At 45.4% G+C, this 70,405-nt stretch overlaps 4 protein-coding genes, 1 long non-coding RNA gene and 2 pseudogenes across 20 annotated transcripts; 5 read left to right on the top strand and 2 right to left on the bottom strand.

Annotated features, from left to right (window-relative positions):
* The first annotated feature begins 6,353 nt into the window (after window positions 1-6,353).
* On the top strand, window positions 6,354-12,562 carry LOC123043164 (cysteine-rich receptor-like protein kinase 28). Of its 8 annotated transcripts, none has more exons than XR_006419065.1 (13): window positions 6,354-6,571; window positions 6,824-6,957; window positions 7,084-7,339; window positions 7,456-7,687; window positions 7,967-8,120; window positions 8,256-8,486; window positions 9,297-9,404; window positions 9,499-9,757; window positions 10,588-10,822; window positions 10,918-11,074; window positions 11,180-11,413; window positions 11,981-12,029; window positions 12,165-12,562. XR_006419065.1 is itself a non-coding variant. In XM_044465528.1 (13 exons), the coding sequence occupies exons 2-12, from the start codon at window positions 6,856-6,858 to the stop codon at window positions 12,011-12,013; spliced, it is 1,965 nt and encodes a 654-aa protein (XP_044321463.1). In that variant the 5' UTR covers window positions 6,354-6,571; window positions 6,824-6,855; the 3' UTR covers window positions 12,014-12,029; window positions 12,165-12,562. The 8 variants fall into 8 exon arrangements, 1 of the variants encoding a protein (XP_044321463.1); XR_006419063.1 differs by having other exon boundaries at window positions 11,981-12,065; XR_006419064.1 differs by having other exon boundaries at window positions 11,981-12,065; window positions 12,148-12,562.
* A 2,620-nt stretch (window positions 12,563-15,182) lies between these two features.
* Window positions 15,183-18,044, top strand: LOC123043162 (putative receptor-like protein kinase At4g00960). 8 transcript variants are annotated; one of them, XM_044465521.1, is made up of 7 exons: window positions 15,183-15,409; window positions 15,540-15,704; window positions 15,792-16,374; window positions 16,486-16,741; window positions 16,841-17,066; window positions 17,161-17,311; window positions 17,429-18,044. In XM_044465521.1, the coding sequence occupies exons 3-7, from the start codon at window positions 16,282-16,284 to the stop codon at window positions 17,600-17,602; spliced, it is 900 nt and encodes a 299-aa protein (XP_044321456.1). In that variant the 5' UTR covers window positions 15,183-15,409; window positions 15,540-15,704; window positions 15,792-16,281; the 3' UTR covers window positions 17,603-18,044. The 8 variants fall into 8 exon arrangements, with proteins under 8 accessions (XP_044321456.1, XP_044321458.1, XP_044321459.1 ...); XM_044465523.1 differs by having other exon boundaries at window positions 15,212-15,409; window positions 15,524-15,704; XM_044465525.1 differs by lacking the exon at window positions 15,540-15,704 and having other exon boundaries at window positions 15,228-15,409; window positions 15,792-16,057; window positions 16,225-16,374.
* Window positions 18,045-19,764: 1,720 nt separating this feature from the next.
* LOC123043161 (uncharacterized) lies at window positions 19,765-22,292 on the bottom strand. Its single transcript, XR_006419058.1, has 3 exons — window positions 21,782-22,292; window positions 21,071-21,171; window positions 19,765-20,153 (listed from the first exon to the last, which is right to left on the bottom strand). It is a non-coding gene; the product is annotated as an uncharacterized lncRNA (long non-coding RNA).
* A 12,322-nt stretch (window positions 22,293-34,614) lies between these two features.
* Window positions 34,615-39,016, top strand: LOC123043159 (putative receptor-like protein kinase At4g00960; annotated as a pseudogene).
* Window positions 39,017-39,059: 43 nt separating this feature from the next.
* On the top strand, window positions 39,060-42,028 carry LOC123043160 (cysteine-rich receptor-like protein kinase 40). Of its 2 annotated transcripts, none has more exons than XM_044465517.1 (7): window positions 39,060-39,457; window positions 39,902-40,062; window positions 40,141-40,402; window positions 40,692-40,911; window positions 41,014-41,161; window positions 41,271-41,467; window positions 41,777-42,028. In XM_044465517.1, coding segments are annotated over exons 1-7 (1,149 nt in total). In that variant the 5' UTR covers window positions 39,060-39,297; the 3' UTR covers window positions 41,778-42,028. The 2 variants fall into 2 exon arrangements, with proteins under 2 accessions (XP_044321452.1, XP_044321454.1); XM_044465519.1 differs by having other exon boundaries at window positions 39,390-39,457; window positions 39,873-40,062.
* A 12,970-nt stretch (window positions 42,029-54,998) lies between these two features.
* On the top strand, window positions 54,999-57,061 carry LOC123040036 (GDSL esterase/lipase At5g45910-like; annotated as a pseudogene).
* A 2,683-nt stretch (window positions 57,062-59,744) lies between these two features.
* Window positions 59,745-62,920, bottom strand: LOC123040034 (anthranilate O-methyltransferase 2-like). The gene is made up of 4 exons (XM_044462989.1): window positions 62,870-62,920; window positions 62,356-62,772; window positions 60,431-60,700; window positions 59,745-60,116 (listed from the first exon to the last, which is right to left on the bottom strand). Exons 1-4 carry the CDS (start codon window positions 62,918-62,920, stop codon window positions 59,745-59,747), a joined length of 1,110 nt encoding a protein of 369 aa, XP_044318924.1.
* Between the last annotated feature and the right edge of the window lie 7,485 nt (window positions 62,921-70,405).

Raw genomic sequence — 70,405 nt, 5'->3', positions numbered from 1 at the left:
GAGGTTTAGCTGCAGCATTGCGCTCGCCTAAGTACGAATACAACGTGCGCTCTGCAAGGAGGACGAGGGACAGGTCGACTGCTACTCTCTCCTTCCGAGCTACACCACCAATACAAATTCCTACCGAGTGGAGAGCAGACCTCCCACTCGGAGGCTTAGCTGCAGCCCCAGTGCTCGCCTAAGTATCTGGAATCCTACCGAGTGGAGAGCAGACCTCCCACTTGGGGGCTTAGCTGCAGCCCAGTGCTCGCCTAAGTTTTTAAAAATCCTACCGAGTGGAGAGCAAACCTCCCACTCGGGGGCTTAGCTGCAGCCCAGTGCTCGCCTAAGTATCTGAAATCCTACCGAGTGGAGAGCAAACCTCCCACTCGGGGCCTTAGCTGCAGCCCCAGTGCTCGCCTAAGTATCTGAAATCCTATCGAGTGGAGAGCAGACCTCCCACTCGGGGGCTTAGCTGCAGCCCAGTGCTCGCCTAAGTTTTTGAAATCCTACCGAGTGGAGAGCAAACCTCTCACTCGAGGGCTTAGCTGCAGCCCAGTGCTCGCCTAAGTGTATTGGGGAACAAGTCGATTGCAATGAGCGCTTCGCTTTAACCTGAAAAAGACGCCTCAAACCAAATGCAAACATATTCAACGTTGAATCCAAGTTCGGATAACACCTAACGGAACCGAAAGTGCTCAGGCGCTAGGCCTGTTAAGGTTTGTCGGTTACAAAAATCACTCGGCATACTGAGGCAAATTTAAAGTATCAAGCTCAGAAGTTTTTTACCTCTCCTGTGGAGGGCTGGAAGGCGCAACAAACTCGTCCAGGTCGATTCCATCTGCAATTCGAGTGGCGGCGGCGATGAAGGTCTCCATGAAGGATCGGAAATCGTGCTTCTTGGTGTTAGCCACCCTAAGGGCCACCAGCTTGTCCTCTCGAGCATCCTTGCAATGAACGCGGACCAGAGACAGAGCAACATCCGCACCACACCTGGCCGAAGACTTCTTCCACTCCTGCACTCGACTTGGGACCTCGTTCAGTCGAGTCATCAGAGACTCGAGGTCGTTCTGGAGCGTCTCTCTTGGCCAGAGTGTTGTGTCGATGCGAGAAGTTGCGACCTTCAGCCTTGCAAGATAGTCGACGACGGCAGCAACGCGAGATTCAAGCCGGAGCACATTCATGGCGACTTCATCTTTCACGGGAGAGTTGATGGGATCCAGGTTTATTTCCAGTCGACCAGTCTCCTCTTCAAAGTTCTGGCAAAATTCTGCAAGCACAACCACCGATTCAAGACAACAGTCGGAGATCACAATTGAAACGTCTGTTTGTTACAAAGGATTACCTTCAAGCATGAGGAATAGCTTCTTGGCGAGTCCACCCAGATAAGCCTCCAGATCGTTCTTCTTTCCCTCCAACTCGCTGGCCTTGTCATTCAGGGCAACCTTGTCACTTTTCAGTCGACTGACCTCCTTGTTGGCAGCATCAAGAGTAGCCTTCAGATTGGTGTTTTCTTCTTCAAGCTTGGTAACTGAAGCCAGCTTTTCATCTGCGAGCTTGGTCTTCTCTAAAGCCGCTTTCTGCAACTCAGCCAAGTCAAGGTCTTTCTTCTTCAGGGCATCCCTCACTTTGTCTGCAAAATTACAGTGAGATCAGACTCTGAAACAAACGAGAGGCAAAAGCAGTCGTCGGAGGCCTCACCAAACATACCTTTAGCCTCCTCCTTCGCCTTCGTTAGGTTCTCTTGGGTCAGTTTCAGATCAAGCTCGAGCTGGATATGTTTGTTCTCCATCTCAGTGTAACGAGCCGCAAGGTCGCAGGATTTCTACGAAGAACCAATCGACAGATGTCAAAGACAATTCACTTCCGAGTGACTAAGGAAAAATCATAGCATTTCTAAGACTATGGCCGAATACAAACATTCGACCACAGTCTCGGGGACTACACCCAGTGGGTGCACTCAGCGTGCCCCCACTAGTTTCATCAGTTAGAGTCGACCAGTCGACCAACAAAAAAAACGGGAGGTGTTCTTCAGACTATAGTCGACTGCCAGCAGTCGACCACAGTCTCGGGGACTACACCCAGTGGGTGCACTCAGCGTGCCCCCACCGGTTTATGAATCTATTCGACCTAGTCGAGTAAGGAAAAAACTTAAGACATAAAGACTATAGTCGACTGCCAGCAGTCGACCATAGCCTTGGGGACTACACCCAGTGGGTGCACTCAGCGTGCCCCCACTAACCCGGAATTTCAATCGCACACCCAGTGGGTGTAGGACAAACTCTAGGAATTTCAGAAAGAAGAGTTTTCAGATATCATATCCTAACAGAACAGGCAGTGACCGACTGACCTGAACATTACTCCGAAGAGCTGAACTGGCGTCATAGGCTGCCTGACTGGCTTCTCGTATTGCCTTCACTTGCTCCATCATGACCCCCGCTTGACGTATTGCTTCTTTAGCAGCATTAGCCTGGTCTTCTAGAATGTGGTAGGTTGAGAAAAGCGAGGGTTGAGCAGCACTCGACGATGAAGGACGAGCACTCGTCAACGGCACCGCAAAGGTTACGGTAGGCCGAGTGACATTGTCTCCCTCCACGACCAATGTCTCGGGTGCTGGCACGTCCTGAGTCGCCTTGCCAGCAGACGCTTTCTTGCTCCTCCTTTGCCTCGGTGGTTCCTCATTGTCGTCGTCGGGAAGGTCGATAACGACGTTAGATGAAGCTGCAGAAAAAGAATCAAAATTAGAGACAAGAAGCCAATCGACTGAAGACGGAACTACAAGAGTCATACCAGGTTTCGAAGTAACAGCATCTTCCATCTCCTGATCTCCAGCTCTGGCCGAGGTATCAGAAGTAGCAGCACTGCAGTTTCAGAAGACAGTCGATTAGCTCATGAGTCGACCAAGAATAAGTTCATGAGGAACAGACAAATTCAAGCTACACCATTACCATGAGATAGTGGGGATCACCATCTTCATCTTCGGCAAGACCTTCGCCGACTTCGACAGTGCCACTCGAGATTGCCTCGGAGCTTTCTCAGTCGGCACCGGAGAAATAGTCCGAGGGCGCTTGGACGACTGCGTGACGGTTGCGACCCCCTTACCGCGCTCGACCGCGGGATCATCGACAAGCTTCGAGCGTCTTTCCGAGCGAGGAGGTACAACTTCCTCCTCCTCCTCCTCCTCCTCCTCCTCCTCCTCCTCTTCCTCCTCACCAGAGTCATCACCCTCATCATCATCGTCGGCATCCGAATCCCACTCCTTCGGACTTTCGCCCCCACTTCCTTCCTCCTCTTCAGTCGGCGTCTGCACACCATTGGGCATCGAGTATAACTCCGTGGTGGCCTATCAGACAACAAAACAAAGATCAATCGACCAATTCGTAGCAAAGCAGAATGAATACAGCAAGATTACAATTGGAGATAAGTGGTCATACCGTGTCCGGTGTATAGGTACAGTCGAGTGGTGGGATCCTCCTAGCCCCTCGAGGGTTGTCCTTATTCCCTGTGATGGCTGCCACCCACCTCTCCAGTGTGGCGTCGTTGATCACTTCTGGATGGACCCGAGTGGTGTCTTCGGTACCACAGTACAGCCACATTGGGTGGCCTCGGTACTGAAGCGGTTGGATGCGCCGTCTAAGGAAGACCTCCAGAAGATCCATACCCGTCACTCCGTCCCTAACAAGTTGGACTACGCGTTCTATCAACATTTTCACCTGAGCTTTCTCCTCAGGAAGCACCTTCAGAGAAGAGGGTTTGTCCACTCGGTCCATGGAGAACGGAGGGAGACCAGTCGACTGCCTCGGTGTCGACTCGTCTTGGTAGTAGAACCAAGTCGACTGCCACCCTCTGACCGACTCAGGAAGGGTCATGGCCGGGAAAGTACTCTTATTCCTCATCTGAATCCCAAGACCACCGCACATCTGGATAACCTTAGTCCTCTCATCGTCCGGACTCGCCTTTTTCACTGTCTGTGAGCGACAGGTGAATATGTGCTTAAAGAGACCCCAGTGTGGTCGACAACCCAGGAAGTTCTCGCACATGGACACAAAAGCAGCAACATAGGCAATGGAATTGGGGGTGAAATGGTGGAGTTGCGCCCCAAAGAAATTCAGAAACCCTCGGAAGAAAACACTCGGCGGCAGAGAAAAGCCACGGTCTACATGAGTGGCTAGGAGAACGCACTCACCCTCCTGCGGCTGCGGTTGACACTCGGTCCCCGGAAGCCTTGCTGACCCGTGGGGGATCAGACCCTCGTTGGCCAGGTCATTGAGATTTGTCTCGGTGATGGTCGAGCGGATCCAATCCCCTTGGACCCAACCTTTTGGCAGGCGGGACCTTGACGAAGATCCGCCCCGACTGGACGGTCTCCCCTTCGCTTTCCCCGTCGCCGTCGCCTTCTTCGCGCGCTCTAAGGCCGCCGTCTTCTCCTTCACCATTGTCGCCGGCGAAGCACGCGAGGAGTGGATAGGCGGAGGCGAGAGCAGGCGCAGCGGGCGGAGGCAAAGAGGGCGGAGAGAAGAATGGGAAGGCACTGTTCAAAAACCCTCGCCCGACGCTTTATATAAGGGCGCTTCCGAGTGGCTGACGAGTGGGCCCGGGCGGTCCCGTCACATCCCAAAACAGTCGCGCACGCACGATATGTGGCGAAAAAGGCGGCGCGGAAATCGAGGCGTCCACGCCTTATCCCATCCGAGTACCGCGGTCCGCCCCGTTTCGCGCGCTTCCCAAAATTCGGATCCCACAAAATCCGCTAACGGCAGATCAATCTGTCATACGATATCTTTCCTAGGATCCGTCGCTCGGAAGTTCACTAAAGTTCAAAAGTTCACTCGACAGAAGAAAGGAATGGATCAAGGCGACTGAAAGAAAAGTTGATGCCAACACCGAAAAGAAGAATCGCTGATCCAGGATACGACATGATCAAAGCATGGGAAATAGGTCGGAGAAAATCATCAACTCCTTCCTCACTCGAACCTCGATCCATCCGGGGGCTAATGATGAGGTTATGTACCTAGGGTAGGGTCATGGACCTATCTAGGATACCCTACCCAAGGACATCCTTAGAAGAAGCTACCTTCCAGTCGACCAAGAGGGACTTCACTCGACCAAGAGGGACTTCACTCGACGATGAAGATAGCCACTCGACCATGAAGCCAACCACTCGACAGCCAGGAGACCTAAAACCACTCAGCACGCAACGGTCTGTCATTAAGTAGCTTTAATAGTCTTCATGGCACTTTATGAGGGCGTTACCAGTAACCCCCTATCTTAATGTACTTTAAACCCTGCATAACTGAGGGCCGGAGGGGTCTGACGGACTCTATATAAGCCACCCCCCTCCTCAGTGTAAAGGGTTCGCACCCCTGTAACTCATATACACAGAAACCAGTCGACCGTCTCCGGGCTCCGAGACGTAGGGCTGTTACTTCCTCCGAGAAGGGCCTGAACTCGCTAAACACTCGTGTGTACAACTACTCCATAGCTAGGATCTTGCCTCTCCATGCCTACCCCCCATTCTACTGTCAGACTTAGAACCACGACACCGGCGGTCCAAAAAGTTACAACCGGCTGATAAAAAAGCTATCAGTGGTGATTTTGGCAGCTGGAACCGGAGATTTCCTTTCAAAAATATGCAAAAAAACCGGCTATTTGAAACAGAAGGGCAGCAGCGGGGAGCTAGATAGAGGAGGAGGCCCGGGCCATGTGTCGTGAGAGATTGAGAATGAGTGGTGGGGAAGGAACACCCAACGAAAGGATAAGAAGAGGAGTAGCTAAATGAGATATTTCCTGGGAGAGCGGGCAAATTTGACAAATTTAACCTGTGGACGAAATCAAATCACAAAATGAACTGGTCGTGAAACTATTTCACGTGGCTGACCTTTTTGTGTGACGTCCGACACGAAGGCGTCACACTACACTATGCAACTCCTCACAGATAGGCGCTACACGCCTAGCCAGCATTGCACCCCAGCCCAGACTGCCTAAAAATTGCTAAGTCATTGTGCAGAGCCTAAGAGCTAGGCGCTGCACTGTATAGTGTGGCGCCTAGCTCTCAGGCGCTGCACTAGTAGTTGCATTACAAAATGAAGCAACCACTAGTGCAACGCCTAGAAGCTAGGCGCTACACTGTATAGTGTGGCGCCTAGCTCTCAGACGCTCACATTGACTTAGTAATTTTCGGATCATACGGGTGCGACGCTGGCCATGCGTGTAGCGCCTATCTATGAGGCGTTGCACAGTGTAGTGTGGCGCCTTCGTGTCGGGCGTCACACAAAAAAGTCAGCCGCGTGAAATAGTTTCACGGGCAGTTCATTGTGTGATTTAATTTCGTGTCAAATTTGTCAATTTTGCCGGGAGAGCGAGCGGTGCGCTCTGCGCTGTATATCGTACGGGAACGTTCTCCTTTCCTTTTTTTATAGTATGACCGGACGACCGGACTGTAGTGAGACCATACTTTACTCCATCTCTACTTTACCTGCCTGGTCGCCGGATCCAAAATCTAGCTAGGTTGCTACAGCTGGATGCGATCCAAATCGGCCAAGAGCAAGCAACTACTCCATCCATCTCCTCCCATCTCTGTCTGGGAACTCAGGTCAGTACTCATCCATCCACGATGGAGTAGTTCCATTCCGAATCTCTTTGCTCTCTCCAACGAATCGAACAAGTTAATGGCTGCCCCCGGCCGACGGGACCATTGACGCGTAGTACTATTGGAGACTCCACGCTGGATCTGGATCTGGATCTGTATCCGGACCTGGAGATTCGATAGCACGCCTACCAGTTTGTGAATGTCGCGCATATTCTCCGGTCTTATGTTTTTTTTTCCTTTATACGCAACCTTAAGATCATCGTCTCGGATAGGCTTGGGTGGCGGAGATGGACAGCACGTGCTTTAGACTCCATCAGCTTGAAGCCATTACAAACAACTTCTCAGGGGATCAAAAAGTAGGCAGCGGCGGGTATGGAGATGTTTACAAGGTATAGTATGACACTGATTGTTCTATTTTCTTTTCTATCTCTAGTTTGCAAGGACTAAATAAACAATATACCAGTTACCACCGCTGGCTTGGCTAGCTCAGTCGTGCTAACAACTGATCTTAACAGGCGGTGCTTAATGGCGAAGAGATTGCTGTGAAGAAGCTTCATGTTTTGCAAGGACTCGATGATGAGGATTTTCGCAATGAACTCTGTAACTTTAACAAGGTCAATCACAAAAATATCATACGGTTAATTGGCTACTGCCATGACACACACGAGAGATGCGTGGAATATGGAGGGGAACTTATCTTAGCGAGAATAGTGGAGCGACTTCTCTGCTTCGAGTATATGCAGGGGGGAAGCCTTGATAAGCATATTGGAGGTAATTATATTATGACCAACAGTTTGGTATATGTATTACTACTAGTTTGCATGACAAAGATGAATGGTTCTGAGGAGTGCGCACATTTTCTCTATCTTTTTCGCTTTTACTGCCAGATGAATCTTGCCTACTTGATTGGGCCACATGTTATAAAATCATTCAAGGGACATGCGAGGGATTAAATCACCTTCACAATGCACAGGAAAAACCAATTTTCCATCTGGACTTAAAGCCTTCTAATATATTGCTGGATAACAACATCACGCCGAAAATTACAGATTTACATTTCTCGACACGTGTTGCTTCAACAGAAGAATATTACAAAACAGAGATTATTAGAGGGACAATGTAAGTTGACAGATCATGCATGGTTTAAGCCGGTTGTTTATTCTTGTCATCCCTCCGTTCCTAAATATAAGTCTTTTTAGAGATTTTAATATAGACTACATACGGATGTATATAGACATATTTTATTGTGTAGATTCACTCATTTTGCTCTGTATGTAGTCCATATTGGATCTCTAAAAAGACTTATATTTAGGAACGGAGGTAGTAATGTTTTAAAACCGGGTTTTGTTTGTGCTTGCACTAACATGTTAGTATGTTAATTCTTGTGATATCATGCAGGAGCTATATGCCACCAGAATACATAGAATGTGGTATTGTATCAAACAAATTTGACGTGTTCAGTTTGGGTGCAGTAATTATAAGAGTGGTGGCAGGAAATAAGGGCTACTACCGTGGTCATCGTGAATTGTCTCGCACGCAGTTTATCGAGCTTGTAAGAAAAATTATCTGTTCTCTATAGCATGAACATACATAGGACTTCTCCACATTATACATCCATATTTTTGCACACAATCTAGGTGCACTATCTTCCTAGGGAAGTTTACTTATCCCGATTTTGTATATTCAGGTAGTTGAAAACTGGAAGGGAAGGTTGCAACCAAGTTCCGAGTATCGATCACACGACATAGACATATTACGGGTGCGTACATGTGTTGAGATGGCATTACGATGTGTGGACAGAGACCGGGAAAAAAGGCCCTGTATAGAGGATATTGTCCATGAACTGGAGGAACTAGAAGCTGAGATTAAGAGAATAATGTCAGTACCTCTTGAGGAGTCAAAAGTCTTAATACCGCAGGTACTTACATCGATCATCGTATGGTAACCATAAATATCTTTGGAGGCCTTTGTAACCTGTAGTGATTATTAGCTTACTTTGTGCTAATTTACTTAATGAAATGGTAATACATTAGTTCAAGTAGATGAATGGCCTTTCCTGCTATTGGTCGTCTAAGGTACGGCTCACTGGCTGAGCCATGTGATTTTCAGTACTGTGCCATGGCTGTGTATGCTGATCATAACAGCTAGCTCATGTCTTGATATAGTGAATGATAGTTTCGTTTTCTTTCTATGAGCAGATTCGTTGTCACTTGTCAGGCAGTATGCGGCCATGGATTTGTAACAGTAAGAGAAAACTGCTTATTTGCCATCAAAAAACTTCTGGTTTGCTGTATACATGCCACTCAACAAACACATCTTGCTTCCAACAGAACACGCATGTTTTGCTTATTTGCCTTTCTATGTTGTCGTTTCGTTAATGTCTTCTCACAGGATTGTCCGAGCAGACGATTCTCTTCTGATTTGATGGTGCTCGGCCATTCCACATAATCAAGAATCCAAATCCCAGAATACGAATCAATAATCTTTCACTGGCTGATGAAAGTAATGAAGTAATAGTATGGAAACTAATTATATTATTATAGTGCAAAATTGCAAAGGATAAAAAACAAAACTGTTTTGCAGGGATTAACGTTTGATTTTGAAGAAACATTATATATAATTTCAAGTTTTGTCTAATATTTATAGAATACATTTACTATTTGTTTTTTATGGATATGGTATAAACACAATGACAGCCCCTCACTAATTAAAGAAGCTTTTTATGCAGATGGGATCCAATCCATACCACCTCCCGTTACAACATTTGAAAGACATCACAGACAATTTCTGTGATGACCGCAAACTTGGTAGTGGTGGTTTTGGTGTCGTATATAAGGTATAAGGTTAAATAATATTTTTTTCCTCAAATATGTATCCATAATTGACCCACAAATCCATATATATCCATATAAATAACATACTTTATGCAGGGAGTGCTGCAAAATGGGAATATGGTTGCAGTGAAGAAGCTTGTGATGTCCACGCCGAAGTCACAGAACCAATTTGAGAATGAGGGTGATCTTCTTATGACACTGAAGCACCCAAATATAGTGCGACTATTGGGCTACTGCTATGAAACAGAACTTATATATGTGCCTTACAAAGATAAATTCGTTTTTGCTCAAGACACACAACATTTGCTTTGCTTGGAATATATGCCTAATGGAAGTCTTGACAATTACATTTCAGGTATGACATTCAGATATGGAATAGTTCTGGTTTCTCTATGTTTCATGTTGAGTTAGGATTTGGTGCTTTGGGGGCAATGTGCCCTGTGACATGACATCCGACCGCAGTTTCCTCATTTGTGGTGAAAAAGAGAGATCTAGTAAATGAACATATTAAAGGCAGCTTATATCGATGTACAAATCCTAGTACAATCGTCTCGATGGCTCGTTGCGTGTGGTAGGTTGGATGGTGGCGGTTTGGGCTGGTTTGGGTTGTTGTTAAACAGGCATACACAGCATACAGCACATGCACTTAAACGTACGATCTGACTCGCATGCAACACATGACTATCATGTATGACTTGATTCCCCCAAAGAAACATCCATGACTTGATGAGGCGACATGGTTTGCATGGATATATTAATGCAAAATTATAACTTACGTGTGCATGCATGGCTTGAGGATATCAAGCAATTTCGATCAGACGGCTATCAATAGTTTTTTTTCTTTTTGCGGGTGGGCTATCAATAGTTGAAGTGATGTGAAGGCACACATGTGAAGAGAAATCTAGTAGTGAAGGTTATCTATTTAGACATGAAAGATTTCTGTCTGTTTTCCCTTCGTGGATCTGATGGCTCATAGTTGCTGATTGCATGCCCCGCTCACATCAGATGAATTTGCTTTCATGATTCGTCCAAGTTGCTGTTTTTTTATCATATAATTTCTGGGCTTTACGTTCTTATGAATAAAAAGGAGATATATGGTAGTAACGTGGAAGTCCTTATTCAAGGAGCAACAAAATTATATTTTATAAGACTAACATTGATTGAATGGTTTTCTTTTATTTACAGATGCATATGTGTCTTCTGGACTTGATTGGCACACACGTTACAAAGTAATTGAGGGCATTGCCTTTGGTCTAAAGTATCTTCACGAGGAAGCTACCGTTCCCATTATTCACTTGGACCTAAAACCTCCTAACATATTGCTTGATGAAAATTTTGTACCAAAAATTACAGACTTCGGTCTGTCAAGATTGTTTCATCAAAATCAGACTATTCACACTGCAACTTATACTGGAACATTGTAAGTGAGGCACCTCATTATTTATCGCTTTTTAGTAATTGATGGTGTGTGTGTTCTCTACTTTTCTTTTGACAGTTTGTATTCACCAACTGCAGTGGTTACATGGCGCTAGAATACCAGCTACGAGGTATAATCACACCTATGGCAGACATATTCAGTTTGGGTGTAATAATCATGGAGGTAATAACGGGGCACAGGAAATACCCTTACCCAGATGATATCAGAAAGTCTTCCAAGGACTTCATCGAGCGAGTAAGACATGAGTTTGAACTTTCGAGACGAAGGTCCATTTGCACAAGACTATACGGCGTTACCACTGTATAGTAATATATCCACAATTTGTGTTCGATCTCACAGGAAGTTCAAAAATGGAGAATTAAGCTGCAAGAAGAACCAGGATATATATCACTAGAAGCAGACTGCCAACAAATAGAAAAATGCATTCAGATAGGTCTAATTTGCGTGAATCCTGAGCCAACAAAAAGGCCTACGGTGAAGAAAATTATTGATATGCTTCAAGGGTTGGAAAGTATGGAATGGTACATTCGCAACGAGGTAACCCCACCTGTAGCCCATGTATGATACCATCAGGTATTGGTAACTAACAGTATATTCCAAATACTAGTTTATATTTGAAGAAGGTATTTGCTTAATGCGTACTTTGTATGCCACTTAACTTGAGTTCCATTTGAACAACATTTTCTTCAGTCTAGTGTAACTAGGGTACTGCTCAATAGAGTAACTTTGTAGTCTGCATCTGACCCTTTAAATGTAAATCTAGGACGTTTTGGCTAGACCTCATCAATAAAAAGGTCTGTAAGAAATCAACTCTGTGTTGCATCAACTACTAAGTTAAAAATATCTTAATGTTTACTCCCACTGTTTCTCAAATAGTTGTCATTCTGGACAAATTTTTTGATGACTAACATCTTGTGAAATGCAAAAACAACTCTGAAACTTTGACAAATGGTATCTTATGATATGTTTAGATTATATACTTTGTATGTAGTTTGGTTGGAATGTAGAAGTCTGCTGAAAATTAAATTGCTAATAAACCTGCATCTTCGGAGATCGTGTCCATGCTGAAAGCAACAGCTTTAAAACAGCCGAGAGATTATAAACCAAGGAAAATCTAACCAGCAATCTGGTCCATTCCAGCTATCAATCGACGGCATCCAGGAGGAGCAGTAGATTACAACCAAAAGAGGTTTTCACAACAATATCCATTGCTTCTGTCTTCTTGGTATACCCTTTATATATCTTTAAGGAGTGTTAACTGGTTAACACTTGCATAACCTGATCGATTCTTGTATAATTTAAGTTAGCTTTGATTTCACCACAGGGCTTTGGATCTTGGTACATACTTTCTCCTCGTGAGTAGCGTTTCTGTTTGACGACAACTACACCCAAGCATTCAACTTGTTCGGTTTGCAGTCCTAGTTGTAGCCAGTGTATGTCACATCTGAAAGTGTCTTCTCCGCTCAAATAGAAATATTCAGTACCAGGGACAATGTCCCCAGGAGTTTGCACACAACAGCGGTTAGATGAAGGGCTGGTTGCACTTTTTCAGCTTTGCAAACTGTGTCAGATGATCCGGTATGATTTCTGTGAAGATTCTTTACTTCAGATTAGCCATTGAATTGCAATGATACGTGGCAGATCTATACTAGTACTTCTTTACAGCTCGAATTGTTCCATGTATCAGGACTGCAATAATTCAGTAATTTTATACTTTGTTTATACTTTTGCCCCTCTGTAAGTTTTCAATCCGTACCAACCTTTTTTGTATGCATAATCTGTAGGAAAACAGTTACTAGTTCACAGTTAAGTTGCTGCCCTGTCTTCACAGAGTTCATACTCTGTTTCCAGCACTTCAGATTGATTTTTATTGTCTTTGTTGCTATAAAGAAGTGATGGACTCTGTGATTCACAAGATATGACAGTATCCAAACAGCTTACATCGCTGTATACAAATAACTTACCACCCAGTGCCACTAGTTTCTGCATTCCTGGATTCTCCTCAATGAGAATCCGATGAATTACAATTCCTTGACAGAATCAGATCAGTGAGTAACATTAGGGAACAAAAGAAGTTCCAGCTTCTTCTGCATCCGTGTTAACAGGGAATGATTTGCAATACAATTAGGTTCCTGAATGAATACCGCCATGTGGCACGCCATCAGTGGGAATGAAATGACGGGCAGAGATACGTTAAAGGACGCGTGAATGGTTCGCCACAATAACTTAGCAAGTGGGCAGCTGAATAAGCTAAAATCCATGAGTGGGCACGAACGAAGGCGCCAACATGTAAAGAATTTTTCTAATAGCACAGGTAAAGAGTTACTTCCATTAATCGCCATGTTGAATCTACTTTTTTTAAAGTTTTATTGCCGCATGATCACTGCAACAAGAATCTATAAAAAATTGAGAAAATTTTGACAGTACTGAATCTATATTGTTTGAACCACTAACAGGAAGTGAGAACCGAGGAATGATGAAATATCAGTGTTTTAAATAGCGGGCTATGCCAAATAGCGCCAGTCCCCCAAATAGCCAGCTATTAGCGGACTATTGTACACGAATACCCTGCTCAAAAAGCTACCCCTCCGTCTCATAATGCAAGTCGTTTTTTGACACTACACTTCTGGGACGGAGGGAGTATAACGGAGCTATAATCGGCTATTTAAAACTACGTGAAATATTGATTCAGTTCATTTTTTTTTGCACTTACCTCCACAGGATGCTTGTTGTTGAACGCAATGATGTCTGCTAGCGAATGGACCGGAGAGTAGACCAAGTCTGACAAATACGCGTTTATGCTGAGCTTGAATTCTGCCTGCATCGCAATCCCCTCGTTGGAATAAATCTCAACCACTAGAGCGGTCAAATTGGCAGTGACGTCCAGCTTCTCGATCACCACTGCTCCAAGTTTTCTTTGGAAAAAAAGAATTAAAAATCAATTCATATTCACATTGATCTGCAGCCGGAGTACAGGATATTTTCCCGCATATGATTTGGGGTCAAGTCAACTTTGTTTACCAGCCACCCACCACCAGACGGATCAAAATTAAAGCTTGGTTGCCGCTGCTGGATGTTATCCACATCGCCAAAGAGCCAACAGCTAGCTCAGATTCATCTCCTTCGTGAATGATGTGACACACAATTAAATGAGGGAAAAGTGACTCCGCAGTTCCATTCCAAATCGCGAATGATGTGACACACAATTAAATGAGGGAAAAGTGGATGTGATATCATATTATGATACCGTATCATATTAAATGTTGTATTAGTTTGTGTGATGCATGACAGTTAATAAGGCAACCTAAGATACTAACTTATGATACTATGCATTACGAAAGTAATATCATAGACTAGTATCGTATGCATGGTATTAGTATATGATACTCCCCATTACAACCAGACTGAAGAGGTCGATCAAGCTTCCTATTTTGCTAGCTTCGTTTGAGACATATGCTTCTGGCTGAAAAAACCCAAGAAAAAGTAACAAAAAAAAACATTGGGAAAAAGTGACATCCGAGAACCCCCCCTATCCGAGGGCGGAGGGCCATTCTCTTTATTGCATTGAACATTCTTTGGTTGGAGATTGTCTTATCAGCAGCTAGCTAGAGATTTCATCTGGACCAATTTTTATATGATTGCTTTTAGTTTCATCCAAACTTCTATTTGTCCATACAATAAGACGTGTTGGTGCAAACAGAGTGTTAAATTACATATATTTTGACAGTACAAATTTTCTCCCTCCATTCAGCAAAACACGTTGGTGCAAACAGAGTGTTATCCCACGGTGACAGTGGGAAACACAAGAAAAATTACGTCTCCGCCTAAACCTTGGGAAACAGTGACATCTCCATTCTCTTTAGGGAAACATCTAACACCGGCCGACCGGCAAAACTCTCCGCCTTAAAAGCGACCTTGGTTGGATCGAGCCTTATCAGAACCACACATCGCTAACTAGCTGCATCCTTTTTCTCTAACAACCAACCATTCCTTTTCCCATACGTCTCACCTCCATCCCTCAGAGGGTCATTCTCTTTACTTGCGTTGAACTTTCAGACAAAATAAAAATAAAAATATTACAAATATTTTGTAAACCCCCAGCCGGGAGAAAAGCTGCAAATCCCCAGCCGGAGGTGCAAACAGAGTGTTAAATTACATATATTTTAACACTACAAATTTTCTAATATATTTTGATTAAAAAATTCGGACAAAGATAATAATAAAACTACCGAGATTTTTCGGAAACTGGGATTTCCAGCCCAAACCAGAAAAACCAGTTATGAGAAGAAAAAAAACTTGGGAAATAGTGACATCCGGGTACGCCAATCAGAGGGTCATTCTCTCTAATTGCGTTGAACATTCTTTGGTTGTAGATGGTCTTATCAGCTAGAGATGCCCGCTTTGCTTGTTTTCAGGTTCACCATAACTTTTCTCCGTCCATCCAGAAAGACGTGTTGCCTGCCGCTCGCCGGATCCCGGCGAAATCTTGATTGCTGTTGCCGCTGCTGGATGAGATCACCATAGCCGAAGAGCAAACAGCTCGATTGATCTCCTTCGACCTCTCTCCAGGTTAGACGTGTGATGTTGCATATTTTTTTTTAGATCAGGCCATGAGAGCCGAACCGCCGTCTTCCCCGTCTCCGGCGCTTCTTCCACCGCCGGATCCTCTCACCTCCACGGCAGTTTTTGCTGCGTGCAGTTCGTGGTGAAAGAGAGACCGAGAGAAGATAAGGGAGTTGAACGGGTGGTTATGACCGAGTCGTACTGCGCATGGATTGATGGTCTGCTTTATGCTTCTTTGCCGAGTTTCAGTTTTGTATGCTCCTGAAATTCAAAAACTGTTAGAAGCAGGCAGTATCGTGAGGTGAGGTCGTTGAACCGATTTTGGATCGGGTTGTCAGATCAATTTCATATGAAATGAAACTGGGGGCTGATGCTCCTTTTATCCCAGGAGACGAGTCATCGTCCCGTGCAGTGCCCCAGGTCCTCATGATTCGATAGGTCCACCGCCGTGTTGCATCAGCCACTCCCGCCTTTGCACCCAATCGTCACACAGGGGTGCTGCGGCCACCACGCCGACGAGTTGGTCACCAACGCGGCGTTTACCTTACCCGCCCACCAGACGGATCTAAATTATAGCTTGGTTGCTGCTGCGGGGTGTGATCCACATCTCCAAAGAGCAAACAACAAGTCGATTCATCTTCAACCTTTCGCCAGGTTCGTCATCTCCCTTAATTTCATTTAGATCGTCGGGCAGGGTGTGACTCCTCGATTCCATCACAAATCTTGAATGCATTCTGGCCTGATTCCGCAACTGCTCACAGATCTAGAGAGGTAAGGAAGGATGATTGAGAGAATGGCTACTAACACCTTTTCTTTCTCAGCAAGATTAACATCATCTTCTCTGGTAAGCGCTTGCCTGGGTGTGAGATAACTCCTACATGGATTTTACATTCGCTTTGCTTGATACTATCACGAAGAGTTTCTCAGAGGAACAAAAAATTGCCAGTGGTGGGTATGGAGATATTTACAGGGTATGCATGACTAGTTATTATATTTCCCATCTCCAATTGTCAAATTAGTAATTCCACCAACGCGTACAAGCTAGCTCGATCGTGCTATGTGCTAACAAGTGATTTCCACAGGCGGTGCATAATGGGGAAGAGATTGCTGTGAAGAGGCTTCATCATTTCCAAGGACTTGATGATCAGCAATTTCAAAATGAATTCCGTAACCTCAGCAAGGTCTCTCACAAAAATGTTATACGGTTAATTGGCTACTGCTATGAATCACGGAGTAAATATATGAAACACAACGGGGAACTTGTGTTTGCTAAAATGATGGAGCGACTACTCTGCTTTGAATATATGCAGGGCGGAAGCCTTGAGAAATACATCGCAGGTAAAGCATATTGCACGTAGTTGACCATAGTACTAGCTTTTTGCATGCCAAAGATAAATCAATCGATTATTTATTTCTTGTTCCTACTACTACTTGCAGACGAACCATGTAGACTTGACTGGCCCACATGTTATAAAATCATTCAAGGGATCTGTGACGGCTTAAATCACCTTCACAATGCACAGGAAAAAGCAATTTTCCATCTGGACTTGAAGCCTTCGAATATATTGCTGGGTAAAAACATGACTCCCAAGATTTCAGGTTTTGATTTGTCTGTTGATTCAACAGAAGGAATGGACCCGATAGCGATGAGAAGAGGAACACTGTAAGTCTTGATGTATCATGCATGTGCTATAAATCAAACACTTCTTTGTATTGCACTAACTGTTTGAATCTGTTGTGCTTATGATATCATACAGTGAGTACATGCCACCAGAATACATAGACAGCGGCATCATATCAAACAAGTTTGACGTGTTCAGTTTGGGCAGCATTATTATAAGAATGATGGACGGACATGGGGGTCCTTACCGTTATTCTGAAATGTCTCCCAACCAGTTTATTGAATATGTAGGGAGAATCATCTGTCTTTACCATGCATGTATATAGTTTTTTTTTCCACATTCTACCGGTTTATTTATTTTTGCACGCAATCTAAATGAGTTTATGCACCAATTTCGCATGCAGGTAAGTGAAAACTGGAAGAAAAGGTTGGAGAAATTGTCGGAGCATTCATCATACGAGATGGATATCCTACAAGTGCAGGCATGTGTTGAGATAGCATTTAGATGCTTGGAAGCCGATCGAAACAAAAGGCCTAGTATAGAGGAAATTATATGTGAACTGGGGTTAAGACAGTAATGTCGCCGCCTCCTGATCATAAACCTATCTCGTTTGTTCTGAATTCTCAGTCAAGCTCCAGCCCTGCTCCTGATCAGCCAACAGACCTAACTGAAGCTGAGATCAAGACAAATCTTGCTGAAGCTGAGATCAAGACAGACCTAACTGCACCTGAAATTAAGACAATATTATCAGGGCCTCCTGATCTGTCCGGTCTTGATTCTCCGTTATGCTCCAACACTGCACCTGATTACTCAATAGACCTAATTGAAGCTGCGATTGAGACAATAATGTCATTGCCTCTTGATGATAAATCTAAGGGATAAGTATATTTTTGGTCCCTCAACTTTACTGATAATATAAAAATGGTCCCTCAACTTCAAAACCAGAAAAATATAGTCATTTAACTTGTAAAACCGGATATTTTTCGCCCCTCCAGCCAATCAAGGTGGTTTTGAGCTGACATGGACCTGGTATTGACCTTCGATCTCACGACATCAGCGCCACGTCACACAGAACGGTCTGAATCTCTCTTTCTCTCTCCCGACATGGGTCAGTGTATCCGAGTTGTATATGCCAGTGGTGTTTGATGTGTCGCGGTAGCTGACAGGTCGAAGGGCTGGGTTTTCTAGCTATAGCAGGATGGCGGTGACGCATGGCCATCCAACAGACTGTACATTGTCGATCTCATGCAGGAAGGACTGAGCTCGCCTCGACACGAACGTATAGAAGCTGATCGATTCCTCCACACGCACGTACACAACAAGCAAAGCTGATCGATCCCTCATGTGCAAGCTAGCCATGCAAGCCAATTTGCCGCTGGCCTCACGTCATCTGCCCTGTCGGCGTCGACCAGGGGTGCGCGCATGCCGTCGAGCATGGGAACGCCATGGACGTCAGGCCGTGCGTGTTCGACCGCTCGGCACGCGTTGCCCATGCGCTCGGCGTCCTCTAACATGGGCACATGGCCTCAGCGATTGAGCACGGGAACGCCATGGACACCGGGTCGTACGTGTTCGACCGCTAAGGCGCTCAGCATGCACGTTGTCCAAGTGCTCGTCGTCCATACGCTCGGCATCTAGCTAGCTTTTCACATGAGCATCTGTGAGGGATATACCCCACGGTATGACCCGGCCGGGCTTGGCATTTTCATTGGTAACTCGCCGGAGGACTGGCGACTCATGAGTCCGGCGTCTCACTGGTCTGACAACTCGAGGGCCTGGCGACTCACGGATGACCCTGACGGCGGGTCAGATAGAAGACAAGGCCCAAGGCCCAGAAGGCCGGCACATGCTATGGTGGGCCGACTTAAGAAAAAAGTCATAAGAAATATTCCCTTACAAAGGAAGCAAGACTAGGACTCCACTTTTACTGAGTAATCCTAATCCTACTAGGACTAGTCATGTAACCCGCCCCTTCAACATATATAAGGAGGGGCAGGGCACCTCAAGAGGGACAAAAAAAGAATCATTAAGGCTAGACACAAAGAGAGGAGAGCCGGATTTACGACGTCTCCCTCATGAGCATAATGAGACCTAGCCACAAACAGCATGTAGCGCTATTACCGGATGATGTTTCCCGGGGCCCGAAGTTGTCTAAATCCACTACACCACGGTAGAGCTTCTGTGACACATCAATGTGTCGGTATAGGGTACCTTTGCCGACAGATAAGATGTAGCTAACAACAATGCTGACAGAAGATGAAAGAGTCGGAGGACTTGCTGTGGGCAAAGGTATTGCCTTACTTCCCAACACTTTTTCAGTCGGCATACACCCTACCTACGCCGATAGATGGGATGTCCACATACACCCTGCCTACGCCAACACTTTATCAGACAATATACACCCTACCTACACCGACAGATAACGTGCCCACATACACCCTACCTATGCCGACACTTTATTAGCCATGCACACCATATCTATGCCAACAGATAGTCTATCAACATACACCCTACCTACACTGACAGATAAATTGCTGGTATAGTGATGTGTAGCCAAAACAATTTATATACAAGCTATAAACATATTCAGTTGTTACCAATGTATACAAGCTCTAAACAGATTCAATTATTATCCTCACATCCACAAGCAGGTTCAAGATGAACACATATTGTACAACAATGAAAATATGTTCACAAACATGCATATAAATTGAATGCAAATTGACAAACACATCAATCTTGGCAAAGCATAGTTTCAACCATCTTAACAATCACCCAGAACACACAAGTCACAGAAAGATGAGCACTATTTGCTTGTGTGAGAGACTTCAGTTAGATGGTCCAGAACACACAAGTCTGTATCCACTTGCACAAAGTGCAAGCTCCAAAATATCTGAAACACCAAATGGTCTAGAAGACACATAAGATCCATGATTACAGGTTGGTTGGTCCATAAACACTTCAAAGTCATCACGTCCATGTGCACCCCATGAGGTAACCTTTCCATCCACCATCTGGTTTCTGCTGCATGTGTGCAACCATGGTTCCCAGTGAGGTAGCCATCCGTTCTCCGCCCATTGGCCATGCTGCATGCTGGTGGTCATGGTTCCTGGCTATTGTCGGCAAGACTAAAAGTAATTTGTTTCTCATCAGGCATTGTAATTATGACAAGTGTATGTAACAACACTATTTGCATCTATTTTTTACTCTAACTAGTAAGTGTGCACATGCAATGCACATATAACCACATGAAGATATTTTCTCATTCATCCTAGTCAAGAGGAAATTATTCAAAAAAATTCTCTCTTTCCTAGCAACCCTAGTCATTTGAACCGTTGCTTATTAGTTTGATGAAATAGGAGATGGTAAGCAGTTGTAGATAATGACCTCCCTTCCAGCTTATCAAAAATAATATTATGATTTTATCGGAAACAGTGAAAGAATAGTATGTAGTTATAATTAACAAAAACATAATTTCTACAATATAAAGTTGAGGCAGACAGAGGTAACAGTCAAGGATGACATGTCAAATTCCAATGTAGATAGAGCATAAATGCAGTACATAAAAATATTCTGATATAAAGAGTGACCCCAAGAGAAACAATGGCAAAGCATTAACTGGCAGACGCTTGTATAATAAAGTAGGATCCCAGATCAAGCCACAGGGAAATAACAAGTCCAGGCAATATAAATTATGGAACAATGCAGAGGCTGAGCAACCATCTTCCATTATCTAAAAAATAAGTTAAGCATATGAATAGAACAAGAGAAATTTTTGATAAGATCTCCAGTCATTGCAAACTTCACACATTTCATGATGGCAGAACAAACATAATGTTCCGACGGAACAATTTGTAGGCACTGGAGCATGCTGATAAAATTTAATATGCTAGAACAAAGGTAGGCAATTTTGTACAATAAATGGTTTCGGTGCAAAGGTCATATTAGTCCATGGAGTAACCACAACAACAACCAATCAGTCCATGGAGAAGACAAAATAACAACATCCACTACAGAGTGGCTGGGTAGGGAGCGAGAGGCAAACCTGAAATAGTGTTGCTGGGCCATGTGGATGGCCTTGCGAGGTTGTGGTTGTCGAACCATCATGCCTGCTGAAGCTCCTTCTGCACCATCTCTTTTCCTTGCCTTCAACAATCACAAAATTAAGCACAAACTGACAACAGTATAATAAATGGATTTTTCTTTAACATCAAACTAACTTGCAGTATAGGTCTACAAGCAGATAAGACAATAAAGATATAGGAGAATATTTGGAACCATAGAAGTACAGGGAGATTGAAAACACAAGCCTGACATGTTCTTCGCAACAGATAATTTTGATTATTTCTTCTAAAGCATACCTACTATGCCCTGAACTGAACCAAACTGAAGTATACTGATTAAGTCTGGACAAACAACGCTCTTGTAATACATCAACCAGGAAACAATTCCAAAATATACAAATAAGATCAACCTGAGCAGTTTACTTGTTACTCACAACAGATAAAAAAATTCAAATTGACTTCAAGAAATAACATCATTGGTACATATATGCCTTGTGGTGAAGGGTGTCGCTAATGGTCAAATATATTACACTTCACCGAGAAACTTCAGAACACCGAAGCAAATGTTTTTTTTATGATACCAGCTTGAAGTTCAGATATCATTTTGTTGAACAACTATCCACCTATATGGCTGTTCATTCAATACAACATCAGGTACAGAGAAGGAAATCTCAGGACGAGTTGATACTTACCTCAGGCACGGTGCCAGCTGGCTTCGGGAGGGGCGTAGCTCGAAGGGGATGGATCCCCGGTAGCAGCAGGTCCAGCAGCAGCGCGAGCCCGCAGATGGAGCCCCGGTAGCAGCAGATCCAGCAGCAGCGAGAACCTGGAGATGGAGCCCCGGCAACAGCAGGTGGGACAGCAGCGGGAGCCCGGAGATGGAGCCCCGGCAGCAGCAGGAACGGGGATTGGCAAGGACGACAGCGGGATGTCGAGGGGGCGGCGCGAGGATGGCGGTTCGATGTGCATCGAGAGGGCGGCGGCTCGATCTCAGGATATGGAGCTCGGGGGGGAGGGGCAGACTGCAAGGACTGGTGGATGACGGGGTGGAGCTAGGGGGCGGGGTAGTGCGAGCTCCAAGACGACGGCTTGACGACGGGGTGGAGCGCGAGGCCGGCGGCAGGACTGTGGATCGAGCACGAGGGCGGCGGCGGCGGGCACGGGTTAGGGTTGTGGAGTTGGGTTCGAGAGGAAGATGGGGGTAATTTGCACAGCCGTGGCGGATATTTTGCACGAACACCCCAATATTTCCCCCCTCGCGCCGAAATCGCGCGCCACAAGTTTCCAACCTTCGGTCCATTGACACGTGTCCATCTATGCCGACACTTAGTCCGTGTCCATACACCCAACATACACCGACACATTTTAGGTTGCTACATACCTACCTACGCCGGCTGAAAAACTGCCATGGTCCACACATATGCCGACACATAACATGTTATTAAGCAATTACTGAGAGATACATTGTTGCTTCATGATTGCTGACTTTTAGTGTGTCCACAATGATGTACCTCTGCCGACACATGATCCGAAGACAAAACATAAAAGCTGTGGTGACAGTTATTTTGTGAGGATTACTGGACCTTTGCCCACAAAAATGTGTCACCTAACATCTACCGTGGTGCAGTGATCCTTGCCTTGTGTGTTACATCTCTCGTCCTGATCAACCCCTCTCAAGCTACCACATGGATGTGTTGGCCTCACGATTAAGTCCCTCACACTAGGACATTTCCCGTGACAATTTCACGACAGTTGGCGCCCACCGTAGGACTTGCACATGATGGTGTTGAGTTCTTGAAGGGAGTCCTCCAGGGATCGAAAAGCTCGCAATTGGACGGATGAAGAAAGAGCCGGCGTGGAGCAATCACTCAGGATAACCCCGCGTATAAGAGATTAAGATCAAAAGAAATTATGGTTGGGTCTGTGTACCGCCACTGCGATCTACAATCCATCAAGACCGACAGGAGATTGATTTCGTCTGTGCGTCACCTCCTACGATTCGTCAAAATTTGCCGGCTCCCAGTCGGAGGAAGAAGAACACGTAATTGTCATCGTGATCTGCTATGTGGCGGTACTCACGCACGAATCCTACAAGGAGTCCACATGATGTGCTTTGGACAAACCGGTCAAGAAAAGGAACAGCCACTCGAAGGAAAAAGTTAAATTCGATGCCCAACCGCTGTACGGACAGCCGGATAGCGATCAAACAGCCAATTCTGACGTGACGCTGTCCGCGCGTGCCACGAGTCCTGAGGCCGGCCTCTGCACCTGCTGTCCTTAGTACAACCCCGTGGTGGCAAAGTATTGATCACAGATGCCGCCATGCGCGAAACTCAAGCCTTACAAGTTATACACCCAGATCATTCTTTTGGTTTTCCTACAAAATACAGAAAAGCAGTCATCATGGGATGACCGTGGGACTAGTACTCCTATTAAAATACAGTACTAGTTGTTCTCTTCTAGCAGTAGTTGCACGATTTTCCAAACCAGAATCACGTGAGGGACCAAGGTACTACTTAGCCAAAGTGAATACATGGGTACTAATCAGAATCACATGTGTTGAGTATATGTGTTATGTGCATATTGTGTATTGGGTGCGCCTTCTAGTTCTTAGTATAGTTGAGGTCTATGGTCCATCTTTATATATCATATATACGTGCCTATGCACGAAGAGCAATACATCGTGCAATTCACATGATCTACAGTATCAGTTTTTTAGTTACGACCTCGCTTCCGCCTTGCCGCCGCCGCCGCGCGTCTCTTCCGCGCCGCCGCCACCGCCGCCAGCGCCCTGTGGCGCCCGCTCCTAAACCTAGCTGCGTCGGCGCTGTAGCTTTCCTAGCTCCCGTCGCAGGTACTGCCTACTCGCCCACGCGCCGTACGTATTGATGCTGCCTTCATCTAGCTAGCCACGTACGGCTGCTGCTTCAATCCACCACGTACGGCTGCTGCTTCCATCTAGCCAACTAGCTAGCTTACACGTACATCGCTTGTCGCTAGCCACCTCGCCTGCTCGCCTCTTTCCAGCTCGTCCGCTCGTCTGCGTCCCTGCTGCTTCTCTGCTCGCCTACTATCCAGCCGGATCGCTCGAAGCCGCTTCTGTCGCTAGCCGCCGCTGCCTGCGCGTCGACCGCCGCCGCCCAGCCGTCGCCGCCGGACCAGCGATGGCGTCAACCGGCCCGTCCGCCGCCGCCTCTACCGTCCCGCCGCCGGCGCCCTATGGCGCGGCCCCGCCGCCGTACGGGGCGGCCGCCACCTACGGCCAACAAGTTTTTCCGGTGAACCATCTGGTCTACCTGGCACCGCAGTTGCCGTCAGGGCTGCTATCCATACCGTACGGGCCTCCCACCCCTTCTGCGCCTCATGCGTACTCCGCAGCTCCGCAGCCGTATGGAGAGTACCCATCACCGCAGCTGAGTGGTGGTTACGGCTTTACCATGGCGTCTCCGTCCCCGTCGTCGACCCTGCCGCCGGCGCCCTGGGACCCGGTGCTCCTCACCGGGCTGCATGCCGTTCCTACGCCGAACAACTACACTGAAGGTGGTGATTCGTACATGGACACCGGTGCTACGGCTCACATGTTTGCTCATCCAGGTAACCTTGCTTCCTTCACTCCTGTCTTCACCGACCGCCGCATCATTGTCGACGACGGTTCCACACTTCCGATCACACATGTTGGGCACACTTCTTTTCCTTCTACTTCTACGTCTTTATCTTTGTCTAACATACTTGTGTCTCCTCATCTTATTAAGAATCTTATCTCCATTCATTATTTCACTCGTGAAAATCCTGTCACTGTTGAATTTGACGAGTTTGATTTTAGTGTCAAGGCCGCTCGAACCAAGATGGTACTTCACCGATGTGACAGCCCTGACGAGCTCTATCCGTTGCATTCACCCTCATCCACCACCACCGCACCGGTCGCTCTCTCCGCTAGAGTTGATCTCTGGCACGCTCGCTTGGCTCACCCCAACCCGTCACACTTCGTCATATTCTTAGAAGTTTCAGTTTCAGTTGCAATAAGATCGAGGATCACACTTGTCATGCCTGCCGAGTCGGCAAACACGTTCGCCTGCCATTTAATAATTCCACCACCATTGCTTCTTTTCCTTTTCAGTTGATTCATAGCGATGTGTGGACCTCTCCGGTTCCTAGTAACTCGGGCTATTTATATTATCTGGTCATTCTTGATGATTATTCTCATTATGTGTGGACTTTTCCTTTGCGCAGAAAGTCGAATGCACTCTCTACCTTGACGGCTTTTTACTCCTATGTCCGCACGCAATTAGGGCGTCCCATCCTTGCGCTTCAGACGGACAATGGAAAAGAATTCGACAACCTTGCTTTCCGCACTTTTTTGGCGCATCACGACACCGTTTTCCGCCTCACATGCTCGTACACTTCACAACAGAACGGTCGAGCCGAACGCGTCCTTCGCACTCTGAATGACTGCGTTCGCACGCTCCTATTTCATGCCAACATGCCGCCTCGTTTCTGGCCGGACGCACTCGCCACTGCATCACTTCTTCTTAACCTTCGACCCTGCCGCCCACGGTGGAACTATGCACCTCACCATCTTCTCTTTGGTACGCCCCGTCTTATGACGACTTGCGTATTTTTGGGTGCCTTTGCTATCCCAGCACTGCTGACACTGCTTCTCACAAGCTTGCACCTCGATCTGTCGCTTGCATCTTCATCGGCTACCCCTCTAACTCCAAGGGATGTCGGTGCTATGATCCCGTCTCCCACCGTGTGTTCACCTCCCGACACGTTTACTTTGATGAGCATGTGTTTCCGTTTCAGCAGGTACCCCCAGCTGTTCCTCCCGCCACCGGTGACGCCGACTCCTCGACGCCTCTCCCAGGGCCCTCGCGCGCCTCTCTTGGCCCGCCCCCGGCTTTGAGGCGTGCCCCCCGCATACGGCGCCTCCTATAGCCGCGGCGCTGTCGCCCCCGACATTGGTGCCCGCGGCCTGCTCGCCGCCCGTGGCCCCCTCGGCGCCCACGGCCCCCTCGGCGCCCGTGGCCCCCCAGTGCCCGCGGCCCCCTTGGCGCTCCCGGCCCGCCCCCAGCCCACTGCGGCCCCTCGGCGCCCCCGGCGCCCCCGGCCTCCTCGGCGCCCTCGGCCCCCTCAGCGCCCCTGGCGCATGCGCCCCCCCCCCAGTGCCTGCGGCCCCCGTGGCCGGTCCGGCCACCTGCGCTCATACGGGCGTTTTTCGCCCGAGCTCGCACTACGCCTCGGATGACTACGTCCATGCGGCATCCAGCTCTGAGCCGTCGCCGTTGCCGTCCTCCGTTTGAGCCGCACTTCGTGACCCGCTCTGGATGGCTGCAATGCAAGAGGAGTTTGACGCCTTGTTGAGCAACCGGATGTGGCAGCTTGTTCCCCGTCCCCGGCACGCCAACGTGATTACCGGAAAGTGGGTCTTTAAACACAAGCTCCGTTCTGATGGTACCCTTGATCACTATAAAGCGCGCTGGGTCGTTCGTGGCTTCCGACAGCGTGCTGGCATTGACTTCACCGACACCTTTGCTCCGGTTGTCAAGCCCGGCACGATACGCACGGTTCTCCACCTTGCAGTCTCCCGTGCTTGGCCGATGCACCAGATGGACGTCTCCAACGCCTTCCTCCATGGTCACCTCGAGGAGCAGGTCTTCTTCCAGCAGCCCACCGGGTTTGTTGACCCGGCGCTTCCCGACCACGTGTGCCTGCTTTCGCGGTCCTTGTACGGACTCAAGCAGGCTCCGCGCGCTTGGTACCAGCGCATCGCGGTGTTTCTCCACCAGCTTGGGTTCCGCTCTACCCGCTCGGACGCCTCGCTCTTCGTCTATCATCAGGGCTCTGACACGGCCTACTTGCTGCTCTATGTCGGCGACATCATCCTAACGGCATGTACGGCTGGTCTTCTCAGTCAGCTCACGACTCATCTTCGTGCTGAGTTCGCCATCAAGGACTTGGGTCCTTTGCACTACTTCCTCGGTGTCGAGGTGGTGCGCCGTCCGGATGGCTTCTTTCTTCATCAGCGGAAGTACGCTCACGAGCTCCTGGAGCACGCCGGCATGCTTAACTGCAAGCCCACCGCTACGCCTGTTGATACGAAGGCCAAGCTTTCTGCTACGGATGGTTCTCCTGCTTCGGATGCTGCTTTCTATCGGTCTATCGTTGGTGCTCTCCAGTACCTCACTATGACTCGTCCGGAGATTCAGTATGTCGTGCAGCAGGTGTGTCTTCATATGCATGCTCCTCGAGACGTTCACTGGGCTACCGTCAAGCGGATTCTCCGCTATATCTGTGGAACTACGGATCTTGGCGTCGTGCTTCACGCCTCCGCCGACACCGCCCTTACCGCCTACTCCGATGCAGACTGGGCGGGCTGCCCTGACACTCGTCGCTCCACTTCGGGGTATTGTGTTTACCTTGGACCCTCACTTATCTCGTGGTCGTCCAAGCGGCAGCCTACGGTCTCTCATTCCAGTGCTGAGGCTGAGTCTCATGCGGTAGCCAACGCTGTCGCCGAGTGTTCATGGCTTTGCCAGTTGCTTCAGGAGCTCTCTTGTCCTGTTGACCGTGCCACAGTGGTCTACTGCGACAACGTCTCGGCGGTCTACCTCTCCGCTAACCCGGTGCATCATCGACGGACCAAGCATATTGAGTTGGATATTCATTTTGTTCGGCAACAAGTGGCCCTTGGTCATATTCGCGTTTTACACGTCCCTACTTCCCAACAATTTTTCGACATCATGACCAAGGGCTTGCCTACGGCGTCATTTGAGGAGTTCCGGTCCAGTCTTTGCGTCAGCCGCGGTGCCGCTTCGACTACGGGGGGGTGTTGAGTATATGTGTTATGTGCATATTGTGTATTGGGCCCGCCTCCTAGTTCCTTGTATAGTTGAGGTCCGTGGCCCCCTTTGTACATCATATATACGTGCCTATGCACGAAGAGCAATACATCGTGCAATTCACATAATCTACAACATGAGTAGAAGATACAGTGGATTTACAGGAGCACTAATTGATGGCTACTAATATGGAGACTGCTGTCAAAAGGTGGGTCAGAGCTGCCCCCGCATGGACCTCTCGTCGAGCTGCGCGCTTCTGCCGGCGTGCCTCCGCTGTTAAAGCCGCCTTGGCCGGTTGCTGTTGTCCTCCAGTCGCCTCCCGCAAGTCGACGTTGCGGGCGCGCCGGCCGGCTCCCATGGTGTGCGCTGAGCTGCTGGCCACCTCCGAGTCGCCGCCTACGGCCGGCTGGCTCCGCGTCCATTGCTTCGCCACTCATCTACCGAGTCTCGCCTGCGCTAAGCCGCCACCATGGGTTTGCCTCGCGGCAACTGCTTGATCCGCTATCACTGACTGGCCTAAGTCGCCGTCTGTTCAGCCGCCCTGGATCCTTTTATTCTGTCAGATACAGCAGGTTAAATACTTATGGTTTCCTACGCCGTGGCCCTCTGCTACTTCAAGGTGCCGTCACTCTGCGCCCCTGCGCGTGGTCGCTTGTTACAGAACCGCAGCTGCGCCCGTTTCTGTCGAGACGGTCCGTTGAAGAGCAAAGCCACCTCTGCCATGTTGAGCCGCTGGGGGCTATATTGAGTCGCCAGTCCGTCTGAGCCATCTCTGTCTCGATGAATGGATCATCCGTCATCTGAACAAATCAGGTGATATCCATTCAAAGTTTTCTTATTAGCACATATTATATTTGTCAAAAGAGCAATTTATCTTTGCCTTGGTCGGCAATATTGTTTATGCAGGACAATTGTTCATTGCAAGAGCGATGGCCGTGTCATAGATGTATAGCTTCCGCCATCATTATCACGCGCCAGCATCTGACCGTGTCATGTTGCTCGACGAACACGCGTGCAAACCGCCGCCTCTGCGGCCCAATTTACATCAACACGACGCGGCTAACTCGCCCGTCCACGCGGCGGACCACGTCTGCGATTGACTTGAACGTCCGCACAGGCTTACAACACCGCGGTTGACTCATCTGTCTGCTCCCGCGGGCGAAACATCTGTGATTGATTTCAGCTTCACTGTGGTGATCATCAACTCCGTGGTGGATAATTTACGGTTTAAACATATCAGGTGAAATCCATCCAGTGTATTTTCATATTAAATAATAATCTCTTTAAAAGAGCAATTACTCTGGCTTGCGATATTTTTTGGGTGCAGGGCAAATGTTCATTGCAAGAGCGATGGTCATATAAAGGATATCATGCATCGGACCCGCCATAATGATCTATGAATATATGTGCAAGCCACGGCCTCTGAAGTCCGGTCTACATCGACATGCGGCCGACTCGCCTATCCGCGCCGGCTTACAACGCCGCGGCTGACTCTCTCATCCGCACTGGCTTACAACGCCGCGGCCGACTCTCTCGTCCGCACCGGCTTACAACGCCGCGATTGACTTACCTGTCCGCACAGGTTTACAACGCCGCGGCCGGTTCATATGTCCGAGCCACCTCTAATACTGTGGACGTCTCTACCGTCCGTCTATTGCGGCCTGGTCTACATCGACACACCAGGGCCACACCTGTCTGCATGAGCGGTTTATTTAGTATGAGCAAGTCACTTCTTGGGTAGCCTGTTTTTCTTTTAACAAATTGGAGGAAAATTATCATATATAATCAACCGTCGTCTGCACTGGATGGCCCAATGAGCAGGCGTACAAGTCGCCGCTACTACAGTTTGGTTAACTTCAAACAGCCAGTTGGAAGGAACCATTGGCCGAGTTGCTGACACGGCTCATACGGGATCATTGATAACCCGCTGCAGTCACCTCAACCTTCTGTGGATTGACATCGCGCTATCAACACCAATGATATACACCTTATGCTATGGTCAAATATGAAGAATCTCAAGCCAACTCTTTGAGTCGTCTTAAGACTCGGGGGCTACAATGACATGACTCAGAAATCTTGACCAGTTCCAGCTAATTCAAGAAGCCCGGGTCATTGGAGGGAATATAACCCGATCCCGGAGGCTACTGCCCTATTGGTGAAAATCTAAAAGGCCGTCAAAAAAATTCCGGCTCACAATGATGCTTCCGGTTTATAATCCGGTTCAAGGGAAGTCCCGTCTCCCACACACCCCTGAAGCTCTCAAAATCCGGTTCAAAATCTGGTTTAAGAGGAAACTGTCTCCCACAAAGCTCTGAAGCTCTCAATATCCGGTTCTAAATACGGTTTAAAAGGAAACTGTCTCCCATAAAGCTCTGAAGCTCTCAATATCCGCCTTAAAATTCCAGCTCAAAAAGAATTTATCTCTCGCAAAGCTCGAGTTCTCAGGAAAAATTAAAAGGACCAAAGAGAGTCTACTGCAAGGCACAACTCAAACATAGGTACCTAGCTTCAAAAGACCATTTGGGGGCTGATTGTATTTGAATCTAGCTTAACCCCTTTTGGGTCCAACTTTGATCGTATTCGAATCAGAGTCGTTAAAAAGTTTCGAGGTCATTTGGGGGCTTCCTGTTCAAACATAGGTCGTATTTGAACCAAAGAGAACATAGTTGTCGGTACCCTCTTGATCGGCACACTGCCGAGCTAGGGGACTTCTTGATCATATTTGAATCATAGCTCAACCCCTTTTGGGAACCGACTTTGATCGTATTCGAATCAGAGTCGTTAAAAAACTCTCAAGGTCATTAGGGGGCTTCCTGTTCAAACATGGGTCGTATTCGAACCAAAGAGAACATAGCTGTCGGTACCCTCTTAATCGGCACAACGCCAAAGCCACTGGGGGCTATATGATCATATTCGAATCCTAGCTTAACCACTTTGGAACAGTTTATTGATCGTATTCGAATCAGAAGCCTTGATTTTTTTTGCATTTTATTTGGTTTAAGTTTTGTTTGAAAGCAGCCTTTATTTGACTTGAGACTTTTTTGTTCAAAGATTAAAGTGCAAGTGTGGTTAAAATTAACCCGGTTTGATTTTGGATGATAAGTCGCCAACATATGAAAGTCATATCTTTGGAAGTGTTGGTCTTCAAAGATTGGGTTATCACCTTTACTCCATATATTAAATCAATCCCCCACAAAAGAATACATTAATTCAATAAAGTACATATCTACAAATGAAGAAAAATATAGGAATCGTTTATCCAGTACCAGCCCTAGGCAACATAGAAATCAGAGTAAGAGCTTACGTAAAAGAAACACAAGCATCACACATATGGGTGTCAAGTCAACAATCCAATGTTTTAGACAGCTATCGAGCAGACTCCGTCGTCCACACAGCAGTTTCGTTCTTACATGCACGTTATGGGTCATTGGGGATTGTGTCAAGTGTGGAGCATGTGATAGTGTATGAGTTTTGCTTTTGCATGAACACTTTGTCAATTACATTTTCATATTCCTCGAACACAGCATTGCTAGGTGTTGAAAGATAAGTTCTCTCATCTCCAGTCCTAGGTGCGCAGCAAAGTTCATCAGTTCATACTTCAGAACCAAGCAAGGTTCTCCTGATCAAGTCCCACGGCAGGTTAATGAGATCACAAACTTATGTTCTGAACTCACGATAAAGTTCAATCCTCCAGCAAAACTTGTGTCTGCAGATCAGTAATGCATGTGACTTTTGGACCCTACAACACTAGAGTTTAAGTAACCAGCATTTCAAACCAAATGCACGTTAGGCCTCCAGAGGAAGCATGTGATGGAGCTTAATTACCGCTCGAAAGATCCCCTAATCATGGCTTTAATTAAAATACTGTTGAGATGAACAGGCTCTCTGTCCGTTGTGATAGTGGACCATATGGATGCCTTGATCGACCATAACCCCATCTTAGGGGCAATTAATTTTTGCGCATGCCTTTTAGAGCATTGAGCTTGTGGGGAGCATGTGAGTTTGTCGCTCCACGGAGCGGTTCCAGAGCAGAGACCACATGGCCGGCCTCAATAGGTGAAAAGAGTTAGATGCGGATCCGTTTGCCAACACAGAATTACATGAATGGAACTCAGTTACTCCCTACGTCCAGAAAAGCTTGTCCTAAGCTTACTAACTTGATGCTACATACATACATTTGAAAGACAAGCTTTTTCGCACGGAGGGAGTACAATAGCGGGTATAAATTAAGAGGTGACTTAATCACTACTATGAAAATTCTGATAGATTGAGAACTTTAGGGGTGTTGCCCAAATTCTGATAGATTGACTTAATCACATGGCCGCCCATTGTTAACCACACCGTGGTGGTTCATTGCCATCCACCGGCTATATAAACTCTAGCCCCGGCAATAGCCGCACTCACCCTTCTCCAGTCCATTTCTCCTCTCTGCACCACCTCCGCCATTGGCCTCCCCGTGCTCCAAAGCCCTCTCGGACAACCTCTCGTCCGAGCAGAAGGAGTTGGTCCCCATGGCTACTTGCTGCCAGGCTAGCAGGTAAACGGAGGCTGACGATGTCTGAATGCAGTGCGAGCTAGCTATTAAATTCATGATCCAGCCAACTCATCCAAAAGTCCGAACTGATGGAGGGAGGCGGGCAATATATTTCAACACTCCTCCTCACGCCTAGACTATTTTAGTCCTTAGACGTGGGACCAATGTAGGCCGCAGAATCAATTTATACCATATTGCATTCATGCTCCAGTCAACTCATCCAAAAGTTCGAACCGGTGGAGAAAGGCGGGCAATATATTTCAACATCAGCGACACCCTCGTCGCTGCTGCAAACCGGTATCAACATGGGTGAGGCTCCAGGCCACTACACATACATGATGTGGGAGGAGTAGGAGGCCAACTTCCAGCAGGCGCAGGCCGACTAGGCCTATCCTCGACGAGCACCGGCGCGCGGAGCAACAACTTACCAGCTGCACGGCACACCGGACGTGGACATGGCGGAGCAGGATGTGCTGCTCGTATCCTATCGCTCCGCCCGCCAAATCCGCAGCGACTGCCTGCGCTACATCCAGCGGCAGGCGGAGCTAGAAGCCGCCTACAAGGTGTTCGATGAGGCGGCGGACGAGGTGTTCGGCAAGAGCGACAACTAAGCCGCCCCCTCCACGGTCGTGCCCCGCCGCCACGACCACGAAGCCAACATGTCAGCTGACGCCGCATGTAGCAAGAAAGATTAGTGCATGATAGGTCGCCGCTGCTCGGGTCCCAAGAAGGTGACCGCTCTTCCCCTCCTGCTGGAGCCAAGTTTGGTGGGCTTAAAATCGCCGGCTGATTAGCCGCTCGAGCTCGGGTGACGAAGATTGCGAAGGCAGAGCTGGATAGCACTGAGGATGAACTGGAGAAGGCGAAGGGAAGAGCCGGAGCTTCAATTCTCTTGGTTCATGGCCGGACATGGGGAACGGACGCCGGCAACCATTTAGATTAGGTTTAGAATAGGACTATGGCCTTGGACGAGTTTCACTTTTAGTTCAAAGTATGTTCGAAATGTAATGAATTTCATCTGAGTTATATGAAATACGTCGTGTTTGCATGAACCTCGTCGGGTTTATATGAAAATCCATTAGGTTTGCACGAATTATGCCCGGTTTGTTGAAAAAATGTTTGAAATGTATGCAGCCAGCGTTGGATGGCCGGCTCCCGCATCAGTGTCCGCGTACGAATGTCGAAGGAAATTTGCGGGTCGCCGTTGGAGATGCCCTAACATGGTAAACGGGTTTTGAGCTAAAAGTAACGGTGTCTAGAGTTATTTTTTAGTACTAGTTAATGTGTACGCTGCAATGCACGTTAATTTGGAAGTATATTAAGTGCATGCGGATATTAACTAGGATATTATTTGCGTGTTATTATATAATTAGCACTATATTTGCCATACAATTAACTGCACACTAAACGTGTTGAGCGCTCGATATTAAAGCAGTCTAGGTCGTTGGATCGACATGATTTGATGGCCAAGATTAATTGGATCTGCCCATTTAGATCTTTTTATATTGGTATAGATTTTCCTAGGAGAGTAACAATGACATTTTTGAGCATGTGAAATTTCCAGTGGCAAAACTTAGGTAATGGTATAAATGTTAAAGAAATATATATTTTTAAAGTTCCCGTCAATTTGACAGTCAAACTTGAAAGAATGAATTGTCAAATACTGGAATTTTAAAATTTGAGATTTTGAGTTTTGTTCCGAATCTTGAACAAAAAGAAATACAATTTTCCCCTTGTTCTTTTTTATATTCGCATAAAATAAAGTACTTGGGCTCCTTCCCCTACCGTACCGTGCTTAAGAAACTTTGGGGAATGGACGGTGACCGTGTCGGTCTCGGTCACCAGCACCCGCGTGGGAGCTCGCTGGTAGTTTCCGGGAAGCCGCCGTCATCCCGCAACCCGCGACCAAAAAGTGGGTTCGTCCGCTTGACAGGCAGCGATGCACTGATGCTACTTCTCCTCACTCTCATGCATCCGTGACTTGTGGCGGCGGCTGGCGGCGAACAAGGGCGACCGAGGTTAGCCTCCGATCCAACTCTCTCACTCCTCGGCCTGCCACCTCTCTCTTCTCGCACTCTTTGTGTCACGATGGTGGGTTGTGCTGTGTTTAGGGGCGCCACGGTCCGGCGAATCTGGGGCACGGGGGTCGGGTGGATTTCGTAGGGGAGGTCGGGCGGATTGCGGGGCGCGGCGGTGGCGAGGATCTGAGGGGAGGCAGCCGCATGAGCAGGCAGAAAGCGCGGATTGTTGGCGCCGCCTCCTCGCAACGCCGTTCTTCTTCCTCTCATCTCTTATGAACACACACCATGGATAAACTCTACACACACAACTAAGAAGAAGACCGGCTGTTACTTTGCACGAGAGGCCCTTCTCCTCCGTGGAACAAGAGACTACATTGTGTTTTTCCTAGCCCTCTCGGCTGCCAACTCCTATTAATCCAACTAACTTGCATGCATCCATGCACGCACGATCCGGCCAACACACCGGCCACTACTCCATCGTGATGGTTATCCACTAATGACCGGATCCACTCACAACTCCATGCACAAAGCTAGCCAACAACCTGGACACATCAAGCCAGCCAACCAACTGAATATGGCCCGGCTAACTGACCGTGATCCACGCTCCTGTATGCATGCGGCTAACAATCTATGCATGTCAAGATTACTACTAACATTTTCCCTTCTAATCTTGACTTGCCTTCGCCGGAGTTGTCGTAGCTCCCGTCGTCGTCGTCGCCACGACTGTGACCCAGCCCGCGGACCCAACCTGGCGCAACGACGCCGGTCGCACCACCACGGACCTGACTTGGCGCACTGACGCCGGTCCCACCATGCTCCGTCACGTCTCCGGCGACATACATGGTCGTCTGAAATTTGCTTGCTTCTAGTCAAATCGATCTCCACCGTCGGATCCTGGATCCAAAGGTCCACCAGCCTTCTTCCTCTGCTTCTTCTTCTTTCTCCAGCAGGAGCCTTCTTCGTCCGTTGCATCTTCTCCCGCAGCATCCTTCTTCTTCTTATTCTTCTTCGGGTCAACCTGCTGCCGCCTCCGCCGCGTCGTCCCGTCTCACCCTCAGGGCTTCGCCTGCGAGTTGACTTTACTGACGCGGCGAAAAATCCAGGCGCCGCAGCAATAGCAAATGCGGAAATTAAACTATGTGGATGTGATGGCGTAGTTGTTCCTGTGGGCGAGTTCCTACAGTCAAATCGCTCTCCACCGTCGAATCTTGATCCAAAGGTCCGGCACCATTCTTCTTCCTCTAGCGCAGGCATGCAGCAGCCTTCTTCTTCTTCCTCGGTTCAATCCTCTACCACGCCTCCGCCTCACCTTCGCGTCCGAATTGACTTAAATAACGCGGTGAAAAATATCAGCGGCCTCAACAATAGCAAACATGGAGCGGACACTATGTGGATGGGAATGGGATTACATAGTTTCAATCTTTCATGTTTCTAGGTGCCGCATTTGGTTTCTCAGGAAGAAGAGGAGGATCATCCTCTAGTCCTGCTGGGTGCGACATAGCCGCAGCATGGATTTCAAACTCAATGTTATCGAAGCTATCACAAACAACTTTGCAGAGGATCAGATAGTTGGCAGCGGTGGATACGGAGTTGTTTGATGGGCAATAAGCCACGGCGCGCTGGCCAAGCCACTACCGGTGCTAGCGACGCGCTCACCCCCTGGTTCTTCGCCAACATTGTTTACAGGGTATATGTCTACTAATTCTTTTATCTACAATCTATGCTTCCCTCAATTATAATCACAATCTGTACCACATGACAACTGATCATCGATTTTATCAGGCGACCCATGAAGGGGAAGAAATTGCGGTGAAGAAGCTTCGTCAACTGCAGGGACTCGATGATAAGCAATTCGACAACGAGTTCTGTAACCTTCGTAACATACGCCACAAAAATGTTGTGCGGCTAATTGGCTACTGCCACCAGTCTCGCAAGAAATACATGGAGCACAAGGGGGAGCTTATCTTCGCTAAAGAGATGGAGCGAGTGCTCTGCTTCGAATATATGCACGGCGGAAGCCTCGATAAACACATTCAAGGTAACCTATACTAGTATTATGGATATAAGCCTCGATAAACACATTCGAATATATGCAGGGGGGATAGGATTTCAACTCTTTTTTACTAGTTGTTTCATCCTTTTTTAAAAAAAAACACCCCCATATCCATCTTGATATGACTCAAATAATCAATGCAAGTTCTCCTTATCTTAAAACACATAGGTTTGACAATTGGCTACAAATATCAGTTTGCCCATCAAGATGAACGAGTCAATACCATATTTTGTATGTATTTTTTGCTACTAATTGCAGATGAATCTTGCGGGCTTGAGTGGCCCACGTGTTTCAAGATTATCAAAGGGACTTGTGAGGGACTAGATCACCTTCACACCTCACAGGGAAAACCTATTTTCCATCTGGACTTGAAGCCTGGTAATATTTTGCTGGATGAAGGTATGACGCCCAAAATTGGAGATCTTGGTTTGTCAAGACTCGTTGCTTCAACAAAAACACGACAAACAGAGATGCGCGACGGAACACTGTAACTTGATGGATCATCATACCAAAAGCACTCTGAACTAAGTTTTTCATGTACTTACCAATTGTGTATATCAATGCAGCGGGTTCATGCCACCAGAGTATGTTGACAGTGGCTTCATATCAAAGAAGTTTGACGTGTTCAGTTTGGGGGTCATAATTATAAAAATGTTGGCCGGGGATAAGAGCTACTTCCGTTGCTCTGAAATGCCCTCCGAACAGTTTATTGAGCTTGTAAGAAAAAACCTCTCTCCCGGCAAAAAGAAACATAATTCTTTCTCTCTTTATACCATTAACACATAACACATATGCGTTTCTTTCACATTTTTGCACTGCAAACTATTTAGTATCTTTATAGGGAATTTAATGCCCCAAATTTGCATGTAGGTAAGGGAAATCTGGAGGAAAAAGTTTCAGGCAAAGCCTGGATAATCCTCACAGTCACAGGAAATAGACATCCTAGGAGTGACTTCATGTGTTGAGATTGCACTAAGGTGTGTGGACAGGGACAGAAACAAAAGGCCATGTATCAATGATATTGTCCATGAACTGGATCAACTAGAAGCTAAGCTTAAAGCAATGTCACTAGCTTCTAATGTGTCAAATGATGCCACAGTCCAGGTACGTTCTTCCACCAATGACCGGAAGGGGTGCCACTCTTCTGTTTCTTCAGTATTCTGAAATCCTCTGTTTCGACAGTTTTGACCTCTGGTTATTTTGCTTTGCAGAGAAGCTGCGACACCAACATTATCTCGGTGCATCCATCCCTGGAGCTGCGGTTCGTCTTCGAACCAAGGAAGGAGACGTCGTGCTGCCTGCAGATAATGAACAAGACGAACAGCATCATCGCGTTCAACATAAAAATTAACCAGAACAAGTACAGTGTGCGGCCAAGCCAAGGGACCATGCCGCCATGCTCCTGCCGTTATGTTATCGTGAAGTTGCAGGCGCAGGAGGCGGTGCCACCCAACATGCGGTGCCATGACATGCTCTTCGTGCAGAACACCGGCATCACCCAAGACTTGGCATCAAGAGACGGTGAGATTGATTATCTGGAATTGTTCGAGAAGGCCATGGCGGATAAGGTGGTTGATGTGGTGAGGCTTCCGATCGTTTATGTTACACCGGAGCAATAGCAATAGTCTCATCCACCAAACATTGTGTTTTATTTAATTGTTTTTTGATTGCGAGATGGTGTTCTCTTTGTATTATATTTAATGGTTTCTTGTTTGATTATGTGGTGCTTGATTAGCTGCTACAAACATTCTCCTCTCTAACTGCTGACTACTTTCTATATGGGAAGTATATGGAAAACAAGCAGGCAATGCAAAGGTCCTTCAATCAGGACTAAAAAGAGCAACATTCAGTTATCTCCATCTGTAGCATGAGTAACATTCAGAGAAGCTCACCCAGTTGCGCAAGCTCGGAGTGTCCGGCGTTAACAGGAAGAACAGCATTTCGCACGAAAAAAAACACACAGGTAGAACAGCAAGGATATGTTCTCTGCATATCTGTGGTCATGTCCATCTGGAATCCTTGTCTGTCCAGCTTGATCATTTTATAGGTGGGCAACTCCAGCTCATTATCTGTCAAGTTTGGTTCAGAGACGATGAAAAGTCTTGAGCTGCTCAAGCTACTGGTATATACTGTACGTATTTAATAGGAAAGCTAGCCAATATGTCCAGCCTTCTCTCACATTGTAGTTTGTGTGTAAAACTGCTCAACTGTCCTTTTTCTCACATTGCTGCCAAAAGTGCAAGGCAAAAATGGAGACAACACTAAGAGGCTTCTCTGACGAGCACAATGATTTGAGTGGACAAGAGTGAGATTGTTGAAAAACAGTGCATCTTATCCCAAGCCAAGCAAGCTGGGTCAGGCATGACTGGAAATCTTGTATGTTCTCCCTTGTTGGGAATCCTTTTAGTACGTCCGCATAAAGTTTTGTGTGAAGAAGTGCCGATTTGTTTTTTTGCAGAACTGATCATTGCTTGGATGGTTAGAAGGGCGGTTGTATCTTGGGTCTACCTGGGATGGATCAAATATTCGACTTGTTGCTCTATGTCTTACTAATGCGGATTATTCTCCATATAGCATCTTACACGGTGTCAGCGTCGATGTCCTTGCTGTAGTGTGGAAATATTTAGGATGATCTAGACATGGATTATTGTTTTCTTACTATTGATTATTCTATATTTAGAGTGACGTGGACGTGAATTATTGTACTACATTTTTTTATTCACCCAGAAAGAGTCGAACACGGTGGGCATGAGTCAAGTCAATGCATACTTTTCTACTCGGTAGGTGGGCATCTCATTGGGTTGGTGGTATATATCCAACTGAGGCTAGCAGGAAGTGGTTCCTTCTCAGAAGCTTCATCCCCATTTCTCTGCTCTCTTCACAACTGCTAGAGGATCCCTCAAGAGTCCGATCTTCACAAGGTATGTTCTTTTAATTTGGAAGCTGATTGTTTTCAGATGCTGTCAGAACAGCCATGTATATGGATAGGAGTGTTTTCTTCCATGTTATTACTAGTTACTACATCTTTTACTGTTGTTTGCTTGCCTTTGCATATCTGCGTGCAATTTTGATGCAGTGGCCAGAAGTCAGAACTCATCTGGGCTTGTATCATGCATCCAGATACATGGCAACACATCTATAAAAGCTTCTATTTCAGAGAAAAACATGTTTATGGCTTAGTCTACAGAAATCCATGTGTGTTTAGTCTTGTGTATTGTTAATCTGCCTTTGCTGTTTCTTGTAAGAAAAGAATCTGTCTTTGTTGTTCTCTGGTATATGGAGAACTTGCAGCAACCCATAATTTATACAGATCTGTTTTTGCTTTGGTAAATTAAGAGTCACATCAACAATTCTTAAATCATCAGAAATGGCTGCTAGCGCTAGCGGAGGTAGAACTGAAGAGAACAAGCCGAGCATTTTAAGCACATTACCGAAGCATCTGCCATTAGACTTTCTGAAGAGTATCACAGATCAGTTCTCAGAGAAGCGTGTAATTGGTAAAGGCGCTTTTGGAACCGTTTATGAGGTATGGTTGTGCTTTAACAATTTCTGTCTTCACAAAAACTGCTGAAAAATGTTGCTGAAAGAGTCTGAGGTTGAACAGGGAACTGTGCCAGATGGGGAAACCATCGCTGTCAAGAAACTTGCCGAAAATTCGCCCCTTCCACGAGATAAAGCATTTAATAATGAGGTTCAAAATATTATGGCTCTTCAACATGAGAATGTTGTAAAGTTGGTTGGTTACTGTCATGAAAGTCAAAAGAAAGTGGTGCAGAACAATGGAAGGTATATTGTTGCTGACATTGTTGAAAGTGTACTCTGCTATGAATATTTACCAAGAGGAAGCCTTAAGAAGAATCTTTTTGGTATGTCATACTACCCTATTCAAATTGCATTAATATTCAAGATTCTAATACCCTATCGTACACTATTAATTGGAGTTTGGCCATCAATCTTTGTCACACCATGTTTAGGTTTAAATGCTATGCAATGACAATATAGGTACAACAGTTGACATGATCAAAAGAAGTTGCAATTGTACATAAAAAATTGTCTTCTGTGATCAATATTTTTTCTATTAGCATGCTAACAAATAAATGATATTCAAGTCATTATCTTGGAGTGCTTCAGTAATCCTGTGTGTCACTTCTTCAGGAGATACCCAAATGGGCTGGGACACACGATTCAACATAATTAAGGGGATCTGCGAGGGTTTACTCTTTGTACACAGCATTCCTATTGTGCATATGGATCTTAAGCCCGAAAATATACTGCTGGATAGTAACATGGTACCGAAAATAGCGGATTTTGGTCTCTCACGACTCTTCGGTCAAGAACAAACACGGATGAACACACAAAACGTAGTGGGGTCATAGTAAGTCGATTATGAGCTATGATAAATTAGCGATCTTTATTATGATTTAAATTGCGTCTTAACCTCTCTGGTAGTACTTATTACAACGTTAATGATATGCAGTGGATACATTGCTCCAGAATATCTATACAGAGGTGAAATCTCCACAAAGTCGGACATATACAGTTTAGGTGTACTAATCCTGGAGACCACCACAAGAGAGGAGAATTGCCGCGGGAACAAACCATCTGCAGAACAATTTATTAAAAAAGTAACTGGAAATTTTCTTAATAATTTGAACATTAAACTTTACAAGCTCATATTACAAATGATCTTTTGTGGCATATCTTGAGGGGTTATAATTCCAATCTTGTCCATAGGTATGTGAAAATTGGACAGACCAGCACATCGTATCGGAGTACCCATCATTAAAAGCAGATTGCCTCCGACAAATAAAAAAATGCATCGAAATTGGACTGCAATGTGTTGAGACAGATCGGCAGAGGAGACCTTCCATAGAAGAAATTATCGACCAACTCAATGGACGACATCCTAATTTAGCTACAAGGTCATACTGGTACGAAAGTGACTATCCACATGCCATCCTAATGGCGGTTTCAGTTTATCAAATTTAGGCATGCAAATGAAGGGATATATGTTTCTCTCATATGTTGCCCAGAAATGAGAGGGTTAAGATATTTGCAACCCTTATCTGCAGAATCACATATCCTTAGTTGGGTACCGCTTATTTTTTGTCAATCATGCTTTGCTGCTCAAGTTTTCCTTTACTGTTTTTCACAATCCTTATCTGCAGAATCACATATCCTTAGTTTATGCTATGTTTTATCTGGTCATAACTTGTAACCTATAGTGTATGAAATTTCAGATCTCCAGTCTCCTGGGAGAATGCATATTCAGTCTTCTTCAGGAGACATGTGCAAGAAGGAAAGGACATGCTCTACTTAGTGACAAACTTGGAATAATTTGCTATGATATGTATCTCCTATTAACTTCCATTTCTTATGATGGTTGCTACTCCTTGTATATTTTCTTGGTAATGGAGTTCTTTATACTCCATATACAATGTGGTTGCCTGTCCAGTTTCAGTGCCAAATAATAATTTTATTTTCCCGCTGCATATTTTAAGATGAGTATATGCGCCAACTTTTTTCAAGAGTCTGTTTGGTTCTAAGCATAATAAATGGTCACATTTAATTTATGAAAATAAAAAAAGGAGGCTATACCCTAGGGCTAGCTCTGCATCAATTAATTGTATGCACGTAGCCATAAGATACTAAGAAACCTCAAAGGCAATAGAGATTACATGATGCTCTCAAGGACCATTAATTATAAATAGTGGTGGAAAATTTCTCTATAGATACATCAGATAAGAGATGGTGACAATACATTGGTGATTTCAATGATGGTGTCACATGCACCCGGTCTCGAGCCCCGGGGTGAAAGCCTAGGTCTGACACGAGTTGGATATACCAGTCAATGATGATATTTATTTACGTCGTTACCTTGCCAAAGACATTGCTTGAATATGATCTGACTGACTCTTCAAGGTGAAACCCTTGATTCGGCCCTTGGTAGTTGTAAAATCTAGTCATCCGTGTGGTGTCATGAAATGATCGTTTTTGAGAAAAAGAGGAGACAGAGGGAAACAACAGAAGTGATTGGCTAGGTGTCGTGGCTGTTGTCGTCGTCCTACGCCCGTCTAGAGCCCTGTCCGGCCCAAACCCTATATGGCGCCTTAGGCGCTGTGTACAGTTCATTTTCCAAACCAGGGCGCACCCCTCTCCACTCTGGGGTGGCCCATTAACCTATTTCCCCCCCTTTTTTTAAACTCCACAAAACAGCGCTGAACGTGATTCAAACTGCGTACCTCTCGTTTGTTTAGTACCAAGTGGGTTTGCTTTTTTGTTCTTCTTGAAACACAACGCTAAATAAATGTAGTGGCTTCTGTTTGGTTTTCTTTTTTATTTTGGGTTTTTGGTTGGCTGCTTTTTCCTCAATTTTTTTCCCATTCGGTTTCTTTTTTGATTTTATTTTCCTTTTCTTAAAATTTGTTAACTTATTTTAAAATAGTAAAATTTTCTTAAAATCGTGAACTCTTTTTAAAATTTGATGAACTTTGTTTCATAACTGATGAACATTTTTCAAAATTGATGAACATTTCTTGAAATTCAAGATTTTTTTTCAAAATGTGATGATATTTTCTTTAAAATCAATGATTTTTTTCAAATTCTGTTTTTTTAAGAATCTATGAATTTTTTGCGAATTCCATGAGATTTAAAATTTTCAAACTATATTCCATACTCATAACCTTTTACTTGCAAATCTATGTACTTTTTCAAATCCAAGTTTTTTCAAAAAATTCATTTTTTTGCAAAAGTGAAAATGGTTGACTTTGGTCAACACCTGACCGGTTAACATTGGCAGATTAACCATCGATCTGAGCGATTGAAGAAACAACGACCCTAGCGACACGAGGGACCATCGACCCTTGTTGGGTCAGGCCCAGGCGTGCAACACGTGAGCACCAGGAAGCTGTTTTGGCGTTTAAGGCACCGCAAAGGGAGAGCTCCTATGTGACGCTCTCTGCGTCAAAGAGCCGTCGTTTCGCATAGGGAGTGGCTCACTTGGGCCAGCCCATATTGCGGTGGCACTTCACGAGGTAGAAAATCGTCAAAAAAATCAAGCGCTAGAAATGGGATTCAAACTCTATCTGACGCAGCGATGCGCCTGATGACCTAGCCACTCCACCAGACAAGGTTCTATGCTTGGAATGCAACGGGGATCTTAAATAAACAAACTACAGCGGCAAGATGTAAATGTTCAGAATTGTGAACACAACTTTGAATTGTGAACAATTTTCATATTCGTGAACAAAATTATAAGCCCGCAAACATTTTTCGAATCTGCGAACAAATTTTGAAACTGCAAACATTTTTCAAATTGTAAACAAATTTTGAAACATGAACAAATTTCAAAATCGTGAACAAAGTTATAAACTGTGACATTTTTCGAATTCTGAAAAAATTTTGAAACCATAATTTTTTTCTAATTGTACACAAATTTTAATACATGAATAAATTTCTACTTCGTGAAAAAATTTAGAAAATTGTGAACATTTTTCGAATCTGCGAACAAATTTTGAAAAAAATGAAGATTTTTGAATTGTGACCAATTTTTGGAACATGAACAAATTTCAAATTCATGAACAAAACTATAAAATTTTGAACATTTTTCGTTAAACCGCGAACATTTTTTGAATTGTGATTTTTTTTGATATATGAAGAAATTTCAAAATTTGTGAAACAATTATAAAATTACAAACATTTTTCAAATTGTGAACAAATATTAAACCCGTAAACTTTTTTGAATTTTGAACAAATTTTGAAACCATGATTAGTTTTCCAATTATGCACATACTTTGAAACCGTGATTTTTTTTGAATAGTGCACAAATTTTGAATTAATAAAAAAACGAAAAAACGAAATAGAAACAAAAGGAAAAAAACAGAATGGAAAATTAGAGAAAAGAAAAAAATAAAATAGAAAAAGCAGTATAAAAACAAAAGAAAAAAATAGAAAGATAAAATGAGAGAAAAGAAAAAAAATAGAAAAATAGAATAAAGCAAAAAGTAGCAAAAACCAACTGGAAACCTCTAGAAGGTTCCCAAAACCGAGGGTGTTGGAATGGTTAAATCCGGCTCGTTGCGTCGCTGCTCGGTCGCTCACCTATGCGAAGCGCCGACAGTTTGGTGCAGCGAGCGACAAATAGCATTTCCTCCGAAAAGGAGCACACCCCCCCCCCCTCCCTGGTGCGGGCTATCATTTTATTTTATTTTGAGAATATGTTGTCCTTGATGTGGGCCGATTGCTCAGCTGGGCCAAAGTTTTCAAACTATGCTACACACAAACAAACTTCTGCAAAATGTATTCTACTGGCCGGTGCTACAGCCCGGGTAGCACAAGGACCAGCTCCACCCAATGTACCTACCGAAGTTTTTTTGAACACAGTACAGATGCAAAACGTTCATATATATATGCGCATACACTCACCCCTATTAACGCACACAAGCACACCTTACCCTATGAGCACATCCGAAAGACTAAGCTGGCATATCATCTTGAAATTTACAAAGTCACCGTAGGCACCTCGTCATCGACGGGAACGTCTCCTCCCACTGAACGCGCATTGCCAGAAATCCTGAAATAAATCCAGGAATAAATGCGAGCACCAGTACTTGAATCCTGATGGGCAGGAGATAGCACAGTCCCTCTAACCATCCAACCACAAGTTGGTTCGCAATGTACCTACCAAAGTTAAAGAGCATTACAACGAGACCTCCTCCCAAACGCCTTAAGCACCATGGGTGGTAACCGACGCTTACACGCACCCCCACATTGGCCGGCCTACACAAGGAGGCAAGCGCTCGATCATAAAGCTCTGGTTTTCCCGGTTCCCTGATCGCGATTGACTAGTCGTTTTTGACCATTCACTTTTTCAAACAAATGCATTTTTTAAACAAATTATGAATTAAAAATATGTTAATGAATTCCAAAGAATTCAGGTTTTAAGAAAAGTTCACGAACTCGAAAGATTTAACGAGTTCAAAAAAGTTTGCTGGATTCACAAAAAGTTTCTAGATCTGGAAAAAGTTCAGGAGCTCAAAAAGGTTCACTGGTTCAAAAAGAATTGCGTGATAAAAACGATCATGGATTTGAAAAAAGTTCATGAGTTCAAAAAGATTTGTGGATTTGAAAAAAAGTTCTTGCATTTGAAAAATATCATAAATGCAAAAATTCTCACGTGTTGCATAGATTTGAAAAAATGGTAACAAATCTGGAAAACAACATTAAGGAATTTGAAAAAAGTTCACGTATCTTAGGGAAAAATTTAAAAATATCCACGAATTTAAAGAAAAAAATTTCACAGAAAAATCGCAGATTTGAGAAAAAAGTTCACAGAAAATATTCAAGGATTTGAATTTTTTTGAATTTGAAAAGTTCATGCATTTTAAAAAAAGCCAAAAAGGGAAGAAAAGAAAAGGATGAAACAAACAAAAACTGTCCAAAAAAGAAGAAAAAAGGGAAAACCGACCAAAAGCTTCTAGAAGCTTCTGGAAATTGACAAAACCAGGTCGTTTCGGTTATGAAAGAAAGGGAAACCGCACGCATGATAAACGTTGAATACAATTTGCCTACACGACAAAACATTACGAACCCGAAAAAAAAAGAGTTAGATGGGCCGACCCAAGGGGGAGAGGGGGTGTGCGCCTGTTTGCACAAACACCAATAAACGGTGCATAATGCGCCGAATTGGATTTGTCCATTACAACTACAACAACGATTGGGTGCACCATATTTATGTTGTTCTTTTTTCCTGATTTGTTTTTCTTTAACTGGTTTTCTTGCGGTTTTATTTGGCTTATTTCCGCTTTTCTACCCAGATTATTCCTTTTTAATTTTGTTTTTTCGACATTCATGAACTTTTCTAAAATTCATGAATATTTTAAATTAGTGCACGCTATTCCAAAATTTTGTACAATTTCTAGTTTTCTTGTCTCTCTTGAATCCAAGCATTTATATATTTTTTCCAAATTCAAGAATTGTATAAACATATATTGTTATAATGTATAATTTATATTTTAAATTTTTCAAAAACTGGGTGAGTGCTGTTTCATTCGTTTTTTTTTCTTCTCATGAAGAGCTTCATCATTGGTCTTGAGTGAGGAGCGATCCCTCACTCAACCTAGACCGAAGATTGAGGTGAACGATGGTTGAGTGAAATAGAAACATCATGTCTTCTTTTGGTAGTGTAGAAGATGCAGATAGGTTGATTTTTCGTGCATGGTAGTGAATCGGGTGAGGCTGCTAGAGACAGTATTTGGTTGAGGATTGATTTGTTTTTTATGGCAACATATATGTTTAGCAGACATGTGACTGCATCCTAGGAAAGGAAGGAGATGTGATTGAATCAACACTTATACAACTGGGTGGAGTTGAGTACAGTAAAAGAAAATAGAGAATCATCGGAAGATCCTTCAATCAGTGGGGTCCTGTGAGACGGAAAGTAATGAACAATGTACAAACTCCCATTTAATAGTAGATACCCTTGTAACTCTTCCACCTATTTCTCTATAAAGCAAAGGCTTGATTATCGTTGGAGAAATACACCCGGTGTATAGAGGGAATAGAGGGGAGGAAGGAGAGTCACGTGCGTGGGTTGTAGCGGACCGGTTTCCCCTGGTTTTCTTGGCATGCTAAGCATGGGATGGAGGTTGACGAGGGTTGAGTGAAATGGAGACGTTATGTATTTTTTGGTAGTGTAGATTAGTAAAAAAAAATCAAGTGGAAGCTAGAAAATAACACAACCATAGTGCAAGGAAAGCTACGATATTTTCCTTGAAGAGGCTTTGGTCCGAGAGCAATAATGTACGTCAAGGAATTTGTGAATATTTTTGAAATTTTAAATTAAGGCTATTGAGGTCCTATCATGGCCCATTTTTTCATATAATTTTGAATTACATATACATTTTTCAAAAAATGAGAAAAAACATGACATGTAGTTGGGGTTTCAAATTTCCCAAGTAAATGTTGAAAATTTTCATGCATTTACTCTGTAAGAGATACAAAGCTACTTGCCTACCTAAATATGATTCTTTTTTTAAATTTTGAATGATGTTGTAATGTACACGTAGTATAAATTGAGTTATATCCATTAAAAGCCTAGAAATCCAACTAATGCCTAAAATATAGCGAGTCAATCCAGAAAAATGCCAAACTTTGATGTTAAAAATGCAACATTGTATGTTCAATGTAGGATAAATTTTAGTGTCCGGTATATATAATTTTGAACACATTTCACATTGTTACTTAATTTGGTGTTTCGAAAATATTAAAAATATACATCGTTTATTTGATTCGTTGGATTTGAACCCTCAGGGTTCGCGCCTTAATTTGGTGTTTCATGCGGGCTTCTTTTATTAAAAGAACCTTTTGATCTTTTGGAAAATTTATCATGAATATTGTTTGATTAATTATTATAGGATTTGAACCCTTAGGCATTTTTTTCCTAGGGATTGCATTGCACTATGTTTAAACGAACGTTCTTTTTTATAACTACACTTTGTTTTTCCTGTGATTTTGAACAGTCTTTAATGCAAATTTCTTTGGCTTTCAAGCCATACAGAATAGTACATAACACTCTAATCCTATATTTTTCCTAGTGCTAGTGGCCAATTTTGCAAACGCATCTGTGGACGGTTAGGACTACGGTTCGACAAACAAATTGGCCAGCACCACCGCTGCTGCGCCCGCGTTGTGCCAGTCGGTGGATCCAGCAACAGGATGCGGCATTGGCGGGCGAGAGGCATGCAGCCCTCTCATAGTTTAACTCCAAACTCAGGTAGAGATTAGCAGAGTAGTTGTTTTTTTTTTGAGAATCAGAGTAGGACAAACTACTCAGAAGGACAAATACATTCGCTAATCATGAGAGAACGAAGACTGTCCGGTACGTCCGCAAGTATCAGGTTATCTCCAGCGCGCCTAGCTTCTGCCGCCAATCCATGTGCCAGAGTATTTCCAGTTCTTCCAGTACTGCTGATGGTGTAAGATTGAAAGGCTGTCAAGATGTTTTTGATATCCACAAGCAGGCCATAGCAGGCCGAGCGTGATTTCTGGTCATCAGACAGTTCTTTGGCAATGGTTTGCCAGTCAGTTTCAAGACTGATCGGACCTCTATGGTAATCAGCCAATGTTTGCAGGCCAACCAAAATTGCCCGGGCTTCTGCCTCTTCCACACTACTGCAAGACGGCAACAACTTATAGACTGAGAGATATACACGGCCTCTGAAGTCCCTTGCTATCGCACCTGCAGAACTGCTTCCCGTCTCTGCGATAAAAGATGCATCTGTGTTAATTTTGATTGTGCCCCGGTCAGGTGGACTCCACTTGTTGTTCAGCGCCACCGTGGTTTGGTCCTGGGGGGCCGTCAGGCCCTGTCCACACTTCCCCTGATAAGATTCAGTAGTCAGCCCGCAGGTTCGAAGCTCCTCCTCGTACTTCATCAAGAACTGCACTGAAACCAATATAGGTTCCTTGCCTGGTCCTCTGATGCAGTCCTCCCTTAAGTACCAGCAACGCCATAACAACAAGAGGATTTTTGCACGCATATCCTCAGATTCAGTGTCAAGCAGTATTTGCAGCCAGTCATCTCCAGTATATCTGAACCTGTCCTCTGCAGGTAAACCCCACTTCTTCCGTAAAGCCAAGCGCAGAGCTCTACTCTTTGTGCACGCTACAACAGCATGATATTCGTCTTCGATTCCGTTACCACAAATATTGCAAGTGGCATCAAGCTCAATGGTTCTCTTCCACTTATTCTTTCTGGTGGCGAGAGTGCTTGTGGCAATCTTCCAGCCAAAGATGCGGACCTTCCCAGGCACTTTGGCTTTCCAGATTAAGTCCCAAATACTACGATCATTCGGATCTCTAGAAGAGCTAGATGGGTTATCTCTGTCTTGAAACTTTAAACCCATAGCAAGCTTATATGCACTTCTGACCGAGAACATTCCGTTCTTTTCGTAGTGCCACGCTATGCAGTCCCTTGCATCAGAAGACGGGATTGACAGTTTACAAATCTCGTCAGCATCAAAAGCGTGAAAGATTTGTCTAATTAGTGCCTCATTCCACTCCTTTCTATCTGGGAGCAGGAGTTGATTAACCCAGCGAATTCTTGACCTTCTGATCAAAGCTGCCGTCATGAGTCCCTCTTTCCTTGGGTTCCATTGATCTCGCTGAAATTGTATGCTTTTTCCGTCACCCACTCTCCAGATAAGACCTTTTTTTAGAAGTTCTAGCCCAAATTCAATCGCCCTCCATACTGGGGACGCATCCGACGCAAAGACGGTATCCAACAAGCTCCCATTGGGGTAGTACTTGGCTTTCAGTACTCTCGCACATAGACTCTCAGGATTTTGAATCAACCTCCAAGCTTGTTTAGCCAGCAACGCCTGATTAAAAAGGTGCATATCTCGAAAACCGATACCTCCTCCTCTTTTCGGCATAGTCAATCTATCCCAGGACATCCAATGCACTTTTCTCTGGTCCTCCTCTTCTCCCCACCAGAATTTCCTAATCATCCGCTCGTACTTTTCACAGAAACCTTTTGATGGCATGAACACACTCATTGTATACACCGGAAGGGCTTGGACTACAGATTTGACATGGGTCTCCTTTGCCGCATAGGACATGAATTTTTCCGACCATGCACTGCATCTCTTCCCAAATCTATCCATGATAGGCTGAAACTTGTCATCCTTCATTCTCTCCTCTGGTGTGGGCAGCCCAAGGTATTTACTTTCAAAAGAATCAGATTGTACCCCGAGGATTTTCTTGATTCCTTCTCTTGATTCAGCTGGGCATACCTCACTGAAAAGAAGAGAGCACTTGCTCTCACTGAGGAGCTGGCCCGTACTTCTTTGGAACGTGTCCAAAACTCTCTTGATTGTAGCAGCCTGCTCCAAGGTGGCCTTGAAGAAGATTAAGCTATCATCAGCAAACAAGAGGTTAGAGATACCTGGGGCGTTTCTAGCGATCTTTAGGGGAGTTAAACTGTTTTCCGCCATCTCCTTCTTCAGCAGATGCACCAGGCCATCGGCAACAAACAGAAATAGATATGGGCTTAGTGGATCTCCTTGGCGAAGCCCTCTAGAGGGGATAAACGGTTCCAATAATTCGCCGTTGCATCTCACCGAGTAGCTCACTGACCTAACACACTGCATAACCCAGTTGGTCCATCTCTTGCAAAATCCAAGTTTCAGGAGCATTTCTTCCATGAAGCCCCAGTCGACCCTGTCATAGGCTTTGGCCAGATCGAGCTTGTAGGCACAGTAGTTGTCCCTCCCATTCCTGCTGTGCTGGATCTTATGGAAGCATTCAAAAGCGATAATGGCGTTGTCCGTAATCATCCTGCCTGGGATAAAGCCACTTTGACTCTCTGATATAATTCCGTCCAGCAGGGGTCGAAGCCGATTGACCAGGCATTTCGACACCACCTTATATATAACATTACAGAGGCTAATGGGTCTGTAGTCCTTTACTGTTTGGGGATCATTTCCTTTTGGTATAAGGACAATCACTGTTTCATTTACTCCTATGGGCATTGCCCCTGATTCAAAAAATTCCATTACTCCTTTCACCACATCTTCCTTGAGCTCACCCCAATTTCTCTGGTAAAAACGGGCTGGAAACCCGTCTGGACCCGGCGCTTTGAGAGGACCGATTTGGAACAAGGCGGCGCTGATCTCCTTGGCAGTGTAGGGTTTTGTGAGTGACTCATTCATCTCCATATTCACCCGTTCAGACACAAGGCCTAGAATTCCACTTGGGTCAACACCCTGTTCTTTTGCATACAGACTTTTAAAGTAGGCGCTCGTCATATCATGTATGCCTTTGGAGTCCTCAACCCAGTCTCCATTGTTGTCTTTCAGTCTCGAGATGGTGTTCTTCTTCTTCCTCCAGGTAGCCTTCTGCTGAAACCACTTCGTGTTTCGGTCCCCTTCTCTAAGGTAAGTTGCCCGTGAGCGCTGCCTCCACATAAGTTCCTCCCTAAGCAACAATTCATCAAGCTCCTTGCTGAGTTTAGCAACCTCTTTGTCCTGTCCAGGTGAGCTCGGAGGGCTCCACAAAGTGCTTAGTTTTCTCCTGATCTCCACTGTCCTCTTGAGAACTGATCCGAAATCACGTTCCGCCCAATCTCTCAACTCTTTCTGCATAGCCTTTAGTTTCTCATTCACCTTCTGTAGATTTCGGGCCGGGCCTTCCTTTCTCCAAGTGTTCGTGACAGTGGCTTGGAGTGAGTCCTGTCGTTCCCACATATGTTCATACCTGAATATGTTTGTCTTTCTTGCTTCCTTCGGTCTCCATTCTCTTCTGCTTCCTAGCCGCAACAGGATAGGAAGGTGGTCTGATCATGATGAACATATATGTTCCAACCTAGCCTCTTTGTAGTGGTCCATCCACGCAGGTGAAGCTACTCCTCTGTCCAAGCGAGCTCGTACATTCTTCAAACCTTCCTGTTTGTTGTTATATGTCCACACCGGCCCCTTGAAACCCACATCAAAAAGATTGCAGTCTGAGAGCACACTCCTAAAATTTTCCATGTGTTTCTCTGATCTTTTCGACGCTGATATATGCTCAGATTGCCACATTGTCTCATTGAAATCACCGATCATAAGCCATGGCAGGTTCGAGGTGTCTTTTATCCTTCGTAACAGAGTCCACATGTGGTGGCGTTCATGCGCCTTGGGCTCGCCATAGACAAAAGTAGCCCGCCATTGGAGGCCATGAGGGTTCATACGGACTAACACATCGATGTATCTCGCCCCTGCGGCAATCTTCTTTATTTCAATATTCTCATCATAAAAGAGGGCAATGTCGGCACCTTTACCAGTGCCGGGTTGCGTGATACAGTGGCGAAGGCCTATCCTCCACTTCAGATTGCTGACATATTTATTCTTTTGCCGGGTTTCAGAGAGGAAGACGAGCTTGGGCTTGTACGTGTGCATGAGACACACGAGTTCCTGAACTGTTCGAGGTTGCCCGAGGCCTCGACAGTTCCAACTTAGGATCGTCATGGCTCCTGGCGGGCGTCATCCTTGACACCCACCAGTTTACCGGGAGCCCCTATGCCGGTTGCTTCCTGTCCACCATCCTTGCCCACATCTTCCATACCATCCATCTGACCTGTGCTCTTGATTTTCTTCTGCTGATCCTGCTCAGCGTCTTCTTTATTTTCTTCCACGGTTGTATCTGCCTCCAGGTCCCTCTCGCCTCTCTTTCCTAGGACTGTGATCGCCGGTGTTATCTTCTGTGTATTCCTCCTACTGCTGTGGTGTTTCTTTGCTGTACTGGTGGACTTATTTAGGGCTGGCTCTAAATCAGAACCACCCCTAGACAGTCCAACAGTCACTATGTCCGCAGCCAGTGGTGGTGTAGAGGCATTGCCAACAGCTTTGGCAAACTGGTCACCCGCCTTGGGAGCGAGGGGACAGGCCTGCAGCCCCTCTTCCATCGATGCCTTCTGCTGCAGTTCAGGCGGCGCATCTTGCACAAGGGCCGGGGCAGGATCAGAGTTCCCCACAGGGGCCTCCACTTCAGGCTGAACTAGGGCTTCAGTAGCTGCCTGGTGCACACCATACATCGGGACGGGTCCGAAACCCGGAGGGTAGTCCCGACCGGCTTTCAGGTTTGCCACGCCACCCCCACTAGCCAGGGGGAGATTGACTGTACCGGTGTTGCCATTGTTAGCGTTTGAATCCTCCCCTTCAGTCCGGTCAGATGTGCTCCTTGTTTTGCTGCTTCCAGGTCCCAGTTTGATCGCGCTAACCGCGGCAATCGCAGCCTGCACAAGGGGGTCAGCCAGCACCCCCTCAGGGACGTCTCTGTACTTGTCCGCAGCTAGCTTTGTCGGTGCAGTTCTTGCCTCGCCGCTGCCATGTGAGTCAAAATGGAGAAACCTACGAGCACTACTAGCCTCTGGCACTCCATACAACTCCCTACCAGTGATCTTTTTAAATGTGAAGAGTCTGCACGAGATGGCTGCCGTGATTGATGCTCCCCAGGTCGGGGCGACTGCAAGGCGATTGCCAAGCAAGTCTGGATCCGAGAGGAGGATCAACGAGAGTATCGAAGAAATTTGGAAGATTACACGGGACGCGGACCCTCTTGGTCTGCAGGGCGCATGGATCAAGACGAGATCCGCAATCAAAATTCTGGCGGAAAAACAGAAAGCGAGAAGGGGATATCGCCAGGCGACTAAGGGCGATCGTGATGGCCCGACGGATCTAGGCCTGGAAAGGATCAAGGACAAAGTATGCCAGATGAGAGAAGATTTTGAGCGGATTCATACGGAAGGAAATCATGAGTCGATGAGAGGCTCCGGTGGAAAATCAAATCAAAAAGATCCACCTGATAAAGGAGGAACACAAGATCAAAGAATTCCAGATACAAGGAAGCCGCCGGAGGAAACATATCAAAAATTTCTGGATCACAGTGAGATGAGGCCATCCATGGAGATTGCGCCGGGGGTTTTAAGGGACCCGACTGTCCTTAGGCCTCCTCCACATCTCGTCGCTGCCCACACGACCTCCACCCTCTGGACAACCATGGCGGACAGGAACCTAGGAAAGAACAAGGCCTCCCTGATGCAGCTGGCGGAGGAAGAGGTGGCCGGCGTAGGGGGGATGGGATCCAGACCTCTCCTGCGCGGCGATTCCTCACGGGGGAGCGGGGGCGGGTACCGCACTCCTGTGGGGAACGGAGCTCCTGCGCCCCAGCGTGCGCTGGGGACGGTGGTGACCCCTACCTTCCCTGTCTCGTGGGTGATGAAGGAGGCCAACTTGGTGGAGCTCGACCTGACCAAGGAAAGGGCTGCAATGCGCAAGAGATGGATAGCCGTCGGGCTGTTCTTCTCGGTGCAGCTCTTCACCATTGGAGGGTTGTTCAAGGAGCTCAAGGGCAAATGGGGGCTCAGGGGGCGTTTTGCCCAGAAACCCCTCAAGAACAATCGGTTCATGCTCGAGTTTGAGCGTGAGGGGGACCTCAAGTTCGTCCTCGACAACGGTCCTTGGACCCATCGTGGAGATGCCTTCCTGGTCTCGACGATGGATGGAGGGACAAGCCCGGGCGATGTCGAGATCGCCCACATGCCGATCTGGGTCCGTGTATATGATGCGCCCCCGATCATGCTCTCGGAGCCAGTGGCCCGCAAGATTGGAAAGCTGCTAGGCAAGGTCCTGGAGGTGTACACTGACAGAGAAGGTAAAATCTGGGGTGACTTTCTTAGAATCCGCATTAACCATGATGTTGATGAGCCTCTACGTTCCACGATAGAGTCTCGTGATCTTGCTGAAAATAAGGTGTACAGCCTAGAAGTCAAGTATGAAAGAGTTCCTCGCTTTTGTAGCTTCTGTGGTTTCCTTGGGCATGGCCAACGCGATTGTAAGCTACCGATTAACCTCCAAGAGTAGTTGTTTGTTTATTCTTAAGCCAACTTGAACACCGTCTTCTTCTGCTCATCATTAAACGGTCAGGATGCACAAGCTCGTATGAGCTGCCTTGCTTCTGCTCCTCTCCCTCTCGCGGTCCAAGCCGGTGATCTCTTCCCCCTCCGGCGGGCCTCACTACCAGTCCATCTTCAGCTTCGGCGACTCCTTCGCAGACAGGGGCAACAACCCCGTCGTCTTCGGATGGTACTCTGTGTTCGACCACTTCATGCGGCCTCCCTATGGCAGCACCTTCTTCGGCCGCCCCACGGGCCGCAACGGCGACGGTCGGCTCATCATCGACTTCATTGGTATGTGCATGCTCCGGGCCAGCCACTGGAAAACATAGCAGTCATTAATTTTATGATTTTAAATTTGTGGGAGCAGCTGAAAACCTGGGCCTGCCGTATGTGCCGCCCACGCTGGCGCACAACGGCAGCTTTCGCCGAGGTGCCAACTTCGCCGTTGGAGCCGCCACCGTCCTAGATGCCAGTTTCTTCCACGAGAGGGACATCCCCGGTGGTTCCAGCAAGTTCCCCCTCAACACCAGCCTTGGCGTGCAGCTGGAGTGGTTCGAGTCTATGAAGCCTACATTGTGCCGCACACCTCGAGGTTACAATTACAATTTTCATGGGCGTCCGTAGCTATCATTACTTTCATTATCCAAGTCAACCCTTGATGAGAACTCAAATGATATGCATCTGGCGTCCAGCGTGCAAGAAATTCTTCGGCAGATCCCTCTTCTTGGTGGGCGAGTTCGGAGTCAACGACTATCACTTCTCTTTCCAAAGCAAAACGGTGCAGGAAGTCAGATCCTTCGTTCCAGATGTTGTCGCTACCATCTCCATCGCCATCGAGGTACTTTGCTGCTCTTGCTCTTATGCAGTCATGATTCATGAAGCTCTACAAGAGCTTAGAAAATGAGAATCCACACCTACAAGCGTGAAGATTCATCTCTACTCCCAAGCTGGTACACCTCTTATCTAGGCCATCCAATTTTGCATCAGAATTCATGCTTACAAACTTCTCTTTTTCATTTCTCCCATATGAGAAAACATTTGAACCTGAAACTTTGCACATCAACATCACACAAGTATTATTATGTGAAGAATTGTATTTTTCTGCTCAACAGAAATATATAAAACGATAAAACTTATTGCAAATTTATGTTGCATCAAAACATTTTGTGCATCGACTGGTTCTTATGCGCCATAGGCTCACTCTAGTGCTTTTACTCGTCGCTAGGTGGTCTACGGATCTGGATGTTACTTCTGGTATTCTTTGTACTACCTTGATAGTTGATGAATAGATCGAAAGTTTTTCTCAAAAAAAAAATGTTCTCATGTATGAGAGAAACGAAAAAAAAGAAATTTCAATATAAAAACAGCACAGATCTTGGTGCAAAGATGAATGATCCAAATAGAAGGTGTAGCTACATGCGAGTACAGAAAATCCACACCTATAAGTACCCATGCTAAACCAATTGTTGGACTCAACAGAGGCTGATCAAGCACGGAGCGAGAAGCCTGGTGGTTCCCGGCGTGATCCCGTCGGGATGCTCACCGCCTATCCTGACCAAGTTCGCCGACGCCCCAGCGGCAGCATACGACCCCAAAACCGGCTGTCTGACAGCGCGCAACGAGCTGGGGCTGCACCACAACGCGCTACTGCAGGCGGCGCTGTCCAGGCTCCGGGCCAAGCACCGCAACGTCAAGATCATCTACGCCGATTTCTTTCGTCCAATCATAGAGATGGTGGAGTCGCCACACAAGTTCGGTTAGCACCGTCAACTCAACTGAAAGAATCTTCGTTAGTTGCATAGCACATAGACAAAATGTCATCATGGAAATTGATTGATGATTGCAGGTTTTGAAGAGGACGTACTTATGGTGTGCTGTGGAGGGCCGGGAAGGTACGGAATGAACGGGACGGTTCCATGCGGCGATGCAGCCGCGACGACGTGCCGAAATCCGTCTGCTCGGCTGTATTGGGACGGAGGCGGCTAACCGGCACGTCGCCGATGCCTGTCTGAGCGAGATCAACGCGCCCACAGGAGTCAGCCGCAAGCAGGGTGCAAAGGAGCCATGTCGACTGGGCCGTCACAGAATATAGGGGCCGAAACAGTGATGAACTATGTGAGCCCGAAAGATAATTTGTCCAGTTCATAGTTTGATACACGGCGTCTTTTTTTTGAACACCAGTACAAACACAAGCGCTCATATACACGCGCATACACTCACCCCTATGAACGCACAGATGCACATCCTATCCCTATGAGCACTTTCGAAAGACTGAGCCGGCATATCATCTTGAGATTTACGAAGTCACCGTAGGCGCCTTGTTATCGACGAGAAGGTCTCCTCCCACTGAATGTGTATCGCCGGTAATCCTGAAATAAATTCAGGACTAAATGAGAGCACCAGGATTTAAACCGTGATGGGATGGGGATACCACAGTTTCTGTAACCATCCAACCACATGTTGGTTACACAGTGCCGCCAAGTAATTTGTTACCTGAAGGGATGAACCTGCAGGGTCATGGGAGTAGTGATTCAAGATTTAATTGTTTAATTGTTTACTGTCGGTTTTCTAGAGTCCTGTCATTTTCTTTTCTGTGAAATCCAGGTTCAGTTTCATGTTTGTGTTCACGGTCCCACATCTTTTTCTTGTGTAGCGCACGATGAGCTTTCTTTGGAGCTTTGTCTATGAGGTTCTGGTCCGACTGGCAACCCCAGATAGGGTTTATTCAAACCCGTGCTAGCCAGATAGACGGACTTCTGACTATATCTTCAAATCCATTGCATTTTTGTAGCAATGACACCCACTTTGTAGACAGCGGGATCATGACTGACTTGGTCATAAAATGGATACGATAACTGTTGAGGCATGTTGTCTCACTTCGCCGCATATTTCCTGGTCTACTGGCCACTTGGTGGTCTTTTTTTCACTTTCTTTTTGTAGTTGTTTTTTGGGCGTTCTGTATTGATGTCCCGGTAGACTATTTATGTTTTCGTTTGAGTTGTCGCAGATGATTGCTTTAATTATAAAGCAGGAGAAAAGTTTATTTACATAGCCCAAAAGGCACGTAATCTTAGAACATTTGTATTCCCGAGAAAAAGCATGGCCATTTATAAATGTTAATGTATTTAATCTGCATGCATTGCAGTCGAGTGATTTGTCAAAGCACAATTCTACATGTATCTTTTTAGTCCTGTAAGGTAGGTGTTTGCATGCCTTGTAACTTGATCTTTATTCTATAAATGAGACACGTATTATCATAAAAAAGAAAACACAGATCTAGATGCTGCTATGCTACCAGTGGCGGCTCCAGGAATTTGCAACCGGATATTCATATGTATTCATTTTGCCAAAATCATTGCTGTTTTTTGAAAAATTTCACTCTTTTGCCAAAGTCAACATTGTTTTGTAAAAAATCATGGGTATTCACATGAAGACCCAAGAATACACCTAGTGCCGCCCCTGTATGCTACGCAATGTTGATCTAATGGTCAATTCTAGATGCTTCTCTGTTGCACATCGAGCGAGCCACCATCAGGTCACCACTTGCAGCAGAATTGATCTGGGAGGCGAAGCCCTGAGCCGCCACGATCAGGTGTCATGCCTGGCCACCACACTGGCCCCACAACCGTGGTTGTACAACCACCGCCGAGAGCCCCTGGGACCATGGCCCTAAACTGCCAACACGTGTGGCACCTAGTATTCAATAGCATGACCCTTCAATTGTATTACCACCAAACATAAACACGTCCTCGCGGGGGGGGGGGGGGGGGGGGGGGGAGTACTATCTTTTGTTTCCATTAGCAATATTATGAAAATATGAAGTGTTTTGGTCACCTTACAACAACCATCTATCATAAAATTGTTGTAACTAATACATTCCTCATCAACGAAAATCTCATTTATTTCCACACAAATAGCAGTTCTCCTTCTAAACAATTCAGGAGACACAGGTCCAAGTTCCTCCATACTACCCAAAACTTCCAACTCCTCTTGGAGCTCTTTTCTCCTCTTGTTGGAATGCCCCAAAATATTGGAACTCCAACCTTTAATTATTTTTTAATCTTTATGTTAATGATATCAATGGGATCCTCATATCTTACACGCTTGTTCCAAGTTTAACTACCCAAAAGAAGAAACTCATCATTCTTAACCTAGCTCAACTAAAATCTAAATTCATTGATTTTAGGTGATGTCATGACATTGTTCCCAGTGGGTAATATTAGAGCATTATGATCAGATACACATCTAACCACATTTCTCCCATTACCTAAAGGAAATAAATCCTCCCACTCACTAGACATAAGGATCATGTCTAATTTCTTGAGAGTAGGATGGGCTTGCTTATTAGTCCATGTATAGATGACTCCACTAATATAGAACTCCCTTAGAGCAAGAGTATGAATAGTAGAATGGAACAAATCAGTAAAATTAAAATGATGCATTTTCTAAGTCTTTTCACCATTATGTCCAATGATATTGAAGTCTCCACCAATACTACATATATCCAGATACACTTAATAATGAGGGGTCCATGATGAGATCCGTCAGAAATTGTACGTGGCAGCCTCACACATGACCTGCACATGTATTTTAGAATATATAATATATTACATGGTCAGTTACTAAGTATTTTGTGCTTAATATCCTCCGTTGAGAAGTTGAAATACATTTGAATCTGAGGCCTTATCATAATAGTTACAACACGTGTAGACCATATAATTTATTCATACATATTGGCTTATAAACCGTTCGCGCACATGTCGCTAGTTCAGGTTTTAATGCATGGCCTTCTTCAGAGAGACCACGATGCTGGGCAACTTGGCATTCCGTTTCTCAAGATGTTTTCCAACCACGCAGGCATACACCGCAAACAGCTCATCAATAATGCCCTCGCCGAAGTGGCCAGCAATAAGCGGCTCTAACACTGATCTGATGGTCATGGAGAGGTTTCTCCCACTGCTAGCAGGGTCAAGCACCATGTGCTCGTCGTCGGAATCATCATCTTGAGGGTCCCAGTTGACTTCGACCGTCCCCGCATGCTCAATGCTGAAGAGCTTTGTGCGGTTGATCACTGCCTTCACCTCCTCCACTGATGGGGCGTACAGTGGCAGGTTGAATGAGTCAAGTTTCGTTTCTTCCACGCGACCCTGCAATGGACCAGTAACCGTAGTATGACTTGATATAGAATTTATGTCAAATAAATATAGAATATCTAGCAATTGTTTCCAGCCCATGCATTTCAGCACAAGCTAAAGGCATTTTTGTATTACATAAGGTTATTTATGAAAAGCAAAATACCAAAAGGCTTTAGTATCAATTCTACGAGAGATCGAGATTCACAAGAACAAAACCACTACTATGTATTTTAGGGTGAATAGGAACGATCTATGCTCAGAAGATTTTAGTGTCTAATCATAACCGGATATTAAACTTGAAAATAACACAGGCATGCCGACTATACCTTGAGGACAAGTGACTGGAGAGATTCAGAAAGCAATTCCCACACGGTGCCAATTTCCCCATGTGTCAGCATTTCTTCGCTCTTTCGTCCCAGGAGCATCAAAAACATTCGCCCACCACTTATCAATTCTTTTGAGCGCAGTGTAAGGAACAACTCGAAGTCAATTTGAAACTGTTCTCTGAATAGATTTGCTATTGAATGCGGAGTAGTCTTTCCAATATGGATGTTTCCTTCATTTACATAGTTGCCACTTGAGAGTTGCTCGGGCACCTAAGACATTTAGTACAACCAAACGAGACATTATCTAGTAAACCTGAGATCAAATGGGAAAAACTGTGCATGATTATAAGCACGAGATTTTAGAGTGGGACTAATCAATCTACAGAAAAATATCGTAGAGCATGTATACTGTTACATGTAAAAATGAGGAACATACATTACCATTCGTAAAGCTAATAATAATTTGCAGTAGTATGAATACTATTTACTAATTTGATACAGTATATATGACTATATTATCATAATGTTTTGCGTGTACATAATCATGTCCTAAGACCATCTCCAATGGGGTGGACAAAGCTTGGTTTGATACATTAGAGCATGGTGAATTAACGAAGTTGTTGTTTGAAGGGATAAGTGTGTCGGTGGCAATGCTAGCTGGTCCATATGTAAGAGATGATAGAGGGGAATGAGGAACACACATAAATAAGCGATCATGCACGGCGTATGTATAACAGACTCCAATGTTTGGTGTAACATGTTGCACACATCTGAATGTTTTCCTTTCTTCCAGATGCAGACATCTAGAAAGCGTTGTTGATTCCAAATAACAAACCTATTTATTTGAAGGACAACATAGGAATAGGACAAATACAAGAATAAGATAGAATTGCAGGTACAAACCTAAGAATTGGAAAATAAATCAATTCTGTAAATTTGCGTGTTAGTTCATAGGAATAGGGAAAACGGAACAATCCTACTAAACACAGTCAAATGAAAGTCAAACCACACACTAAACTATAATTACGATGGTATTATGCCTTTGCTCTATGTTTCAAAAGAAAAACACGGGAATTTTAAAATCAATGTCGACCTCCTTTTCAAATTCCTATGCACGAAGAACGAGACTAATATCTTTAGAGCGTATGGCATTATAATTATAGTAGTTTATTTGGTTTGACTTTGGTTTAGCCAAGTTTGTAATGATACATGTGTTTCTCCTATTTCCATGAACCAAACGTGTCTTGCAAAATATATGTGTTTTCCCATTATCCATTTTGCACATCCATTCTTATCACATTCCTATGTTTTCCTATTCCTACACTTTTGGAGTCCTGCCAAGCAAGAGATCATTAAGAGGTCCAAGTGTATTGTAAAATTCCGGCATTGTTTCCTTTGAAAATGGGACAAGAGGAAAATTTCCTCCACTTCTCCTTTGGTCCATTCCTTCGAACCAAGCGAATGAATAGTACTTCTAAAGGAAGTTTTCTGTTTCTATAATTTTCCTCTAATTTCTCTATGAACCAAAGAAGTCATACAAGTTTCACTTACTATAAGATAGACTCCTAATGTAGAACCCAATTAAACCGCATTACCACAATATAGTAATTCCTTACTTGGCAAGTCAATTATTTTCATGCATCTTACTCCTTCCAGTAAAGAAATAACATGGTCATTTTGTACAAAGTTTTTGGATGTTTAAAAGTATGGCCCTGTTAACTAAGCTAGGTCCCTTCTTTTTTATGGTGTTATAGATAACCTTTGCTATGCTTTCTCGTGGAGAGAAAACTGGAATGATAAACACTGGATGATGCTTGAATATAAGTGTATGATCAAGTGTTGATGAGTACTGTTTTGTTGCAATCTGATGTTCAGTTTAGGCTGGAACATAATTTAGTATGACAAGTGTGCAATCATGCGTGTACCTTGGAGAGCCAATGGAGGCTGTAGGACGAGTGGAAAAGATGGACGCTCTGGCTAGGACAAAGCCTGTTGTAGAACGATCCCGGTAGCCCGACGACGTAGTACGGTGGCGTCGCCGCCTCATCGCCCTCCCCTTTCCTAGTGACAGTATGGAACTGATCAAGCGACTGGAAGATGAGGTTGAAATCGTTCTTGGGCAAGTCATTCAGGAGAAACTGCAGCTCCACGCCATGTTGTTCGTTTGTGTTCTGGTTGTAGTCAGAGATCATGCCAGTAACCTCGGCGACGATGAATAGCGCGTTCGGGCCCGATGAGCAGCCGAGGTCAGCGACGACCATGGTGCTCGCAGGGGAGAGCGAGGCGTATACCTCTTCTACGGTCCTTTGAAGCAATGGCCTGTTCTTCAGCATGGCCTTCATCTGCGTAAAGCATGTATAAAGAGGTGCTACGCATAGCTTGCTTAAATGAAAGAAAGAAAGAAAGAAACGAGTGCAGGATGCTTGTTTGGATACAAACTGGGATCCTGGAGTTGGCGGCGTAGCTATTCTCTCCGTCGCCGGTAGCCATGTGGAGGACGTCCTCTACCTTCATTGTCGTTGATCGCCGGTGGACGGTGGTGTTTCTCTGTTGATCGCCGGCTCTTCTTTGTATAGAGGTAAGCCAGTTACTAGGGTGATGCCAATCTACTAGCTAGTCATGGAAGGCGATTTAGGATATGTTAGCCTACATCGAAAAGTAAGTTGCCTACAATATTATCAAGTTAGATGTTAAACTAGTTATGGTAGAATACTTGGTAGTTATGTTAGGAAACTTAGGGCATTTTTAACCAATTGACAATTAATAGTGGAGTAAACCCTTAGTGGAGTAAATTTACTTCACGAATTTTTGGCCGGACCTAGCCGGTTCATATATATAATGGAGTGAAAATTTATTTTGCATTTCATTTTCGTCCACGGAAACACATTTCTTTACTTCTGTATTTCATTCGACGACATTGTGATACATTGGAGTACATAATTCACCAATTCTTCGCTATGAGAGCAAGACAAAGAAAATAAGAACCATAGTTAGACATTTTTAATGATATCCAATTTTCATAACTGCTCCCACTAGTTGGCTTATTATCGTCTCTATTTCTTCATTATTGATCTGCGGCTTCTAGAGCTTGCACACTTTTTTTCTTTGATTCTCAAGAAGTAGATGTTGCTTTACATCTAGTCTCATCTCTAGCGTCTATTTTAGCAAGTAGTGCACGAGCATCTATCATTTTTTCTATAAATAAATCGATATAATCTTATTCCCAATAGCAAAACTTGCATCCATCCTAAACACAAATTAGGGCAAACAATGAGCTACTGACAATACACCGAATCTGGTGCACAATCGAATGAACAAATCACATACAACCATACGGGACATTCCGACATAGTAGAAACTCGGCGCACCACCTGCCGCGGGCAATCTTCGCACTTTGTGACCGGCAACGGTGAGCCGACAAGCCGCTAGACCAGTGCCAAGCCCCGGCGATGGCCGGGCGTGTCTTTGCCGGTGAATGGACGACGGGAGAGATCCGAGCGGGTAGAGGAGGATTCAATATCTACATGCGGCGCAGAGGAATTGTCGGGGCTGTGCGGTCCTGTAACCAGCCAATCCATGGGAATGTGCCAAATCCGATGGTGGACGCGGAAGGCGCATATCTACCAGTTGTGTGCCGGCGATGGAGTGAGAGGGGCACAAATGTAGGTGGTCATTCACCGCGGTGGAGCTGTCGGAGCATCCGCGGCGGTGGGTGGTGGGAGGAATTGTGCCCACAAAGATGCGGCATGGGGGTGGCAGCGGAGGAGAGGGGAATTTTCACTCAGCCGTCGAGCGGTGGTGTAAATATAGGGAAGCGGGCTTGGATGAGGATAATTTATCCTTCACTAGCGCCGATTGGGGATGGCTAGGTGCCAGTTAGAGGAGGAAAACTGATTTTTTACTCATCTAACCATTTATAGGGGAGTGCAGAAACTGCCTGGGTCCTTGCCTGCTGTCGCCACTAGAGTGGTAGACGGATATGGGTGAGGAATCAGCGTCGCGGTGCTGTTGAGGAAAGCAAGAGAGTCGCCTCCTGTATCACCTCTCTAGAGCGGTTCCAGGAACGAATGGGGCAAGCAGCTAGTTAGATAGGAGACACTTTCTCGAGGTTTCGTGGTTGGATGTCACTGTTAGAGACACAATTCGGTACATCAACCTTGAGAACCTCCACACTGGTCGTTTGAAGCCGCCGGGCGACGTGTACAGCCTGGGCATGGTGACGCTCAAGGATATGACAGGGAAAAAGATATTCTCCCATGGTGAGGTAGAAATGAATGCAAATCCGGTAGTATTGAAGAGTTGCTTGACAAGCCACCTATACGGGAGCCGACGCCATGGTAGTTGCAGGCACCGAAGCGTGTTGCATGATTGCACGGTGCTGCCTTAAATTGCATGGGTAGGAACGGCCCGCCATACGAGACATAGTTGCCAGCCTTGACATTGCACACGAGTTAATCTGCAGAGACGAGCCAGGTTTAGTTGAGGACTCACCGGGGTCGACACATGCCAGCGGAGTTTCAACGGCAGGCTACCAGTCCAGTCTGCTATGATGACCCTTGTGCTGGCGGAGGAGGGGCTTAGGTTGGAGGCAGCAGTGAGGTGGCAGGGCTCGGCGGCGGTGGTGGGGTCTGGAGATGAGTAGGTGGGTGGGAAGGAACATGAGCGGTGCTATGATTCTCCTGTTGTAAAGCATTGCTCATTCACACTTGATTCTGTGTTGTTGCTATCCATAATTTTGAGCTTGAACAATTGGATGTTAAAATTGCATTTTTACATAGAGAATTAGAAGAGGATATTTATATGACGTACCTGAAGGTTTTTGTTATTTTTGAAAAAGAAAAGCTTGTATGTAAGTTAAAGATATCTCTGTATGGACTGAAGCAATCACCTAGACAGTGGTGCAAGATAGTTGACACATTTATGCTCTCTCAAGGTTTCAAAAGGTCTAATTATGATAGTTGCATTTATTTGAAAATTTTCAATGATTTAGCTATTTATTTGCTCCTTTATGTTGATGATATGATAATTGCTGCAAAGAGTATGTCAGAGATTAATGAACTAAAAAAGAAAATTGAGTAATGAATTTGAGATGAAAGATTTGGGTGCAGCAAAGAAAATACTTGGCATGAAAATATCCAGAGATAGACCGTCTGGAAAAGTATATTTAAATCAGAAACTATATATTAATGCCAAGCCGGTGAGTACTCTGTTAGTTCCACACTTCAAATTATCATTAGTCTTATATCCTAAGTTAGATGCCAATATTAAGTACATGTCTATATTTCCTCATTCGACTGCAGTTGGTTCACTTATGTATGCCATGGTTTGTTCTCGTCCGGATTTATCATATGCTTTGAGTGTTGTTAGTAGATTCATGGCTAGTCCTGGAAAAGATCATTGTGAAGTAGTTTAGTGGACTTTCATATCCTTGTGAGGCACTTCTAATGCTTATGTACAATTTGGGAAAACTAGAGATGTACTTGTTGTTTTTATTGATTTTGATACATCAGCCGTCGGTGATGATCTCTACACCTCCTTCCCCTAGTGCATTACGAAGGTCTAGCACCAAGAGAAGAAGGAGAAGCGACCCCAATGACGATAATCAGAATTCTTCCTTCAAGAACAAGTTGGAAGTCCCAAAAGGAGCCCCAACAGACTGAAAGCCAACCCGTTACATTATTGAGTAATGACATAAAAAATGCCCTATGTTTTTATGGAATGCCGTTTAGTTCCCTTTCCGGAAAATCAAAGGCACTCGATCTTTCCTATATTCTAGCACAAGTCATGCCGAAATTCTCGAAAAAATTCGGCATGACCTTTGCTAAAAATAGGACGTGTCGAGCGCCCGGAATTTGCCGAACTGAAATGAATCGACATTCCGGCAAAATATAGGCTACTCGTAGTACCCTGCAAAATCATTTTACATATTAGGTGCTCGAAAAGGGACAGCAAATACACTGAAATTTTCAAATACAAAAACTCACCAGAGTTGTCAAAAGTGCAACCAATCTTATGGGCTATCTACCATTCTATCAAAATATGAGCATTAATGATTATCCTAGTTATGCCTTCTCTAAAGCTCATTTCTGCCTAAAGTTTCATTTTGGACGAAAGTTAACTCAAACTCAAATCAGTTGACCTCAGCTAGTGAAATAGATAACCATGATAATCTCGGAAGAAAATGAATTAGACGTGGGCCCATGATTTATATAAAATAACAACTAACCTTGCAACAACTAATTCAATCTCAATCCAATTGACCTCGGCTAGTTAGGGCTTATATACATAAGCAACTAATCTAGCTACTGCTATGTTACCAATAAATAAATTGACAGTATAACATCTATGCAATACACCATCCATCCATCTAACAACACCAATGCAGGAAGAACAGAGGGAGATTTGAAAGAACATGTTCACCGTGGACATGTGGGGGGAGGTGGGAGGGAGGGAGGAGGGACGAGGGAGGAGGGAGGAGGGTAGTACCTCGGTGGAGGAGCTGTGGGGGCGATAGCGACGGTGGGCGACCGCAAGGAGACCGCGCGAGTGAGAAGTCAGAATGAGGACAACAGATGGTCGGGAGAGAGGATAAGAGGAGCTTAGTAGTAGCTTGAAGAACAAGACTAGCGCTACATCTAAGCCCGATATCTGTAGCGCGGACACATGGACCGACGCTGTTGCTAAAAGAGGCCCACCTGTTGGCCCAGTGTATATACAGTAGCAGCGGGTGGAATCTAGGCCGTGCTACTGTTATACTGTTAGTTCTTGCGCGGGTTTTGTACCCCATGCTGCTTCTGTGACCTTCCCGTATCGCTTGGTTGCTTAGCCCGTGCTGCCACTAATTAGTACATGTAGCATTGGATTTGGACCGGCGCTGCTACTAGTTAACAGTAGTGCCTGCACCCTAGCTCACGCTACTAGTAAGTATTTATCTATAGGCTATTTCCTAGCACTGAAAGTTTTAAGAGTTGAAGATCACGTCGTTGCAGGCCTTCCCAGGATACCATAAGATGGACGCGACGCCATCTTGTTTCTCATCCAAATTTGTACTTGAGTATCGATGCATGTATGCAACACACATGTGTACGAAAATAGCCTATTAGGTCCATGCATGAACCTTCAAAAGCTAATCGGCCACCAGCACATGCATATGCATATAGGTTGTATTAATAGAATGTATCAGTATTATCATGGGGCCATGCTAGCCGTGTACAACAAAATCATATCAATAAAGGTGGATTAGCAAAGATAGTCGGCGTGTTTTCCAGAGCAAGCCAATGTATTAAGTAACTGGTGAGGCGGAAAAAATAAACATCTGAGAATGGTTGTGCTGTCACACTAGTAGAAAAGGGGGCAATGGTCCAGGCCGGGTCAGCCCATTAGTCCCGGTTCAATCCAGAACCGGGACCAATGGGGGCATTGGACCCGGTTCGTGAGCCCCGGGGGCCGGCCGGGCCACGTGGGCCATTGGTCCCGGTTCGACTAGACCTATTGGTCCCGGTTGGTGGGACGGACCGGGACCAATGGGCCTCGCTCCTGGCCCACCACTATTGGTCCCGGTTGGAGGCATGAACCGGGACCAAAGGCTGCTCTTTAGTCCCGGTTCGTGGCACGAACCGGGACCAATTAGTTGCCTATATATACCCCTCGCCCGCAAACAGAGCATTCTCAGTGCTCTGTTTTTCATGGCCGGCGAGGGGAGAGCTTTGTGGTGCTCTAGCTCACCTTCTATGCACACGAGGTGTTTGATGGAATGCCCGAGCCACACTACTTAAGCTTTCTCCTCTCCAAGCTCGACCTCCAAGTCCATTTTCCTCAATATTTGTCTAGGTTTAGCGGTCCGTCACGTCCCGTCCCCGTCTTCACCGCCGTCGATCGCCCGCGCCGATCTCGTCGCCGGCACCACCGTGGTGAGCCTCTTGTTCTTTTCTTCTTTCTGAAAGGAAAAAAAATTCTTACTTGTATGTTTATATTGATACTTGTATAATTTTCTTACTTTTATTGTTGCATCTTATATAGTGCGATGGTTTTGGTATCCGCCCCCGTCGGTCCTCGTCCTGTCTATGATTCGGATGTGGTATATATTATCTTTTCATAACTATTGGTTCATTTATTGTTTATGACAATTATGCCGACGAACGTGACATAGATTTATTTATCTAGGAGGTTGTTGAACCGTAAATTCCAACCGACCCTATTGTCGAGAGGTTAAATTTAGTTGAAAAAGAAAACAATTTGTTGAAGGAAAAAATTAGAAAAATTGAGGAGGAGAAGATGATATTGGAGTTGCATGCTGCGGATGTCGTCGATGATCACAAGATCAAGATGGATGCAATGCGCTTGAAGATTAGAAAGATTAGAAAATATGCCATTCATACCGAGGCTTGGTATCATTATGCCGTTGGATCAGTTGTTACATTGGTTGCGATTATGATCGCATTTGTTTTCGCATTGAAATGTTTTACATAGTTTCAGTGTATGGTTTAATTAATTTAGATGCTCTGCAGAGCTTTATGTTGTTAGATGAGAACTATGTATGTACTTTGGTTTTAATGTGATGATGAACTTCTATTAATTTGGTCACTTAATTATCTATTCATGATGTTCTGTAATGATTTTTGACACACTTAATTATATATAATGCACGCAGATGAACCGGCAATGGATGTACGGTTCAAGACACACCTCCGAGTACATTAAGGGCGTGCATGATTTTCTCGAAGTGGCTGAGGCAAACAAGCAGAATGGTTTTATGTGTTGTCCATGCCCTATATGTGGGAATACGAAGTCTTACTCTGACCGGAAAATCCTCCACACCCACCTGCTTTACAAGGGTTTCATGCCACACTATAATGTTTGGACGAGGCACGGAGAAATAGGGGTTATGATGGAAGACGGCGAAGAAGAAGAGTACGATGACAACTATGTGCCCCCTGAATACGGTGATGCTACTGAACATCAAGAGGAACCAGACGATGTGCACGATGATGCTGCAACGGGCGAAGCTGCTGAAGATCAAGAGGAACCAGACGATGTGCCCGATGATGATGATCTCCGCCGGGTCATTGTCGATGCAAGGACGCAATGCGAAAGTCAAAAGGAGAAGCTGAAGTTCGATCGCATGTTAGAGGACGACAAAAAAGGGTTGTACCTCAATTGCGAAGATGGCAACACAAAGCTCGGTACCGTACTGGAATTGCTGCAGTGGAAGGCAGAGAATGTTGTGCCTGACAAAGGATTTGAGAAGCTACTGAAAATATTGAAGAAGAAGCTTCCAAAGGATAACGAATTGCCCGACAGTACATACGCAGCAAAGAAGGTCGTATGCCCTCTAGGATTGGAGGTGCAGAAGATACATGCATGCCCTAATGACTGCATCCTCTTCCGTGGTTCGTACAAGGATCTGAACGCATGCCCGGTATGCAGTGCATTACGGTATAAGATCAGACGAGATGACCCTGGTGATGTTGACGGCGAGCCCCCCAGGAAGAGGGTTCCTGCGAAGGTGATGTGGTATGCTCCTATAATACCACGGTTGAAATGTCTGTTCAGAAACGGAGAGCATGCCAAGTTGATGCGATGGCATAGTGAGGACCGTAAGAAAGACGGGAAGTTGAGAGCACCCGCTGATGGGTCGCAGTGGAGAGAAATCGAGAGAAAGTACTGGGATGAGTTTTCAAGTGACCCAAGGAACGTATGGTTTGCTTTAAGCGCGGATGGCATTAATCCTTTCGGGGAGCAGAGCAGCAATCACAACACCTGGCCCGTGACTCTATGTATGTATAACCTTCCTCCTTGGATGTGCATGAAGCGGAAGTTCATTATGATGTCAGTTCTCATCCAAGGCCCTAAGCAACCCGGCAACGACATTGATGTGTACCTAAGGCCATTAGTTGAAGAACTTTTACAGCTGTGGAATGGAAACTGTGTACGTACGTGGGATGAGCACAAACAGGAGGAATTTAACCTAAAGGC

Source organism: Triticum aestivum, chromosome 2B (genome assembly GCF_018294505.1).
Source record: "Triticum aestivum cultivar Chinese Spring chromosome 2B, IWGSC CS RefSeq v2.1, whole genome shotgun sequence".
Lineage (NCBI taxonomy): Eukaryota > Viridiplantae > Streptophyta > Magnoliopsida > Poales > Poaceae > Triticum > Triticum aestivum.
Note: the sequence above shows the minus strand (reverse complement) of the source record. Positions and strands in the feature narration are given on the sequence as shown.

Bases quoted from the DNA above. Each gene is read 5' to 3' on its own strand.
- LOC123040034 (XM_044462989.1), bottom strand. From the start codon at position 62,920: ATGGCTACCGGCGACGGAGAGAATAGCTACGCCGCCAACTCCAGGATC. The intron at 62,773-62,869 runs GTTTGTATCCAA...TGCTTTACGCAG, and splicing joins CCGCCAACTCCAGGATCCCA to ATGAAGGCCATGCTGAAGAA. The intron at 60,701-62,355 runs GTACACGCATGA...TAAATGTCTTAG, and splicing joins GCCTCCATTGGCTCTCCAAG to GTGCCCGAGCAACTCTCAAG.
- LOC123043164 (XM_044465528.1), top strand. From the start codon at position 6,856: ATGGACAGCACGTGCTTTAGACTCCATCAGCTTGAAGCCATTACAAAC. The intron at 6,958-7,083 runs GTATAGTATGAC...TGATCTTAACAG, and splicing joins GGTATGGAGATGTTTACAAG to GCGGTGCTTAATGGCGAAGA. The intron at 8,121-8,255 runs GTAAGAAAAATT...TTGTATATTCAG, and splicing joins GCACGCAGTTTATCGAGCTT to GTAGTTGAAAACTGGAAGGG.
- LOC123043162 (XM_044465521.1), top strand. From the start codon at position 16,282: ATGGATTTTACATTCGCTTTGCTTGATACTATCACGAAGAGTTTCTCA. The intron at 16,742-16,840 runs GTAAAGCATATT...TACTACTTGCAG, and splicing joins CCTTGAGAAATACATCGCAG to ACGAACCATGTAGACTTGAC. The intron at 17,067-17,160 runs GTAAGTCTTGAT...GATATCATACAG, and splicing joins GCGATGAGAAGAGGAACACT to TGAGTACATGCCACCAGAAT.
- LOC123043160 (XM_044465517.1), top strand. From the start codon at position 39,298: ATGCATACTTTTCTACTCGGTAGGTGGGCATCTCATTGGGTTGGTGGT. The intron at 40,912-41,013 runs GTAAGTCGATTA...AATGATATGCAG, and splicing joins CAAAACGTAGTGGGGTCATA to TGGATACATTGCTCCAGAAT. The intron at 41,162-41,270 runs GTAACTGGAAAT...TCTTGTCCATAG, and splicing joins CAGAACAATTTATTAAAAAA to GTATGTGAAAATTGGACAGA.